At 39.1% G+C, this 72,089-nt stretch overlaps 1 long non-coding RNA gene across 1 annotated transcript; it reads left to right on the top strand.

Moving 5' to 3' along the window:
• The first annotated feature begins 25,154 nt into the window (after positions 1–25,154).
• On the top strand, positions 25,155–68,533 carry LOC140615828 (uncharacterized). The gene is made up of 7 exons (XR_012016319.1): positions 25,155–25,294; positions 43,291–43,333; positions 44,267–44,409; positions 64,804–64,929; positions 65,428–65,647; positions 65,929–66,265; positions 66,958–68,533. It is a non-coding gene; the product is annotated as an uncharacterized lncRNA (long non-coding RNA).
• Positions 68,534–72,089: the final 3,556 nt, after the last annotated feature.

Genomic DNA, 72,089 nt, shown 5'->3' with positions numbered 1-72,089 from the left:
CCTGGTTATAAAAATTCCAATTCAGATTCATTCTAAACTGCAAAACAGACCCAATGATGGATTAACTAAATGCTGATTTTCCCCATGAGCACTAGTTTCTTCCATTTTTTGAAATAGAAAATGTGAAATTCTTTCAGGATCTTTTTCTGTTGTGCTAATATGCTAAGGTTATACCCAGGATCTGAGAGTCAACATACCTAAATGCATTTACTCCCCCAATCCTGTTTCTAAGTGACAGACTCACCTCTTCAGTTCCCCAGTGTTATTTCCACTCATATGTCTCACGAGCATCTCCATCTTGCCAGGTCTGAAACAGGACCCACAATGTTTTCCTCCAAATGTTTTCTTCTTCTGGTGTTTTACACCTCAAATATTCATCCAATTGCTCAGGTCAGAAATCTGGGTGTCATCCTTAACACCTCTCTGTCACCTCTATATCCCAAAACTCCATGATTTTTCTTCCTAGATATCTCTCAGCTTCATCCAGTGTTACTTTCATCCCCTTGTCACTATCCTACTCAAGGCACCATCAGCTCTTGCCTAGGGTAATGCGGGAGCTGTCTTAACTACTCCTCCTGCCTCTACTCTTTTTCATCTTAAACTTCTGTTCTGTAACATGGAGCCTGAGTGATCATTCTAATCAGGTCATGTTCCTCATCCCATTGCTTTGACAGCCTAAATGGTAACCTAAGGCTTAAACTCCTTTATGAGATTTATAAAACTGCTGGCAATCTGGCTGTGCCTTCTGTTCCATCCCATCTCTGGCCACTTCCCATCTACTGCTCTACACCCCTGTGATGGTAAATGTCTATATATGTCCATGAACATGATAATCTGCTACACTTGGGCCTTTGCACACAATGTCTTTGCCTGACCAATTCCTGCTCCAACACCTCTTCTGTTCAGGTCCTTTCCTGAGTGTACCCAAAGACCCCATGTTATACTCACCACCCTGCATGATTTTTTGGTCTGACCCTTCCATAACCTGTGAGCTTCAGGACATCAGGCATTCTGTGGGTCTTGTTGATACAGTTTGCTGGTACCTAGCATAACACCAACCACAGAGCAAATGCTCAGTAAATGCTTGTTGACTGAATGACTCTGTTTTCATTCATTATATTTGAAGGACACTTTTGGGAAAAGGGGCTTGCTTGCAGCTTTGGTTAAGGATTTTAAGTAGATAGGTGTTGCATCTAGGTTCCATGTATGGGGATGTAGGGATAAAGTACAAGTTTGAGACATAAAATATAATAATAGCCATAATTCAGTGATGTGTTCACCGTGGTCAGGTTCTTTATCTATATAGGATCTCATGGTTACCCCCAACATGTAGATGAGAAACCCGAGGTGTCAATAGGGTAAGCAACTTAGCCAAGGTCACTTGGTGTGGAGGGGAGTGCTGAAAGTGATGGCCAAGTGATACTAAGAATGAGCTTTTTATCCCCAGTGTACCCTGGCCTATCTGTGTGGGGCCTAAGAGCATGGAGGGCATCTAACATTACCACAATTGTTTTGTAAAGTTGTCACTGAGCCATGGTCACCTTGCTCTAACATTTCACTCATGTTATGAGTAAGGTGTCTATTGGATGTGTGTGTGTTCAGTATGGGAAAGCACAAGGAAATGTAATGTCAAGAGTCACTAGGTAGATTAATAGACATAGCAGCATTTGCTATTTTGAATCACTTGGCCTATTTTTCCAAATAATTACTTTAAAAAATAATCAACGAATTAGTTCATTCCTTCACCAAATCTTTATTAAGTAGAATGCAAGATGCTCTTTTATACCCTGGGTGAGAAAAGAAGAAAGGTACCAGATGGCCTTCAACTAGCAGGGAGAGAGGAGACCAGCCACCCTTCACTATCACAAAGCAGGGAACGCTGGTGCCATATACATGGGACTCTGAAGTGTGGGCTATTCTGAGACTGAAGGCCATTTTTTCCTGGTGACAGGAGAAAGTGGCATACGGCCAACTGCCAGCAATGTTGCTCAATATTAACATCAATGAGTGTTTCATCTTATATAGGGAATATAAAGCTATAAATACTTAACCAATTAGGATTTCCACGTGCATCTCATGTATAGTATGCAAACATCACAACTAAACAGAGCAATTGTGTTTGTTGCTGAGTCTAGCGGTATATCTGATTAGTACAATTATTAAAAATAATTCAGATGTTTTTTGCATCACTTCTAACATGCTGTATATTTTTATTGTAAGGCCAGGAGTCTTAACCTGGAGGTCCCAGATGTATCTGATCTTTGGACCCAGATATTAAAAGCAAAAATCTGTATATATATATATATATATATGTATATATATATATATATATATGTAAATAACTATTTTTCTGCTTATAATTTTCATGTGATTCTTAAGGGCATATGTAACAATTTTATTGTTGAAAGGTGTATTTCACAAAAAGCGGGTATTATTTATTAATTTCTTACACAAATTCCACACAATTCTTTTCTAAGAATAAACATAAACAACAAAATGATTTACATGCTGTAACTTTTTTAATGTTATGATTTATAATAGATAATAGGTCTAGAATATGCCATAGTGGCTTGGAATATGAGAAAAGTTTAAGTGTTTAAGAAAAAATTGGAAGTAAGCAATGTACTATCTAAATTGGATGATCAGGACACATCCAAATCCTTAGCTCTATCTCTATCCATGCACCAGAAATATAAAACCAACAAAAGACCTACCAGACTCTAATTATTGGATTCTAGTGACTTAAAGATTCTGAACAAGCTTTGAAATGCTGTATTTATGCAGTTGGCTGGGGCACTCATCCTATTTAGGAAACATCACAGCCAATTTGAATGGCAAGTTGTCTAGGGTTGGATGCTGTCTTAGTTTGGTTTCTTCCAGAAGTAGATTCTGAGATGAGGATTCCAGTGCAAGTAGTTTATTTGGGAAGTGAGTCTAGGAGACACAGGAAGAGGAGTCGGATAGGGAAGTAAAGACAGTGGATAAACAACATGTTCTCATGTAAGTATGACCATTGGCATCTGGGTCTTATTCCTGCTGAGAACACTGAGAGCTATATGCCTCATGAGCTTCCAGGAGACTATGCCCCGGTGGAAGGAATGGGGTTTTTCCCCACTGACTGCTCTTGGTCATTGTTGAGAGTTGCCCTTGGGAGAGGCTGCTAATTTTCCAACACTTCTAGACTACTTTGTGGGAGAGTAGCATGGGATCCAGGTAGGATGAAGCCCGCATAGAAGCATTTAAGGGGGCTGGCAGTTGGGAAGTTCATCCAGCCTGTAGGAAAGTAGTAAATGCTGAGAATACAGGGATAGAGGCTCCCACAATTTCTGCTACAGGTAACTTTTCCTGCGCTGGCTAGGCTACTGAACGGTGCTTAGGGTTAGCAAATTCCTGGGTGCTCTCCACAGTCCACCCACTTTGCACACTGAAACCAGTACAGGTTATGGCCCTTGGGTACGGAGCAAGATGCCAGTCCTCATGTTGGAGTAGTCAGTTCCTGAGGATGTAGGAAACACAGCTGTAGGCAAATGCTTCATGTGGGTATGGTAACTGGAGGGACTGTGATATCAATATTGGTTTGATGTTAGAAATGATTGAGGCAAAGGAGTATACTTTTCTCTCAGCTTTGAAGTGCTTTGGACTAAAGTAGTTGGCTTGTCAAAGTGCTTAGGAACTCTGGTCACATATCACATTGACATTTCTGGTCCTCTCCACCTCCCTCCCTTCCTTCCCTCTCCTGCCCTCCTTCTTTTATTCATTTCTTTCTCTTTCTAAAACTTTTACTCAGAAAGCCTTCTCTTCTTTAAATATACTATTTTCCTCATCCTATCCTTTTTGTTCTGAACCTTTGAGGACAGGGACCATATTTTATTGGTCTCTGTATTATTGATGCTTAGCAGAGTTCCTGGCATAGGGTAGGTCTTGAGAAAGAGTTTGTTGAATGAGTGCATCTCTTTGATATACTGGAAGAGAGCAGTGCAGGGGACAGTCTGGGGTGCTTGGTGGCCAAAGCAACTTCCCCTTGTGAAGCAGCCTCTTCTTGTACCTCCTTGCCTCTCGACTCATGCCCCCCACCCCCACTGTGCATGCAACGGGAGACTCAGATTTCCGGAGTCCAAAGGAAGCTGATGTCTTCTTGGGGTTCAGCCAGCTAAAATAATCTTTCAAAATGAAAAGTCTTCTGAGAATTGGCAGAAAACACTGTTATGAAAAACTCATAAGTTATTCTATAGTTGCTGTTGAAAGAAATTTTATGTCTTTGTAATAAACAACTGCGACAGAACAAAACAAAAGTAATCAAGCAAACAAACAAAAAAACCTGAGTTTTAATTAAATGCAGTTGGGAAGTTTTTCCCGATACTATCGTGGACTACCCCAGAAGTGTCTCCTACTGGGCTCCCAACTTCTGCTAAAATGACTGGTGATTTTCTTTTCCCCATGTCTATACACTCATGTTTATTATTATCTTTTGAGTCTCTGACAAAGGCAACGCATGGATATTGTAGAAAATTTGGGAGAAAGAGACATGAGAATAGGAAAATAATTTCATCACTCAGTGATAAAAAAATTATTAACATACTGGTAGAAAATTTCATTATGGATATAATACAGATAATGTTTTACTTTATGGTGTGGGTGGCTGCAGCGAGAGCAGAAGAATAGAAGGGAAAAACAATATTTTACTTTATAACAAGATGAGAGTACTTGTTTTAGTTTTTATTTAAGAGGCAGGGATGTCTGAAAAGGGGTCCTATTGATGGCATTTCCCAGTGAAGCTTCCCTAAATTGCGAGTAGAATTTTAGAAGTCAAAGTGGCATAAACTACAACTTGTTGAGGCAAAATTTTTACAATGCTTAAGGAAATTCACTTGTGTAGAATAAATATTTTCTTTTTTTCCATGCCACCTAGCTGCTGAAATTTGGACTAATCATTCCACTTCAGATCTGAAGCTAGGTTGCAATGGGAATAAACGGCTCCCAGGAGGTTTTGCTTATTTCATTATTTCTCCCCAATTATTTTTACCGAAGTACGCTAGAATAACATGTCACTGAACATTTTGGTTTATGTGATGAGGTTCAGCCAATGAAAGCATGAGTTCGAACGCAGCTGTATTCAAAGGTTGACATAGAAAGGATTGAAAAGAATCTGTGAGTATTTTTGAAAGCATTTTTAGAGGACACGGAACATTTATTCAAACAGCGGACTTAGCTGGTATGCAGAGGACAGTGCTTTGAGCCACCTGAGTCACACAGCTGTCTGGTGGAGTCTGTGATTACGTGAATACTCACTGCGGGATAGGTTACAACTGCCCTTGTTGGATTACAATGTCCTGGCCAAAAAGTAGAAGTACAGAGCCAATTTCGGTTAGTTTACATTTACTGACAAATGGAGAGTCTTAATGAGTGGTCGGAGAAGTGGCCAATTCCAGCTAGATTCAAGGTATTTATGCTACGGACTCCAGACACCACCTGGGGTTACAGAACAACAGCAACCATCACAACCTCAACCACAGCCACCACAAGAACATTCATTTGGAAATAAAAATAGGGACAGTATCAATAACATCTTCCCTGTTCTCATTAAAATATAAATACCATATGACCACTTAGAAACTCCTGCATAACCCACCTTGTCACCTTGCCCCAACACCCCCAAGAAAAAAGACCTCTGGATTGACTTTGGATGACTCCCTGTAAGAAGATGCTAATATTTGAGCACACCATGTGTTTAGATCTTGATTCCTAAATATTATGCACCACTAAAATAAAACAACACTTTTCAAAAAAATGACTGATTTCAGAGCTGAAGAGGAGAAAGTACAAGATGAGTCTGGGGCATCTCTTCATGTCAGAAAGTAAGAAAGTTCTCACAGAAAGATAGGGATCCCTCAAAAGGACACAGGGACAGGCTTAAGAGGCTCTCACTAGTCACATGAGAAACAATCTAAGCATCAAAATGAATGATGATAGTAATGGCTTGTAATTCATGGAATTGTACAAGAATCCCCAAGTCTGTAGTGATAATAAATAAATGGAGAATACAAGGAGAGCTCTTTTAAAGTGGAATGCTATTTGATAAATGGAGAAAGAATAGATTTAGATCACCATTTTATAACCATCAGAGTAAAGATTGATTCAGAATCATCAATGGATGCTGAAACCCTTGGATGACAAGTTAGAGAGGAATGGGATAGTCACATGGTCCCAAAGTCTTTCTTACATCTTAGTAACTACAGAGGTAAAAATGGTGAAGACAGTCGGGGCACCCCATATCAACCAACCCAGCAGTTAAAGTTTACATCACTGATCTAATTCAAATTGAGGGACAACCTGAGATCTTCAAAAGTGCCAATGTCATGGAAGACAGAAAGGTGGAGGAAGTGCTCCAGATTCAAGGAGATTAAAGAGACATGACAACTTAATGCAACACAAGATCCTGGACTAAATTCTGGATGGGGGAAAAACTGATGTGAAGGCATTATAGGGGCAATTGGTGAAATCTGAGTATGGTCTGTATATTAGATAATCCTATTAAGTCAAAGTTAATTTTTCTGAATTTTTGATCATTTATTGTAATGGAAGAGAATGTTCTTATCTTTGGAAGATGCATACTGAGGGATTTTGGGATGAAAAAACAGGAGCTCGTCAGCTAACACTCAAGAGGTTCAGAAAAAAAATCTAATATTTACTATATTGCATATACTCTACATAAAACATACAAAAATGTGTTATAAATAGAAAGGGAATGATAAAGCAAATGTGGCAAAGTGTTAAAACTGTGAATCTGAATAGAAGGTATATGGGAGTTCTTGGTACTGTTTTTGAAACTCTTGTAAAATGATTTCAAATAAAAAGTTAAAAGAAAAGCAGGTTACTAATATTGCCACAATTTTGGGAGGAGGTAAGCAAGAAAGTCGACCCTGCCCTGCTGCTTTTGCAGACCAGCCATGTGCTATCACTTTGTTCTGCCACATTGCGTCTTATTTTTGTTCTTTCTATAGCTGTTGCTTTGGCGGCGCCTTCCTCCCACCTAGCCAGTAACTCCCCCTTCTTCGAATTCCAGGTGAGTGAATGCCTGCCTTCCCTTCCCTCCTCTCTGTTCACTTGCTTTGCACCATATTGTTTCATAACACAGGGCTTGTTACCTTCCTTCATGGTGTGGGCAGATGCAGTTAGGCTGTATGGTGTCACTTAGATGATCCATCTCTTCCTGACCTGCTACTTGGGTGGACAGGCCTTTTGTTTTCCCCCCAGGAAGCATTGTCATTTAGGTGGATCGAGAATAACTTCTTCAGGACTTACCAGACAATCTCACCATGTGCTTTTCTCTTTCTCAAAACTACATTCTCAAAAATCTAAAACTTCAAAGGCCACCAGAGTCTGGCAGAGCATTTGCTTTAGTACTTGTACCTCTTCACTCCTCTCTGCCCATTAAGTAAATATGGCCCAACTGTAGACCTTAACAAAGTTCTGCCTGTCATTGGTTGGGTATGAGATCAACTATTTAAAACAACATTAAAAGATTACCGTGTGATTGGTAATAACTCTTTCACATTGAGGGAATTTGATCATCTTGGCATTAAGATGATTAGTGAAAATGCTGTAACTAAAGCAAGATCTGAAAAATGCCAAGTTTTGGTTTATGCACCTAATGGGCTATAGATTTCATACTAGGGTTTCTATGTCTTTTTTTTTAAACTTGTGTTGGGAAGAAGAATTTGATGGAGCTTGGAGACCCCTTAAGACTTGATTAGGTTATGTAATTATTTTATCAGGAAACAGGGTTGTAGATATTGCTGTAATTGTCCTTTTTTCTATAGCAAAAGTATTCAGGACTTGATGATTGTGCAGTAACCACTACAATATTTTTGTTCATGACATGGGATGTGTAGTAGAATACCAGGGTCCCCTCTTCCAAACATTTTGCTTTCTTATTTCATATCTACATCAGCAAACGGGTAGTTTGACCCCACTTGCTGAAGGCCATTTATCCAGTCTTGCTTAAAATAAACTCTTGTGTTTGCACCAGGTAGTGGGAAAAGTCCATGGAAAGCAGCTAATGGATAAGAGTGCTTGGTGGTTTCCTCAAACCTTCCACAACCTCCCTTTTTATTCTGACACTAATAAATGAGTAGTCATTTTTTCAGAGGATAAAAATGCTATTTCTTTTGTCTTTAACCAAAATAGGGACCAGTCATTAAAGACTTTATCGTTATTTGCAAGTGTTCAGCTTTTGCAAACAATGTTATGGAAAAAAAATTAGACAAACAGCCCTTTAAAACAATCATGACCACTGTAAGCTACTTAGCTTTGATAATTTCTTCTTTCTCTATATAGCCTTGACCTTGGCTGAGAGAATGTGATTTACAACATAAGTGAATGTCAAGAGGACAGAAACTATGTCATACATGTTCTGAGCTTGCCACTTTCTGTTTTAAGATATAAATCATATAACATTTGTATTAAATAAGTTAGAAAGTTTATGTATATGATTAGTTGCTTTATGGAATTATTTTTTAGAACATATTTATAAAATGTCTATTTTCTATACTATGATTTAAAAATATCCTTTAAAAGTTAATTTAAAAATGAAACTAATATATACATACAAGGTTAAAAAAATAAGATAAAACATATTAGGGCCTATAACAAAAAGCAGAGGTCTCTGGGCCACCCTTTCCCATCCCTAGTGCCTCTTCTCAGGAGCAACTACTTTTATCTCTTCTGGTTGTTTCTTATATTAATCATTGCCAGTCCCTAAATATGGTGTTTATACTCTTATTTCTTTATTCTGATGGGATATATGAGGATTTAGTTAATATATACATCCTTCTCACTATTTCTCCCAATACCTCAATATAGTCATAACACATTTTGTGTACTTTCATTATTGGATTATTCTATAACTTTAGTAAGTATAGACAGACCTTTGTTTCTTGTTACACTCAGTATTGGTACTGGTTTTGTAATTCGTAGGGCCCAGTGGAATATAAAAATGCAGGGCCCCTTGTTTAAAAATTACCCTGAATAAAATGATGATGACACAAGATCATTAACCACTGCATGGGGCCCTTCCAGGCACGGGCTGTGTGTGACTGCATAGATTGTGCATCCCCAAGCTATCTCTGTTTGCACCCTGTCTTATTCTTTGGCTCCCTTTCTTCTCTTTCTCTCTACTGTCATTTCTTCTTACTTGTATTTTTAATTTTTAAGAAGATTTATTTATTTATTTTAGAGAGGGGAGAGGGGCAGAAGAGAGAATCTCAAGCAGACTCCCTGCTGAATGAAGAGCCCAAAAAGGGGCTCCATTCCATGGCCCCAAGATCATGACCTAAGCTGAAATCAAGGGTCTGATGCTTAACTGACTGAGCTACCAAGGTTTCCCTATTTCTTCTTACTTTCAAAATATCAAGATTAATAACCATAAATAATAATAATTATATCTAAGTTGAAAATTAACATATGATACATTATTGTGACTATTGCAGAACCAAGTGAAATTTTATATTTTATTTTTTGTATATCCTTTTGTTTTTCCTAGCGTTTCTAATTGAATTTTCTTTTGTCTTATCCTTTTGCCTTTATCACATTCTCAGTTTTAACCAACTTTGCCCAGCCTATCTAATTATCTATTCAGTCTGATTTTTCCCTGAGGCCTCCCCCCATCCCAGATGAAGAGTCCTGACATCCTACCTCCTTCTTTTCCAATCTGGACTTAATTCTCCCCAGGCCTGCTGCCTGACTGTGATCCTGGGACTTTTCTTTATTGCTTCTCGAGTTTGGTTTCATTGCTTCCTAGATCCTGAGATCTGATTCTTCTTCGTTTGTCCTTTGCATGCTCTAGCACCTCCTCAAATAACTTTTAGATGTAGTGAGTGTGGGAAGAAATTGCTGAGTCCTTCCATTTCTGAAGATGTCTACATTTTATTCTTGCTTTTGATTCATAGTTATGAATAGAATTCTAGGCTGAAAATAATTTTCAGAGTTTGAGAGTATAGCTCATCATTGCATTAACTATTATTGGATTAGAAGGCAACTTGATGCCTTTTACTTTATACTGAGTCTGATATTTCTCCCTATAGACAGTTTCCTCTTCATTCTTGGTATTCTGAATTTCACAATGTTGTATGCAGGTGTGGCACAAGTGTGGATCCTTTCTTATTTATAACGCTAGGCACATGGGAGCATTTTAAACATGGAGATTGATATCTTTAAATCTTTAGAAAATTCTTTTGAATACATTTTTTGATAATTTCCTCCTCTCTGTTTTTCCTTCTTTTGAATTGGTGTTAAGTGGATCTTGGGCCTCTCTGACTAATTCTATATACCTATTATCTGTTATCTCACTTTTTTCTCTGTTTTAGTTATTTTTAGGAGGTTTCTCCCAATTTAGGTTCCAATATTTCTGTTAATTTATGTTTTTTAATCTTGAAGTTTCATTTTTCTCTGATTTTTCCATTTATAGCATTCTGTTTTTGTTTTATGAATACAAAATCTCTCTAACGAGTAAACAAATGGGAGTATTCAAATTATTCCTCAATACATCATTGTATTTTTGTTTTTAAATTTATTTACTCAGGGTCGCCCCTGCCCCCATTATGGAGGCTTATACATTGGTGATCCTTGGCTGACCTTTTAATTTTAAGATGAGGCAGTAAAAGCCTCATGCCAAATGCTGTATGTATGAATGGGATTTGTGAATTGGTGGTGTTTGCTCTAAGGGTGGTTGGTGGTCATGGAATATTTTTCCTGGGGAGCTTCTATATTCTAGAAACCATAGTCCTTTCTTCTGCAGTGTGATGAAGTTCTAGATTTTTTTTTTTTTTTTTGCCTGGAGGTATTTTCCTGATTGAAAATTAGAGCATGTGAAATTGATTCCTTCTTATAACTTTCAATTATTTCCTCAGTTGCCTCCCCAGGGCTCTCTCCTCTCCCCCTCTACTTTCCTGGTTTGGTTGTGCTGTCTCTCAGGTGCCATCCTTATTGGTCCTGATATTTCTAGATACTGAGCCTCTGGAGTTCTATCTGGAAGACTGCCCTCCTGAGCTCAATTGCTTCATATGCTTGCGTTGATTTGTCACTCTTTGCATCTTGCTCCATCATCAGTTCCATCTTCTGCACTTCTCACTCCCATGAATTCCATGAACTCTCTTTTTTCTCTTCTTTTCTGCATCATTGTTGGCTTCAGTTTTTTTTTTTGTTGTTGTTGTTGTTGTCATTTAAGTGAGATCTTAGGAGGATGCTACCTACTATATTTTTGAGGAAGTCCTTATTCTTTCATTAAACTGCCCATGGCATCTGAATGTGCTAAAGATGGTCTTATCCAATACTTGCCAACTGCTTTCATGCAAATACTTTCTCATTCTGGTCACACTTCTCACTCTGTACAGTTGGAGAAAAATCAATGTAAATTTATATAGGGAAACCAAAGTTTATACAATATCTATGTTTCTATGTATTTTTTTTGTTTCTATGTATTTATCTATCATTATACATACAGGAAAACAATTTCTGCTAGATATGAGAAGGGAAATGGTTCAAATGGTTAATAGTCTCAGAAAGAAGATAAATATGGCCAGCTTTGGAATGGATAGGAGTTTTTGTTGTTCTTTTTAATCAGCAGAATGTTTTAAAAATGCTTAAATGTTTAAAAGTGGCTTTAGGCTAGTAGGTATTCTCTAAGTCATCAGGCTTCATATCTTTTTATTTTAAAATATATTTGAGATTTATCTTTATTGAAACACATCAACAGATTGTTTAGTAAAGTACATTTTTTTTTCATTCAGGGTTTGGGGCAAACACTGCAAAAATCATGTGTAAAATGAGGGAATTTGTTAAACTACCAGCACATGCTTATAGCAGTTCTTACTTTATTACTGCAGCAGTTACATTGGTGACTTACACCTGCTTAACCATAGCTCCTTCTTCTCATGGGACAGAGTCTTCCTAAGTGTAAGTTTGGACATTAGCCTACGAGGTGGTATCTCTAAGCTTTCAGAGACCTTGTTAACACCTCGCATAAATTTCTGTCTGTAGCATTTTAGGAATTTCTATATACAGATTTTTACTTCCAAGGAAAACAAAGTGCCTAGCAGCTTTTAAAGACCTCTCTCTGCTTCTCTTCTAATTGCCCAGCAGACAGTGGTAATATCTAGCAAATATTACTGAGCATTTAGTGCATAGGCTGGGATATTAGTATGCTAGCCTCACAGTGGGATGATGAGAGAAATGGCTGTGAAATTTGGAAATGTATAAACTGTAATAATATCCATGGGCACTTGATCTGAATATTGTCAATAGGGAATAAATCATTCCAAGGAATACTGAAGAGGAGAGAATGAAATTAAGTTAGAGGAGTTTAATTTAGCTAACATGGTTTAGTTATTTGTTTTTGTTATTTTTTTTAAACAAGAATATAGTATTTACTAGGTGTCAGGCAGCATGCAAACATCTCATGGAATCATTCCGTTTTGACATAGGTATTATCTATAATTTGCAAATGAGGAAACTTAAGCTCTTTTTTTTTTTTAATTCATGAGAGACACACAGAGAGAGAGGCAGAGACATAGACAGAGGGGGAAGCAGGCTCCTCACAGGGACCCTGATGTGGGACTCGATCCCCAGACCTGGGTCACACCCTGAGTCGAAGGCAGATGCTCAACCACTGAGTCACTCGGGGGTCCCATGGAAACTTAATTTCAAAGAGCTACAAGAGGAGCTTTCCATGATTAATATGAGGCCGAGATGCCATTTGAACCTGTTTGGCTTGAGAGCCTAGAATCTTTTCATGGCATCTTGCCTGCCTCACTTTGTTTGCAACCTTTATTTGATGTGTTCTTTTGCTTGGAACACCCTCTTTTACTTTCTGAAATCCAGTTCCTCTTTTAAGTCCTAACATAGATACCAGCCAGCATAATGTCTGCATGGATAGTAGAATCTCAATCCATGTTACTTATCCTTATTTTCCAAGAGAGCTTCCCCAACTGCTAACTTGGTGTTAATCTTTCTCTTTTGAGTTCCGTTCTACTTTGTATATAGTTTCTTGCTGTTGACCACTATTTATGTGCATGTCTGTATCTTCCACTAGAATGCAAGCTGTCTGAGGTCGACAGATGGGTTTGAATTTCTTTCTATGTAATCCTCATGGGCTAACACAGTATCTTCTACATATTTGACCTGAATGGGCTCATGTTATGGCAAGACTGGATCATCCTTAAGTGTAGGGTTGAGCTTTATGATCCTGTAGGATAAGTAGGTGTCTAGTTTTATAGATATAATTTTTGCTTGTTTTTTTAATCACTCAATTTTCTGGGAGAAATGGAAGACTTCATAAAAGCTATAAAACTGCTCAGAAAAAAATGAATATTTACTAGATTCTAAGATATTTGAAGGCAGGGACTATTTTATGTTCATCCTAATGCCCCACTCAGTAGCTACACACTGCCTTGCACACAGATAGTTTGGATCACCAGCAAACCTCATTTTATTTTGCTTCACTTTATTGTGCTTTGCAGATACTGCCTTTTTTTCTTTTTACAAATTGATGGTTTGTGGCAATCCTTTGTTGAGCAAATCTGTTGGCACCATTTTTCCAACAGCATTTGCTGCCTTTGTGCCTCTGTGTCGTATTTTGGTAATTCTCACAAAACTTCAAACTTTTTCATTATTATGACATTTGTTATGGTGATCTGTGACTAGTGATTTCAACTTGCTGAAAGCTCAGATGATGATTAGCATTTTTAAGCAATAAAGTATGTATATTGTTTTTCAGGTATCATGCTATTGCACATTTAATGGACTACACTATAGTATAAATGTAACTTCTATATGCACTGGGAAACCAAAAAATTCATTTGACTCACTTTATTGTGATATTCGCTTTATTGTGTTGGTCTGGAACCCATCCCCGCAGTATCTCCCAGGTGTGCCTATGTTTGAAAGTGTGTTGACTGGTAAGCCAAAGGCAAAAAGATATGCTTCAAAACAAGGTTGGATCGTGCAGGATGAAGCCCACCTTGAAAAAAATTTCATCCTGCTGACACCACCTTATGTTGACCTCTTGAAAGTCTGGGAATTCCTAAGAGATTTTAAGTAAGATTCTTGTTTCTTAAATATTTGTGTGAATTCTCTTCCGTCTTTCATTCTCACTTCCTGCAGCAATTTTCATTCTTATCCTTTGCTGTAATTGCTGGGTATTAAAAGTCTGTGTGAATGTGTTATGAAACAAAATTGTACGAATATTCTTATCTTGGGGTTTTTCTTTTCTGTGATGCTGTGAGAAATCTCTTTTTTACCTCCTGTCAAGTCTCTAAAGGGATTTTCGCAGCTAATTTGGGATGATAAAGGCATTCTTATTGTAATGCAGCTATTCTGGTTAATATATATAGATTTCAATAGCTTGCATTTAAACCTGCCTGAACTCAATGAAGTTTCCCACAGAATGGTTTTTAAAGAATGAATGCATTTCATGCACTACCTAACCATTCTCTAAGTGGCCCTACAATTCAGCCTTGACTTCTTCACACAAAACAGCAGCTCTAGGGCTCTTGGGTTTGTTCACTGAGATAGAAGTTACAGAGACTGAAAAATTAGAGCTCAAATTGTTGTCAAGAAAAACACAAAGCTGTTTGTTTTGAAGGTCAGCTTTCTGATAGAGAGTGAAACAGGCAATGGAAATCAGAAAGTTCATCAATGTTTTATTTGAATAATGCTTTGCTTGGCTATTTGAGATAAATATCCATTAAAGGCATGAAATACACCATGTTGACCTCCTAGACCCTAAGAAATCTATTGCCTGTTGACTTTGTTTCTTGTTTACTTTATGGAGGAAGCACATACACTTACTTAGTGTGAAGTGTCTTCCCTTCCCCTCTTCACCTGCTTCTGCTTCTGTCCCTGTCCCTAGGAACACCACACCCACAGGGATTTCCCTACCTTCTTAGGTCACTTCCCTTTTAAAGAAAATGACTCTTTCCTTATGTAATGATTAATACTATGTCAACTTGGCTGGACTTTGGTGCCCAGGTGGTTGGTCAAAAACTAGTCCATATATTGTTGTGAATGTATTTTGTAGATGTGATTGACATCTACAATCAAGTAGCTTTGAGTAGAGTATCTTTGATAACATGGGTGGGCCTCATCTAATCAGTCGAAGGCCCAAAGAACAAGAACTGGGGTTTCCTGGGGAAGAGCAAATGTTGGCTTATGACTGGAACATGAATGCTTGCTTAGGTTTCTAGCTGCTGGGCTGCCTGCAAATTTCAGACTTGCCCCATAATCACGTAATTAATTGCTAAACCCATCTCCTCCCCTCTCTGAATATCTTTATGCGTATATCTCTATTTCCTATTTGTACTGTTCTCTGGAGTGCCCATATATACCATATTTCAAATGTCTAAACATACCACCACACATGCTGCCACACTAACTTTGATAGTGTAGCGGGAAAATGACCTTCACTAGTTTTGGCTATTTACTTCCTGTTGAAGAATAATTTGTAAAACTCTCGGTTGCCCATGTATTTGCTGACCAGCTGCTCACATAATTTCTCCCATGAGTGCTTTCCTGTATACTTTGGCCATGCCCTGTTCACTTATTCCTCAGTGGTTGTCCTAAGTGCCTGCCATACATATGCTACTCTGTGACTATTTACTGTTCACTTTTGTATGGCCCCGTTTTGAACACTGGAAAATAGGGGCAAGGAAGGGCAATTGTGAGAACCACTGTTATTTTCATATTGCTGCTACTCTTTGCCTGGAGGTTTATTGAACTAAGTGGTTTTCAAGAGTGTAAGTTTGAAAAGCACGAGGGCATATTCTCTAGGTGACCTTCCTTTTAAATGAATATGTTTTGATAAAATATGAACCTTGCAGAATTTATGGGATAGAATATACACTATAGTTTACCACATTGGAAGTGTTGAGTGGAATAGCTCGTGAGGGGTGGCTCTTCCTCCTTATTAAGGCTATACAGTACCTGCCTCAATGAGAGACCTTCCGCACAAGCACACGGAAAGGACCAGAAGGGGCCAGAATGATTGAAACCGGGGGTGTGACATGGTTTTCAGAGGTGATGTAAGTGATGGTCAAGTGGAGACTCCTGGATTAAAAGGGGTTTCCTGGAAGAAGTCCGGCTCTTACCATCTGGCCACTCTCCCTTGAACAAAGGCAGAGCTGGAATGTTTTGAGACTCACCTCTGCTGATGGGAACACTGAGGGTCCTCAATGTTTCCATTGCACATCAAAGGAAATTTGGGGTAAAATAGCTGTACTTTTAAAATGAAGGTAATGAAAAATAGGATTTTATTTCAGGAAACTTTTTCAGCTTCTCTACTATATATCTACTCTATAAAGACAGAGATACTTTAAACCCTGTCCAAGAATTCTAAGCTTGTATTGTTTATACTTTCATGTCACGTTACCTTTTAGTTATCTTCTTGGCCTGTTGTCCATACTTCTGAGCTCTAAACTTTCTTCACCATTTTTTTCCCCTCTAAACTTTCTTTCGTTTGCTTACATTTCCCTAGCAATTGTGTGACTGAGTCTTTTTGAATTCCTATCTGGACAATGGGAGGTGAAATTCATGTCTTACTTGACTTCTTCCTGAAGCTCGACCAATTTTTATGAAGTTGAGTAAGTGTCGACTCAGCTGACACCCTTTAATAAATGGAATATATTCCTAGGCCTAGTAGGAGTTTTAGAGTCAGACAGCCTTTTAGATCCCAGCCCCACCCTTTACCAGCTTTGTGACCTTAAGAAAACCAATTTCTTATCTTCTCAGTTTTCTTACCTGAAGAAACAGGACAAATGTCTATCATGGAGATTGAATAGGAGGAGTGATACAAAAGAGTGGATGTTTAATTATTGGACACTGTTATGATTATTTATCAAAGGCCATTTATTTGTTTGTTTTCCAGGCAAGAAAGACAAGTCCATGTTGTATCTGTTCTAAATAATTTTTACCTATTGCTTTTTTTAAACTTTCTTCTCCTTTTGATTTCATAAGAATAAAAGATGATAGACAACTAAATTTTAGTTTTGTTATATTATTTAGTCTGAGGAGAAAAAATCTTTTGCAACTTTAGAAAAATTAAAGGGTCTTTACCATTTGTGAGTGTCACCATGGAGACAAAAATTGTGTGGTCACCATAGCGACCTTTATCAACTCTCTCCATCTGAAATTATTACCGTATAAAATTAGATATGACTGCTGCTATGAAAAGACACAGTATAAATAAGTTGAACTATCTTGATGACAATGCCTGCTGCATGTGGTATCTTGGTGTAGTTCTAAAAGTGTTACTCAATGGTAAGTTGACACCCGGCTAGATTTTCACGTGGCCAACTTTTGGCTCTGCCCTTTTACTTCTGAACTGATAGAACATCCTTAGATGGGGCTATTCCACGTTTCCTCTTTAGTATCCTGCCTCATTCAAGGCAACTTTACTGAGTCTCTGCTTTTTATGGCTGCTTTTGCCGTTACTTGTTGCTTCTATGATGGATACTCTATGCATACATTCTGATGCTTTTGTAAAAAAAGTACAAGTTTATATTTATTTATAATAGCTCACATATATAGGTAATAGTAGTAATAGTGATAATTTTATATTTTTTAGAAATTTATTTATCTTTTTAGAGAGACAGAGAGAGCAAGCACAAGCAGGAGGAGCAGAAGGAAAGGAAGAGAGAATCTCAAGCATACTCTGTGCTGAGCTCAGAGCCTGACATAGGGCTCAATATCACCATCCTGAGATCATGCTATGAGCCAAAACTGAGAGTTGGATACTTAACTGACTGAGCCACCCAGATGCTCCAGTTACAATTTTAGTTTAGATAACCCTTCTTCTTCTATAACATGCTAAGATGCATCTCATAACTTACCACAAGTTATGAATTTAAAATGCATCTGTGTTTAGAATTAAATGATTCCTAAATATGTGATAGGCCATCAAGTGGTCCAAATGGTGTATACATTATCCACAGTATTTATATTAAAGTGCAAGCACCCAAGTTCATCAACTGTTAGATTCCCTGGATTCTGGATGATCTCCTGAAGATGGTGATGGCTTCCTTTGGACTCAGGGAGTTAGTTGTGTTGGTGGAGGTGGGCCAAGGTGGGAGAGTAAGTAACAGTCAGAGTTAAGGAGACAGGGAAGGTATGAGAAGCAAGGAGCAGGCAGGAAGAGTGAATGTTCTTGGAGAGCTCTGAGGGACATAACTTATTTTCAGATTTTCCCTGGTTTCAGAATAATACCAAATTTGAGTTAGATAGGAGCCTCCAAACACTTTTTTTCCCCAAACACTTAAGTAAAAACATTTTGTAGTCAGGTTTAAAATTTCAAAACAAGATGGGCATTTCTTCAAGTGCATCTTTTCATATATTGTCTAGCAATGCTCAAAAGATGCTGTATTTGAGTAGGAAAATAAACTCTGGATTATTGGTCTTGTGAGCAAAATGACTTCCCAAACCCAGTATTCCTTAAAGGAATGAATGTAAACTCTTTGTGGCATACCCCAAAGGTAATGGCAGACTTCCCCACATGGCGTGCTGATCAGATTTTTGGGATTCTTCTGGTGGACATGACATCTAGTTAGCTGAATTGAATGTCTTCTGAAAATTTAAGGACTTGAGATCTCAAGCCAAACCTGGTCCTTAGGGTCTCGGGATTGTTTTTCCTGGGCAAAATGTTGACCTCTATTTCTAAGAAAAACATCTTTGAAGAATTCTTTGGACATCGAAATAGCTCTACAAAATAACATTTTGGTGCTTTAAAGTATAAACTAACCAGAAACACATGATTTCAGTTTCCCATAAATCACAGAGGGTTTTGCCTAAGAGAAAAATGCATGGTGAAACACATCGTGGGTAAACAGTTTAAGGCGGTAATCTGGTTGCACAAGTAGGTCAAGGATTGGGGAAGGTGACATGCAAATTTGTATTCAGGTGGAGCATGTGGGGGCACATTAGCATCAGCTCACAGCTGGTGAAAGACAGGACAACAGCAATGTTGTGTTAAGGTGAGAGACTGGTCCTTGGTTTCTTTGTCCTTCAACTGACGCCTGAGCTGTCTAATATGATCCTTTATTTGGAATACTGGTAGAGAAAATAAGACCAAGTTATTAGAAATTCCAGTTTTAGCATTCTTCAAATAATCTGGTTTGCTTATTAATCCACTGTTCACTCCTCATCACCTGCATTAAGGGATTGATATGAGAGATTTATAATCAGTATATATGAGCAGAGATTCTGAGCTATTGTAAAGATATTGGAAGACACTGTCAGGATTTAAAAATATCCTGTATTTGATATTCTTGGCATTTTAATTGGTGTAATTTGTAATAATAATTATAAACAAAGTATTTTTGCTTATATTTATACAAAAAATTAATAAAAACATTTTTTCTAAGGGAGATTCTTGATGAAATAACCACAGTATGTGAATTCATAAGGTCTAAATGAATTCGGCTTTATTCTATGTATAAAATAGTCACTTGACTTGCATTCAGGTTGTGAAATTTGTTGAGAATTTCTTGACTCCTAGATAGGTGTACATTTGAGAAGATGGAGGTAAAGGGATGATGGGTCAAGTATTGTGTCTTCTATGTATTATGCATTGTGCTTTTAAATGTGTCCTCTTTTAAAATACTTACAGAAGTCTTTACATAAAGCTTATTATCTTGATTTTATAGGTGAGGAAACTAAGGCTGGAGAGATGAAGGTCATTTAAACAAGATCAACAGTCATTATAACTTCCCTATTCAGAATTGAGCAGTAGTGTCCAATGTTGGAAAAAGCTCTGGCTGGAACAATTTTCACTTTATCAGATTTGCAAGATTCTATTGTTCTCTCCTCTAAGGGATGGAAACTGAAGATGTGTAAATTAAAAGCCCAAAGACCAGTCCCTCTTTATTAATTAAAAAGAAATTCAGAGAAATCCAGAGACTTAAAGAAAAAAATTTTTTTTCATTATGTGAGCCCAGTGTTGGTAAAAAGCAGGAAAAACATCAGGAAGGCTGGCTTCTAATCCAACAGACCATTGTGCAGTAGTGTAGATGCGGTCAGCGTACTTGTTCTTGAAACCAGGAGTTCAAATAAGGTCTTTGCAGATAAGCAACATCAGAACGAATAATAGCAAAATAAATAACAGCAAAATAGGTAAAATAAGGAAAGTAAACAAAAATTAAACAAAGGACAGAACTTTCTGTACATTTGGACACTTAGGGATAAGTAGTTATGAGGATAATGTGTTATCACGTAGCTAATTACTGTAAGTGCACAGATGGTATTCTGAGTTGATGAAACTTCTTATATATCCTAACCCTCAGAGGAAGCTGGTCCAGTGGTCCTTCTGGTGCCCGATGGTGAGACTGGTGAGTGTATTGCTAGAGTCTGGGAAGAAATGACAGTGCAATCTGTGCTCAGTGATGGAAATTTCTCCCAAGTGGTATTCCTAAGAGTCCTGGTGATTTAATCTATTTGGTATGTGGCTGTTGGGCAACAAGAAATGTCTTTCCTTGTATGCTAAAAGGTATAGCGTTTGTTGGTTAATATTAACGAACATTTCTAACCAGAATGAGATTGGATAGGTGGCGTTTAGAAACTTGTGAAAAATTTCTAGTCAAAACCACAGTCTTTATCGAAGTTTGACATCACTGAGAATTGCTCCTCTAAAGATTGTGGCAATGAAAGACAAGATAGGATGGAAATTCTGTGACCCTCCATAGCTGCTTTGATGCTTTATTACAATATGTGCTGCATCATATGCTGAAAATGATACTCCAAGGTGATCATCTTTCTTTTTAAAATTTTTTTAAATTAAAAAAAATTTTAATCTTTTTTTAACCATGACATATTTGAGTTTTAATATGTTTTATATGTAAGTTAGGTCCTTAAAACTGTCACTTTTTTTTTTAATTTTAACTACTCAGATTATTTGTCACAGCCTATATTCGACCTGGGCCTTCTGTCCTGGTTTGAATAAAACAGTAATGATTTCTAAGTAATGGTTTCTGGACAGCGATCGTATTTTTGCATCTTTTGGTACCATTGCTCTCACAGTCCGCTGGACTCTGACCAATTTTTTCGTCTTAATATTGTAGAGTACTTTGGTGCTCCAAAGGGGAGCGAAATTGTGGAGGGGACTTCATCTTACTTTGCCAATCCTGTCATAAGTATCATACCTCTTCTATGCTTAATTTATTCTCCCAGAGATGAAGCTTTTTAATCTGTCCCCTGCCTTCCCTTCCCAAAGCAAGGTGCCTTCAGAGTGGGTTTAACTCTTTCAGATGACAGAGTTCAGTGAGACCTTTCCACTGCTTCCCCACTAAAATGATCTCTTTCCCATTTCTGCCGTCCATTCACACTGCCCATTTGCACCTAAGGCATCCTGCCTTGCAGGATTCAACAAATATTAATTCAATGTGTGCTATGTGCTGGGTACCATAAGACAGCATATTTGGTCCTGGGGTTGGTTGGCTGAACAAAAGCAGAGTTCTCATCAATGGGAAAGGCAGACATGGAACATATAGTTCAAACTGTGGTGACCAGGGGGATGAGGAGGCCAGGGTGCTGGAGGAGAAGGCACGGGTCTTGCTGGAGGAGATTGCCCAGGAGGAGACAATGCACTGAGACCTAAGAAGACATCTGGGTGGGAGCAGGGTGGAGTGAGTGTAGAAGCAGTTTGGAGGCTCTAGGGTGGACAGAGTGGGATGTGACTGTCTAACTGGGAAAAACCAAGGAGAGCTGAAGTGGAGAGATGGGGTGGGAGGGAGCCCCAGATGAGGCTGAAGAGCTGGCAGGCACCAGGTGCAAGCTGGGGATGTGTGCCTACTGATTTTCTCTCCTGCTCGAGGGCTGGCTCCTATGAGCAGCAGTGTCCAGTGCTTGCTTATAAACAAGTGAGCTTTATTCAGGAAGCTTCCCCAATAGTTTATGGAACAGTTAGCTTCCAAAGACATTTCCAGCCCAAGCACCAGAAAATTTGACTGGAATTTTGTGAACAATTCTAATCCCTACAGTAGCAGCTCTTCCAACTAGACAGTTCCTGATGGAACTGGAACTTTGAGTGGAGAGACTGAAAGTTTCAAGATTTGAAAAGAGAACCTCAGAAATTGGCACTCTGTCCACGTGATTGTAGCATGACAATTAGCATTTTGGGAGAAAGCGGCTTTCATAGGAAATCATATGTGAGAGGAAGTTTAGGATAAACTGGTGATCAGATAAATGGTCATGGAAAAGTTCCTGACTCTCTCACCTTTTTCTTTAATCTCTTTCATATGTCATGTCAAGCCCTCCACCAAAGTCCAATATCTTATAAACTATTAGAAGAAAAAGTCACACATCAGAGAGAACCTTATGGAAGAGGTAATTCTATCATCTATCTATCTATCTATCTATCTATCTATCTATCTATCATCTATCTATCTATCATCATCATCTATCATCTATCATCTATCATCTATCTATCATCATCATCTAGATAGCTCGCTATCATTGATCATCTATGAGACAGGGTTAAAAGACCACTATGGGACAGCTAATAAGAGTCTAGGAAGTTTTAGGTACAGCTACTAAGTGTCTAGGAAAATTGTGTTCTGAAAGGAAATTCACTAAGAGGCAAAGTTAATCAAGTTAATCTATAAAGCTGCTTAAAGATTTCTCTTTAAATTTAATCCAAATTTGCTAATCCCAACAGGAAATGGGCAGAGAATTATATAAAGATAAATTTCCCCACAATCATTCACATATTGTTTAGAATCACATTCTGCATGGCGTATTGGGTTTATATATAGTGTACTAGTCAAAACGATGAAAATTACTTTTTTAAATTAAATTTGATTACAAAATATTTAAAGCATACAAAAATATAACATTTTACCATATCTTTTTTAAAGGAAATAAACAGAGAGGTACACCTGAATGCCCACCAGTCCTGCCCCCTCCCTGCCCCAGCAGGATAGTTTTTCACCTTTTCTTACAGAGGTAATCACTATTGGAAGTAGGGATATATTATTGACAGTGCTTTAATGCCTTCACTGAAAAGCAAATATCTCTTTGCATCTCCACAATCTACGTATACATGGTATTATTTTGAGCATTTAAAAATTACCCGAATAATACCCTACTGTACAGTTTGTATGTTTTTGCACTATTTTTTGTGTCTTGTTATGTTTTTGGGACCTAGCCATGTAGATACATGTAGATCTAGTTAATTCATTTTAAGAGTTCTTTGTGTCATTGTAGGAACATACCAGAATGTATTTATCCATTCCCAATTTATTTTCAAATGTATCAAGGTATGTTTAAATTGTTTCCAGTATTTTCTCTAGTAAAATAGTGCAAAGAACATTCTTACCCATGTCTCCTTGTGCACCTGTCTGGAACTTCTTTGGAGTCATACCTGGAAGTGGAATTGTTGGGTCTTAAGTAATGATGCCTTTAGCTTTAGTAGATATTGTCAAATTGCTGACAAATGTGCTTGTACCAATCAGTGCTCCCATCAACCTATGAACAAGATGTAGAGTTCTCACTTCTCATTCTAGCCCTCATTTGGTATTTCCAGACTTTACATATTTGCATAGCTTATGAGTGTGAAATGTGTTTTGCCTTATTTTTCATTTTTCTGAATACTATCGAGGTGGAGCCCCTTCTCATATGTTTTTCCGATAATTTAGATTTCCTCTTCTGTGCTTCACCTGTTGACATCTTTTGCTATTTTCATTTCCTTTTTTGACTTTCTCTTATTTGCTGATGGGGGATAGTTACTAAACAGTTTACTCTGGATACCAAGCTTTTCTTGGCAATTTGTATTCTAAGTGTGATTTTCTAGTAGAGGACAAACAAAGCAGAATAGGTGGAAAGGAGACTTTTTGACTCATCAGGAGACTTGAATGTTTGTTTTAGTTTTACTACTGACTTGCTATTTGACCTTGGATAGGTGGTATAATTTGACCTCAGAATAATAAAGTCTCTTAGATATATGATCCTATCAGAGTCCAACAAAATTAATTGGAGAGGAAGTTCTATTGAAATTAGGGAAAAGTTTAAATGCTAGAAGACCTAAGGGGCCCCTGGGTGGCTCAGTAGGTTAAGTGTCTTCCTTTGGCTCAGGTCATGATCTCAGGGTTCTCTGATCAAGCCCCACGTTGGGCTTCCTGCTCAGCAGGGGAGTCTGCTTTCTCCCTCTGCCTCTCCCCCTGCTGTGCACACTCTCTCTTCTCTCTTTGTCAAATAAATAAGTAAAAATCTTTTAAAAAAGAAAAATAAATGCTAGAATATCTAAAAACAGACTGGATTTTTGCTGCTTTAAGAATATGGATAACTAGGGGTAGCTCTGGTGTCTCAGTGGTTTAGCGCTGCCTTCAGTCCAGGGCCTGATCTGGAGACCCAGGATCCAGCCCCATGTCGGGCTCCCTGCGTGGAGCCTGCTTCTCCCTCTGCCTGTGTCTCTGCCTCTCTCTCTGTGTGTCTCATGAATAGATAAATAAAATCTTAAAAAAAAAAAAGAATATGGATAACTAGGATTATATGAATAAAGTTGGCTAACATTGGAATCACATTTTACAGTTTTCAAAAATACTTCCCTATACACTATTTCATAAATTTGACTTATGGGATCTTGTTTTAGTAGTCCAATATGATTCCTTGATTTCTTGTTTTAGTAACAAGTAAGTTGTTGCATTTCAAGTTTGAAGGGGTCAGAGGCAGGCACTACATCTGTTTGCTCTGCCTTAAACTGTGTCTACTTTTATATTTTCTAGAGGGCATGAAATGATTGTAGTGATTAACAAAACCACTCATTAACTTTTCTTCCCATTGCCCCAAAAAACAACTAAAGACACACACACTCTAACTTTTAAATGGGAATATCCATCTTATCTTGAGACTGTGGCAATCAGCTTCATTTTAGGAAAATGAATTTAATTGTATTTCATCTTGCCTGGGATACTCTGGTTTTTGAATTGGAATGGAAGTTGACTGTCACCTTGATCATCAACTCTTGTTCATGCAGCTGCATTAGCAGGGCTATTTAGCATTCCGCCAGGACTTGGGTTTGTTAAAGGATGGCCAATTTTCCATTTCTCTATGATGGAATCTAGCATCGTCCCTTTGAGGTCCTTCTGCTAATAAGTTCTATTGTTTCTTCATAAGGCATTTAAGTGGAGTGGATGACAGAGCTTCATCTCATTCCTGAATTATGTCTTGTTCATCTAGATGCTTTATGACTACTTTTTTTTTCAGTTCTGCCTTGTTAGTCCAAAGTCCGATCGGGTTGTAAAGCAATAGCCATTCCCAGGTATGTAATACATTTCCCCAGATAGGGTGGTGCTTAATAATCCTTGATATCCTTCTCCACTCTTATGTGAGAGAAGTCACTTTTTTCCCCCAGAAAAGAAGATAAGTTGCTTTTTGTCTTCCCCACTTGTAGATTCTCTTTCCTTTGGACTTTAGCCATGAAACTTGACTCTGCCAGTATAGAGGAAATGTGCTAAAGGTATTAGGAGGGGGTGCCACTGGCTGTTTCTTTGCCAACAGCTCTTACTGGGGTAGTTGGAGACAGGGACGAGCTGTGGTCAGAAATGCCAAAACAAAGTACAAACTGAAGGAACTACTATCAGGATGCTGGATCAAGATACCCCTTAGGAGATAGAGATGGAGATTTTATTCTGAGGTCAAGTCAATATAGCAATTAGAAAACAGAATTGGGATTAGGAGACCAGATATAAGAGACCAGAAGGTGGATGTCAGAGGAAGCCAGACCAGAATAGAGCAAGGCAGGAACCTGGGAATCTGAGTTCCTGGTTACACGTACTGTGACTCACAGAGGACTTTTGTGATGTCAACCTCTTTGATTCTTTAGGGAGTCCTGAGTCATAGTTTCTTAGCAATGGCCAACTCTGCCTACACATGGCTGAGAGCATGTTTTTATAGACAATTCCTTTGCTTTCCTCTTCTTTCCATACCCCATCCCTGGCCATCCAGTCATTGTAAGGAGGGCCAGTAATACTACTACATAATATGTACATTGTTAAAGAAAACATATTGCTTTGCATTTTTAATGCATAGATGCATTAAAAAAATCATACTCAAATATAGCTACTTCATTGTAATTCCCAGCACATTGCAGAAAGCTGTCTCTATCGAAAATATTTTCCCATAAATGTGGTAATTGTTCAAGAGAATATTTGACATTGGTTAGAAATACCAGGAACTCTTGCTTTAAAGGGCAATTTCTAAGGTTTATGAAAAGATAAACTGAGTGGGGGAAATGACTGTGAGGTTTTAGGTCATTGGTTTTCCATAATTTCATGACCTTTCTCTTCTATATTCAAGCTGATCATAGAAATGGGTTGGCAAGGATGAGGGAACTCGGGCAAACTGAGCCTTTTCCTCCTTCACAATCTAAGTAGTTAATCAGCTTCTTTGCTAGAGAGAGGACCAAAGACTAGAGAGAAGCACCTGCAGGTGTCCTTACACACAGCTGGCCAGGGTCCAGAGTGGGAACTTGGACTTGAAGAGGCAATGGTTCACATGAGCTGGTTCCATCCAAGGCTGGGCAGAGCACCAGGCAGGATGAGCTTGGTTCACAGCATTCCATGTGGTTCCCTTCTCCTCTCTGCCCTTGCCTGTCTTCATCATCCATGACTTCGTGTCTACTCTGATGACTCTCCTGATGTGGGGCTCCCCAGTTCACTCCTGCTTCACATCTATTCACCCCCACTACAATGTGCAGCCCAGTGCAGTACCTTTAGAGATTTCAAAGGCAGAGTAGACAAAGCAGAGATCCTGCCCGATTTCCCAGGCAAGGCAGCTCCTTTGCCTTTCATAATCTGTGGCTTTGTAACTCCAGTCTCACCTGTCTCACCTGTCTCCTTCACATCTGATCAGTTACTGACCCCTATGTGTTTCATTGATGATGTCCTTGGAGCTCCCCATCTGTGACCCTCACCTGGAAGGCAGCAGTGCTTTCTTTACCAATCTGTCTGATTCCTGGTCTCATCTCTCCAACCTGTGCACTATTGCCTGCCTAATCGCCCTTCACTTAGCTTTCACCATGGAATTCCTCCTTCAAAAATCTTCACTGGCCCCAAATGCACAGTGAATAAAGTCATTCTTGTTATCATGCACACTCTTAGAGTTTTGTGAAGGGGTCTCAGTTATTCTTCCAGCCTGAATCTCTAGTCACCTGCTCCATTCTAGGCTCTTCAAGTCTTCAGAGCTTTGTCTATGCTTCCCCAGAGAGCTCTTTCTCCTTGACTCAGTTCATCTGTTGAAATACCATTCATCTTCTAGGGCCTAGATAAAGGGGCATTCATTCCTCCATAGAAAGTGGATTTGCCATCCTGAAACTCTGAAAATGACTTTGTCTCTTCTGTTTTCCATAACACTTTATAGCCCTCTGACAAACTTTATGACATATATTTATGTGGTACTGTGTCTTATTTGCCCCAATAAATTATAATTTCCTGGGGGCAACACATAACATTTTAGTCATTGTCATTTCAACCGTACCTAATAACCCTATATAAAGACATTCAATCATGTTTTTATTTAATTCATTAATTTTTCAAGTTTTTATTTAATATCAATCATATTTTCAAAGGACTGAAGGGCTGAGTGAATGAATTAATGAAGTTAGGTTCCAACTTGTAGATTTAAAAGATACTTTTTGTAAACATTACCATATAGATATAGTCTACTTAAATAAAACAAGTGTATTAGTACTACTTAATATTTATGTTCAGCTATTTAAACAATTTCACTTATAAGGAAACAACAAAGAAAAGCTTTTTTTTTTTTTACTTTTTACTAGCTACACTTAGGAGACACTGGGCATTTTGGATCATAAGACTGCTATTATTCCAAACATTTTAATAAATGCCTTCAGAGCCAGGTTATGTATCATGCAAGAGAGTTTAATTGCCTTATAACTAAATCTCATTTTTAACAATAACAAAAAATGGTGTCCTTCATCTTGATTACACATCTTGTTACAGTTGCATAGTTTGAGTGATTTTTGCTGCTGTTGAAGATGCAAAATTATGTGCTGCACATAATTTGTGCAGGTGGATCCGAAGCGGAGTATGGTGCGGGTGGGGGTGACGGCAGCGCGGTTGGAATAACGCCGTGCGGTGTCCTCTGGGAGTGGCTGAGAGGGCTGCTGCTCCTTCAGGCCAGAAGCTCTGGTATGGTTCTGAAGAGAAGTCACCCTGCTTGTGCTCACACTGTGCACTATGGAATGGCCAGTGTGTCCCAAGGTAGTGATGACCCAGAGGGTTTGATTTTCTATTTATCAGCAGGGATCATTCTGAAAGGAAAGAGCCAACGGAAGCATGATTCCTGTGCTGTGTGTTTATGGAACTCTCGCCATAAGGAGAATTAGCATGTCAGGAGAGGCCAGGTTGTACTGCAGGAATAAACAATCCCCAATCTCAGCGGCTTACAACAAAGTTTATTTCTACCTAGTGTTGAGGCCACTCCTGAAAGCAGCTGTCCCCTGCACGGGACGCTGGTGCAGGCTGATCTTGTCATTTCAACAGAAATGTCTGATCACTTCAACGGCAGTCTCCACTGTCCCAGCACCAGGGGAAGAGGAAGCATGAGCCTGGCCCGAAAGTAATGTTGTTTGGCTAGAACTGACCCCATGGCCCTGCCTAACTTTGAAGGGCCGGAAATAGAGTCTTCTGTGTGTCCCAAAGGAGAGCAGAATTGGATGCTGGCAAGCACTGATGATTCCTACCATCCTTGATGAACTGGGTACACGTAATCGCTCTTATTTTTCAGTTCTGTGAATACATACTGAGCCAATACTTTATGTTTAGCACTTTTCAAGGCATTTGGGGAAGAATAAAAACATAGTCTGCATTCTTAAAGGATCTAATGCTTTGTGCAAAAGCAAGCTACTTGAAAGACTTTAGTAGCAATACGAGTCCTTCTATGAGAACTTTTAAGTTGATTTTTTTGCACACTTTTGGACAAATTCTGGGAAAGAGTGGTCAGGAGAAGGAGGAAAGAGATGAATATTCCAGGTGGGAGAAAAGTGTGAGCATAAGTACATGGCAGTGAGCTTGGTGATCATCCCTGGGAGCGGGGGTGAGGAGACGGAGAGACAGAGAAAGCTGGGGAGGCAGGAAGAGATCGAGAGAGAGACAGGAAGACAGACCGAGGTCAGCTCTTCTAGAGAAGCTATGGTCTCAGAAGGAGTGGCTTTGGACTTAGAATGCATGGATTCAAATTCTCTCTCTGGTTCTCCCATTTGCTTGCTCTGTGACGTTGGGCCAATTGATTCACACCTTTTGGCTTGCCTGCCTCTCTGTATAAAGGGTGGTAAGCATGTGCTCACCCCAAAGGTTGTTCTGCAGATTATATGAAGTGATGCATTCAAGCACTCAGAAAGTCCCTGCCGCATAGTGTGCAAAACTCTGTAAATGTGCTCCCTGTCCCTCTGGGAGGGATGGTTAGCACAGGCAATGATGCAACTGATGCATCATTGGATGCAAATGATGCACTGCTGAAGAGTTTGGAGTTCATTCTACGCAGAAGGGGAACCTTGGTCTCAAGAATATTGCTTAGAGTCTGCTGAAAATGTTGCCTTGTAAGGCCGACCTCCACCTTCTCTTCTGTTTGCTAACCCTAAAGGCAGCTCAGTTCTCTCAGTCTCATCCCACATAATGACTGCCAGTTGTACAGACGGGAATCACATGGGATCACGCCCTGTGTGGGGGAGGGTCCCCCCCTGCCACGTCAGCTTTTTGCTCCTTAGCTGACCATTGCCCTGTTCCTCCTTCCTCCACTCAATACTGTTTCCTGACACTATGTTCTGTTCCTGTCACTCTGTGGTAGACACAAAGAAATATAATGCATGGCTCCTGCTCTCAAGGAGCTTACCAAATGGTTGTATCAAAACTTAGCTCTGCCAAGTCCATTTTTAGAACCTTTTGTTTCAATGGAATGAGAAAAAGTAAAAATAGCCCCAGCGGCCCTTTCAAAGGTGTCTTAAATTATTCTTCACTCATTTTTCTTCTTATGTTGTGAATATCTTTAGCTTCTATAGAAGGACAAAGAGAAGAAAAGTAAATTCCTGGCAGCCGTGAATTCTATTTATACTCTGTGGCACATTATATTTCTATAGAAATAGCTCAAGAGGCTGGAAGAGCCTGTTTCATGGAAATCCAACGCTTTTTTGTGGTTATTGACTGTCTTTCTGCACATTCCAACGTCAGCTAGAGAGTGTGTAAGGAGGGACGTGCACACTTGAACTGCATCCTCTAGAAGCAGGTGCTCAGCCCCCACATCAAATACCAGACACAAATCCTGCCAACCTGGCCCCTCTCCCGCTGTCAGTACTCTCAGATAAATGATGGGGCTTAGGCCTTTGACAGAGAACTCACCCGGGAAGCCCAGTGAGCTGGAGATACATGCGAGTCTGTTGATGTGGCTTTGAGAAATGCCATCTGAGTCCGCCTCGACCAACAGGGTGTATGACCACCTCTTATCCCAGTGACTACTTTTGGCCCAGAGAGCTTGATAGGATTTTAAAGATCACTGCTCTGCTCTCTCATGAAAACATTTTCTTCCCCCTGTTTATTCAATGATCCTGCTTTGGGACAACAAAATGTAAAATACCAACTGACCGTACTGAAGAAACACTTTTCTCATGAGAACGGTAGTGAGAGTTTATGTTGGATGGGGGAGGGGAACTGGGGATACAAGACCCATCTGCTGTTGTTTGGACCTCACTTTGAGGGAGTCATAAAATGCAAGCTGTGCAGATAGCAACTCCACGTGGCCACTCCTCCTGTGGGCAATTAGTGTTGTGTCCGCGATCGTTTCCATGGAGCTGTGTAGTCTTTAGGGCTCTCCTAGAGAATGGGGTGGTTGAATGGCAGGGTTTTTTTCTCTACTGTATACTAAACACTCGGGCTCAGTCCCTCTTGGCTCGTGCTTATCATTCTTTGGTAGTTACAGACACTATCCCAGGACTTCCATCCCAAATACTTCCCTTTGTGGACCGGGAGATGGTATCCTCCCAGGGACTGGAGGGCACCTTAGGATCCTTCTTCCATGCCTCTGTGTGTATAACCACCTATTCCTCACAGGAGCTGCTGTTTATTCAATGCTTACCATGTGCCGGTGGCTTGATAATTCTCATTTTATTCCCACTATCGTCCTAAGAGATAGAATAAGACGCAACATTGAGTGAATACCAGGCATGACAAGCGCTTCGGATTATTTCACTTTATGCCTGAAATAACCATAAGAAGCAAGTGTAATACCGTTATTATACCATCTCACAGTTCAAAAAAATGGAGGCTCAGTGAGATTAAGCAAACTGACTAAAGTCACATAGCTAGTAAATTAAAAAATTACTATGGGATTTGAACCTAAGCTTGAGCCCCAAGTCCCAGGCTCCTCCCACCAATCCACATAGGGTGAAAACACGAAGTTCCTCTCGACAAAAATGGTCATTTCCTGGTTCTCTCCTTGAGTGCAGAGATGCTACCTGAAATGTTCTAGAAATAAGTCTCAGTTCAGTGATGGATGCAAGTTTTAGGGATTTTTCTACACCTTCACTTACTTTGCTTGATATATTTTATGCCAATTGACCATTTTCTTCTCATATTTTACAAGAGAATTATTTATTTTCAATGCATATGGTAATTTACTCAAAATATAATTATCCCAATTAAGCCAAGAAATAAATATGCTTCAACGATACAGCATATTATCAAATATTTTGCAATTCTTAACTAAATATTTATTTATTTATTTATTTATTTATTTATTTATTTATAGATTTATTTATTTATTCATGAGAGACAGAGACAGAGACAGAGACAGAGAGGCAGAGACACAGGCGGAGGGAGAAGCAGGCTCCACTCAGGGAGCCCAAGGTGGGACTCGATCCCAGGTCTCCAGGATCAGGCCCCGGGGCTGAAGGTGGCGCTAAACCGCTGAGCCACCCGGGCTGCCCTAAATATTTATTTAGGTGATAGAGATTTCTTATGTTTTTTACTGATGAAAATATTCAGGCAGGGATGCCTGGGTGGCTTAGTGGTAGAGCGTCTACTTTTGGCTCAGGACATGATCCTGGGGTCCTGAGATTGACTCCCACATAGAGCTCCCTGAGGGAAGCCTGCTTCTCCCTCTGCCTATGTCTCTGCCTCTTTCTCCGTGTCTTTCATGAATAAATAAATAAAATATTAAAAAAATATTCAGGCAAAGATTACATTTACTTCCACTTAAAATATTAAAAGCACCTAGAAACTTGAACATATATAGTGAGCATATGTATCACTTCTTTTTTTCTCTTAATGACAATAGGTTTTATCATTGCTAAAATTAATTTGGTAGCTATATACCTGTCTTGAATGCTCCAAACCCCTTATTTCTTGCTTTGTCCAGCAACTATTAGTCCTGGGTGGTAGAGGTGAGGATGGGAGGACTGGGAGATGCTTGCCCTGTCTCTGGGCAGCCTCTTGCTTCTTGAATTGCTCCCTTCCCTAGCCAACCTAAAGGGGGTGTTACCATCTTCTGAGGCTGTGCCTATGATCCCACATTCTCCTGCCCACATTCTCTTTTTGTTTCTCCTTTGTCCCATCCTCTGACCCTTTACCATGGGTACCTGTGTAGGGGTACCTGTCCAGGCACAGAGCCATAGCAAGTGCATGTGCAGGATGTGTCCTTACAGAAGAGCCTGGTGAAGGGTCTGGAGGCCAAACCCCTGTGAAAGTAGACACCCTTCTTTTTTTATATATATTTTTTCTTTATTTATTTATGATAGTCACAGAGAGAGAGAGAGAGAGAGGCAGAGACACAGGCAGAGGGAGAAGCAGGCTCCATGCACCGGGAACCCTACGTGGGATTCGATCCCGGGTCTCCAGGATTGTGCCCTGGGCCAAAGGCAGGCGCCAAACCACTGCGCCACCCAGGGATCCCCAGTAGACACCCTTCTTATTGCCCTAACTCACACCTCAGCTTCATCACAGAGGAGAGCTCAGTAAGAGACCACTGGTTTTCTTACTAGAAGAAAACTAATGGTCCCATTCAGTATCTCAGTTTCAGATTGCTGTGAGTCACCAGGCTCCTTTCAATACCTTGCTTGGTGTAAGGAATATAGTCAGTGGTACTGTAATAGTGTTGTATGGTGATAGATAGATGGGAGCTGTACTTGTGGTGAGCATAGCACAATGTATAAATTCATCAAATCACTATGTCGTGCCCCTAAAGCTAATGTAACATTGTGTGCCAACTATATTTCAACTATAAATAATAAAAAAAAAACCAAAAATAAATAAATAAAAAAAAAACCAAAAACCCTCAAACCTCTCAATTCTATCATTGACACATAATAAGTGTTCAAAACTTTTGAATGACTATTCAATATTTCAAAGAATAGCCTGTATATTTAAAGTGAGTACCCTGTGGCTTCAACAAATTTCCTAAATTTTCAACAAACAAATAAAAATGCCTTGTTTAAAGTGTGCAGTGCCAATCCCTGGATGCTGGCAGTTTCCAGCCCTGGGGATAAGAGCCCATCAGGTGCCACTGGGCTGGCTACTACACGGAGTGCTGATAGCCCAACCCTTGGCTTCTCCCTTGCTAGTGATAAAGTTACACTTCTTCCACCTTTCCCTCCAAGCAAGCCTTAGCTGTTTAGTCCACCTCCTAGATATGCCACTCTTCTTTCTCAGTTTTTAAAAAAAATTTCTATTTTAAAAAACTCTTTTATTTTAGTCAGTTTTCTCTTTTATTCTTGTAGTACTTGGGGTGCACAGGACGCTGTGGCCTTCCCAGATATGGAGCTCTATCTTCTAGCCTCCATTTTCCTTCTTTTGAGGAACATCTCATTCTTCACTTGCTTTACATCCTTCTGCAGCAGGATGTCCCATGATCAATTTTATTTCTGCCTTTGGCCTCTGGATTTTCACAACGACCCTTGCAGATATTGATTTTTCAGTAAAGATTGCTAAAATTAATGGTCTAATGGAAAGAGTCACAGGGACTTGATCTAAATAAGAAAAATATTACATTGGTTTGGAGACTGGAAGATTTTCTAGTCACTTCCTTGAGAGCCCATGAGGTAACTTCTGACATGAGCTAGGAAATAGAAAATAAAAATCTGTCTGAGGTTTCAGCTTATGGAATATCAGGCTGAAAGGACGTAGAAGAGATGATCTAGATCGGGATCAGTAAAAATTTTCTGTTAAAGGCCAGATAGAAAATATTTTAGGCTTTGCAATTATGCAGCTCTGCCACTGAAGTATGAAAACAGACATAAACAACATGTAAATGAGTGGGCATGGATGTTTTCCAATAAGATTTTATTTATAAAAACAGGTGATGGCCTGGATTTTGCCCTGGGTGGTAGTCTTTAGACTCCTGATCTAGATTAAAGTTCTGTTCTTATGCAGAGGAACTGAGGTCCAGAGATGGGAAATGAAAAGCTTAGAGTCAGATAGCTCCTCTTTGGAAGAGATAAAGACACGACTCCCCCTCCTCCCCCCACCTCTGGGGCAGGAGGGGCTGTCGGTACTCATTCCTGGGGGAAGAGGGAATGGATGAACACTGTCAGTCCAATGGTCCTACCAAAGGCTGCAACTTTGCTATATATTGGGGGACTAGTCTAACTTATGGGGTTTGAAAGTGCTTATGAAGAGTTTAACCACTGACTCTTTGGAATCAGAGTCTAGAACCAGTTAAAAAATGGAACAAAGGTGTTTTTGAGCATTGAGTTGCTGTTTTCAATAGAAAACAAAGAGTAGGCTTATAATTATGGTTTTAGTCTCTCAGCTATCTATTAGTGTCATAAAACATGCAACATTTCCAAAAAGGAAAGAAAAGGTAGACAAACTGATTTGTTGAAGGGTTTACGGGTTGGAAAGGAATAGCCAAGTTGGCACAGAGATTCACCCGTTGCACAGAAAGGAACAGAAACAAAATACACCAGTGTCCTTGGAAAGAGAAGACTTATTTCCTGTGCACCTGTCTAATTATTCAACAAAATATTTATGGAGAGACTACTATGTATAGACACTGTTCTAGGTCCTGGACAGAAAGGTAAGACAGAAAGGTCTCTCTGCCCCTACATTCCAGTGGATATAAGCTAGTTCACTGAGAACAGGCAGGAGTGAGGGGCTCTCATTATGTCTTCAGAGTGAGATAGCCTGTGGTTGGATGGATGTATTCTCCTGTGCATTAATCCATTCTCCCTGTACTTGGTCAGAACAGGGCTGGGAAACTTGGACTTCCTGGTAACTGATTCTGTAGGGATTTCCAGGTGAATGAGGGGAGAGTGCAGATGTGTGGCAGTGGGTTAGACTGGTAAGGGAGCAGTTTTCCCCATGGAAGACTAGAAGCATGGGATCAAGAGTAGCAGCTCAATTTGAGTGAAGACTGGGCAGAAAGGGCAGTTGTTTAGAGCTAGAAGATTGTTTAACCCTTGCAGATAAGATGGTGGAGAATTGGGGGAGAATGAGTAAGATAGGCTAGTTGCACTGAGAAAGGGTCTTTTTGATTATTCATTTAGAAAATTTTCCAGGAGGGGAACGATGTGGTGGTAGTGGTGAGCTATAGAGAAAGAGGAGATTTATAGAGGGACTTGAGAACAGCTGGAAAGTAAAGAGAGAGAGAATGATAGTAGAAGGTGTGGTCAGAGCTGTGCGCAGGGGCCAGTAGCTCATGGTGTCCTGGTCTAGATAGCATGAGAGATTTGAAAAACTGGAATATTTATCGGAGATTTTTTTACCTTCAAAGTAGATACCAGTTTATTGAGATATAATTCACATTTTAAAGTGTGTAACTCAATGGTTTTGAATATATTCTCAAGGTTGTGAAACCAGAACACTGTCACCAGCCCAACTGTCTAGACCAGGCAGTTGACCTTCTTTGGTCAGGGGCAGGGGGAAGCCTGAAGAGTCACCACAATTGATTCTAGGGACAGAGAAAGACCTCAAAACTCCAATAGTGTATTCTTAAAGGTTTTTTTTTTTGTTTGTTTTGTTCCATTTTTAGGGGAGAAAAAAGTATTACTTCCTAAAAAGAAGTACAGGTGATATTTGGGACCATTAAAAAAAATTGGAAGGAGCCTCCCACAAAATAAGGAAAAAAAGGAAGGGGAAAACTATTTATTTATTTATTTATTTATTTATTTATTTATTTATTTATTTATTTAAAAGGCGTGTTTATTTATTTTAGAGAGACCCCATGCACATGTGCAGTGGGGCAGAGGCAGAGGAAGAGAGAGAATTTCAAGCAGACTCTGTGCTGAGCAGGTACAGGGAGAATGGATTAATGCTGAGCACAGAGTCTGATACAGGGTTCAATCACATGACCCTGAGATCATGACCTGAGCTGAAATCAAGAGTTGGACGCTTAACCAACTGAGCCTCCCAGGTACCCAGGGGAAGGGAAAAGTATTTAAAATGTGGTTTGTGTCTTCCATTGGATCTGCTTTTTGACACTGATCCACAATGAATTATTACTTTTTCTGTTGTCCTCAAAGGCTTTTGAATATGTTCAGAAACTGATTATGCAAAAGGAGAAAGAACAAAGTTTAGGGAAAAAAATATTGTGGTACTGACATCACCAGACATTAACATCTGTTCTCTTGTTTGTGCCTCTAACCATATTAAAATATTTGATGTCCCATTTAAAAAACAAAAACAAAACAAAACAAAAAAAAAACCACTGCTCTATGGGTTTGCTGAGGACTTTAATGACAAATATGTTTCACCTTTGACCTCGAAGTAAATGGATGTCATGCTGTCTGTTACTTGCAGATGTCAAGTGTTTTCCACAGTGAGTTGAAGAAGCCAGAGAGTTGGCAGGCAAGAGACTGAAATGTCTGCTTATACTTGAAATGGATTTGGAATATACAAGTGCATTTGTGGAGTGGAAAACATTTTCAAAGAGAGACGGTTTGACGCTAAAAGGACCATTTGATGCTCTCTTTACCCTCTTGGTTTTATTCAACTCATTTCATTACTCTCTGTTCCTATCACCTCACCAAGGGAAAAGCATGCCTAGAGCTTGACTGAGATAGAATATTTTATATTTTTAGCTATATTTGCACTTTACAAGTGCATCTGAAAGGTAGTTTGTTCATTTTTTTTCTACTCAAATTATTTGAAAGTATTATTTTGAAAATAAAAAAATATTAATTTTTAGCCTTTTAAATAAATAAAAAAATGACCACTAAAAAAAAAGCTTTTTCATTTCCATGTAAGAGTTTAATGGCAGTATCAACCAAGCTTAGATGATATCTAAAAATTAGCCTGAGAAAATTCCTGTAATTCCAGGCTATGAAGTTGTTTCTAGGGGGAGGCCGTTTCTGCCCTTCCCATGTTTGTTCAATACTGCCCTGCCCCAAGAGTAGAAAGTATCAATTATACCACTATTTGTGGGCAAGGGGGAGAGACCTTGCCTTCAGAATGATCTCAATTCTGGGGAGAATATTTGGGTCTATGAAAAGGAAATTACAGAGTGTTAAAATCGTGCCTACAACAAGCCTCCGTGACATGGTTTTGGTTTAGTTGCCTTCATGACACGTTCTCTAAAACGTGACTTACATTTGGTTTTGTTCCTCATGAGGAGAAGGACAGCAGAACCAAGTGTGCATAGGCCTGTGTTCCAGGATCAGGGGTGAGAGGGCCTTACCCAGTTTAAGCTTTCTTGGGGTGCTTAGCTTTTCCAGCACTCCTGCTGTGAACAGTTACTTGTTTTCGTTTCATTGTTATTTTACTCTTTCTTCCTTTCAGCTCCCTGGATCATTCCTGGGCAGGGGTGGGAAGTCAAACAGAGACCAAAATGGCACTGGGGACCTCATCACCAGCTTCCATATTTTAGAATAAATAGCAGGAGCCATACAGTGCTATTCAGTTTAACTATTTCTTGTGCAGGATGTAATGATAGACTCCTTAAAGCATAAAAAATGAGCAAGGCAATCTATGATTTCAAGTAGGACAAATGCTGCAACAAAGGGAATTTTATGCTTGCTTCTGAAGACAAGTCTAGAAAAGTGTTGGAGAAGTTCAGAAGAAGGAGAGAACAGTTGGGAGTAGGATAGAATCACAACAGGCTTTCCAGAGGAGCCATACTTGAGGTGATCCTTGACTGGTGGTGGAGATAGTGCACAGGGATGCCAGGGAGGAATTATTTCGCCAAAATAGAAGTCAAAGGAGCAAAGGCTGGGAACAGGAAGGATGACTCTGGTTCTGTTGTGAGCGAAGGGAGGAATGTGGGAAAAGTGGAAGGAAAAGTAGGGGCAGAAGGGAGGAGGAACGTTGGACAAGGCCAGTGCTGCTGTGCAGATGCAGAGGGGCAGTGAGTTTGGGGGGGGGGGGGGCGAGAAAACCTTAAAAGGTGAAGGACAGATGGGATCTAGAAGATTCCCTTCCTATCAGATCTGGGTTCATTGAAACCCAAGGAGAGCCGAGAGAGAGAGAGAGAGAGAGAGAGAGAGAGAGAGAGAGAGAGACGGGAGGCCAGTGTTGCCAGACGTAGGAAAAGACAAGCTTTGGAAACCCTGGAGAAGTAACTCATTTTTAAATCCGTCTAGTCCCTCCTTTTCCTTGATGCCGAGCTCAGGGGTGCCTGGGCCCTCCGGCCGTGATGCAGAGCTGTACTGGGATGTGCTTTCCCAGAGTGAGACTGGGCGAGATTTACAAGTAACTGGAACTTGTCCCCCCCAACCCCACGTCCCCCCAAGAGACACAACGGAGAGGTCAATGCTGCCTGCAGGAGGGGGTCAGGTCTTGGAACAATTGTCAAATGCGAGGAAAAAGAGCACCCCCCCTCGGCAAACCCAAAGGCAAACTTTGACTGCTTGACAACATAACCAAACGACTGATAAAAGTGGCCCAGCGTGTTTTCTTTTCTTTTCAGGGCTAAGGCTCGGGAAACCACAGAAGTAAGTCAAAAGGTGAAGGCGACAAAGCCACCTGGCGCGGGCACCGAGCAGGCTCCGTGTGGCCCGGTGCAATTCAAGAGGCGCGGGTTTGGGTTTCCAGGCCTGCTGGCGCTGCGGCGGGTCCGTAACCGGAGCGGGTCCCTCCGGGCAGCGCCAGGGCTCGGCCTACTGGTCCCCAGCTTTGGGTTTCAGGGGGTGGGGACTTGCAGGCGGGGCGGCTTTGGCAGGCGGCCCAGATTTCTGGAATGTGTGTGCTCTGCCTGGTGGGCTAAGCAGTTTGGCATCAGGTTCCTGCCTGCGAAGGCAGGAGAACAATAGACATGTGGCTCCAGGGCTAATTAGCCGTGTGAAAGCCTTGGGGGCCGTGCTATTCTCCCTGCTGTGTGCCTGGCTAGGCCCCCCAATCTCGCGGCCACTGCACTGGGGAGCCCGCTTGAACACTCCGGGCTCTGGGAGACCCGCCGTGCAAAGGATGCATCAGGGGATTGGAGTGCGAGGGTCGGAATCAGACTTGGGGACTTGTGTCCGTGACATTGGATCAGGAAGTGGTCCGGTGCAAAAGCCATTGTGTTTCTTTTGGCACCTTTATATGCTTGCTCACCAGCAGGTGTGGGGTGCAGGGGCGCAGTTCCTGCCCAGCACCTGCCACGTGTGGATGTGACTACCCCCAGCACTGCGGTCATTTCATTTCCTCACAGAGGGGGAAATGCTCTTCTGCTATCATTCACCTTTGGTTTGGGTAATATTTTAGTGGGGCGGAGGCTGAAATGAAGGCCAGGCCATGGAAGGCTCCAGTGTTCAAGGAACACCAGCCAAATTCTTGGAAGAATGTAATGTCTGGATTAGTAGAATCTTAGCTTTGAGAGAGTCAAAAGGTCTTGAGTATTTGATGGGAAAAATAAGAGTGGTTTTTCATTCAAGATCATCCAACTCAGCTTGGGACAATTCAGATTTATATACAGTTAAGTGAAGAATGTTCGTTATTTAATAAAAATATTTATAACACGAATCTTCTTGACGGGAAGACTTTTCCAGGGGCTGTGAAACACAGCAGAGGTTTAACTTCTAGCTTGAAGGTGTTCATCTAGTTTAGGAAATGAGGGCCAGGGCCATCCTTACTCTCACGGTGAGCACCCTCTGTGGTCTAAATGGAGAACACGGGGAGAAGCTTTCGAGGTGTGAATGGAAGGAAAAGTGTTTCTTCCTTAATTTGAGCACAGAACCCAACTTCTTTCTTCCGGTAGCACGCTTGCACCTGTTGCCAAGTCCGTATTCTCGTCTTTCATTAAGTGGCTCCCTTGAGATTTAAGGCCTGCGCCCTACTTTAGATAGCCTCAGTACGGCTGTGGTTGAGGAAACAGAGGTCTAAAATATTTTCCCCAAAGTTCTTCAAAACCAAAAAATAATCAGTTGAAGTTGATTATTACTTTTCTAAAAGGATGAAAGATTCAGTGCTTACTAATGTACCTGGAGAGTTGTGCCCACTGCAGACCCTTGCTGTTCCGAGGGAGGCCCCACTCTTCTGAGCTGCAGCACCGGTACCACGTGGGAGTGTGTTGCAAAGACAGGATCTCAGGTCCCCAGCAGGCTCTGCTCACGTAGACTCTGCCTTTTGTCGAGATCTGCAGGATTTGCGACCAACAGAGCGCGGGAATAAATAGGTGCCACTACGTCATGAATGGAAAATTCTCTCTTCTTTGTTCTCTCATGAACTTTGCTCTCTCTCCTTTCCCTTCTCCCCTCTCTCCCCCTATTTAGACTGTTAATCCACAGAGGTGTACTGGACCACCCTTGGGACACCTAGACTTTTCTCTGTACGAAGCACGTGAGGTGATCTGACAGCTGGAGACCTTCCTGTTACCAGCCATTGTAATAAAACATTCCCCCAAACCAAATTCGACAATTATTAACATGTTTAAACAGAACACGATGTTTACTAAGGCATTCTTCCTGAGGCTTAACATATCCTGTGGGGTTGGGGGTGAGGGGAATAGATGGAAATGTTAGCTCTACCTGTAGTTCAAGGTAATGTCAGAACTAGAGGTTTAAGCCAGAAAAGCAAAACAAAACAAACCAACAACAACAATAAAAACAAAACCCAAGCCTCTTTGTGAGAAGCTGGAAACGGGGATCCTTTTACATGCACAATTGGTCCACGAGAACCTTGTTATTAGAGCGACTCCTCCGTTTGAGTGATTGGAGGATGTGCTCAGTAGCTGAGCTCCCCGCCCCTGGTTCTGTGTGGGCTGTACACACGCAGAACGTGCTTTATAGGCAAGAACGGGAGAGCCCTTGACGGGCAGGGCTGAGCTGCACACCAGCTCCGCGGCAGGTGGGACCCCCAGGGGCTCGTTGCCACCATATCCTCAAGGCCTGGCCCGAAGCACGTGCTCAGTCGGTACCTCCTCGAGGACTGGTAGCTGTAACTCCCACTTGTGTCTGGAACCAAAAATACCTGATTTTTTAAAGATGCAGTGGTGCCTTTTTAACGGGTGGGATGGGCTGCGCTTCAGGCAGAGGGAAGCATGGCCCTTGGAAGTGTGTGCCTTCCTTTCCCGCCCCACTGCAGACACGCACGGGTCAGCTGTAGATGCTGGGTGTGGGTGGAGGAAAGCTCAGGCTCCTGGGCCTTGGGGGCATCTCCTTCAACCCTGTACCCCGCGTGGGAATGCTCTCCACAAGGTGGCCTGCGGGCCAGAGACTTGTGAGGCGTGTGCCTGCCCAGGATGCCACGTGGAACTTAGGGAGGAGACATAATACAGCCCCTCCCAGTTCAATAAGAGAGTCACAGGTTTAAGCAAATAATGACACTATTTGTTTTTTTTATAAATATATTTCCACCTAGGAGTGCAGAGGGAGGAGTGCCCCACTCTTCTTGAGGTGAGACATGGGTGGCTTCACAGGCTTGATCCCATCATAGGCATGGCTTCTGCAGGATCAGAAGACATTCCCAGGGTAGGAAGTGACTTTTTGTTAAGGATTGATGGTGTGCTAGGCACAACTCTCAAGTGCTTTGCATGTGCGAATTCATTTAATCTTTCATAATAGCCCGCTGGTGTATTATGCCCATTCTGCAGACTAGCAAACTGAGGATTGAATGGTAAGGAAACATGCGCAGCCAGTAAGTGGCAGAGGAGGGGGTTGGTGTAGGGAGTGCCATGCCACAGCGTTGTTCTGCAGCGCCATGCTAGACCCTTGCCCAGGAAGAAAAATACACTCCTGGCAGGAAGATAAGGTCTGTGTGCAAACCTCCTATGGAGGAGTGAGTGAGCATGGCATATTCTGGAAACTGCAAATTGTTTCGTATGACTTCTGAACAGAGAGCTTGGAAGAATGGGTAGGGGCTGGGCCGTGCGTTTGCATTTTTAAGGCACTTAGGATTCCTTTCTAGGTGAAAGTTCTAGAAGGAATTTTGTTGTTGTGGTAAAATATACATAACACAAAATTTAACTATTTTTAGCATTTTAAAATATATTTATTTATTTATTTTAGAAAGAAAGAGAGAGAGAGAGAGTGTGTGTGCTGGGGGGTGCAGAGGGTGGGAATCTCAAGCACACTCCCCTCTGAGAGCAGAGCCAATCTGGGGCCGCATCTCAGGGATGCATGAGGTCACGACCTTAGCCAACATCAAGAGTCAGATGCTTAACCAATGCCAGGCGCCCCATCATTTTTAGTATTTTTGTGTATAATTCAGTGGCATGAAGTACATTCACATTGTTTTGCTACCCTCACTACCGTCCATCTCCAGAACCTTTTTGTCTTCCCAAACGGAAACTCTGTTCTCATTAAAAGGTAATTCCCACTCCCCCTCCCCCAGTCCCTGGCACCCAGCACTCTACTCCTGTCTGTAAGTTGATGACTCTAGGAACCTGTAAGTGGGATCATATAGCATTTGTCCTTTTATAACTGGCCTGCCTCTCTCTTTTGGTTGTTGTGAATCGATGGTTTTTAATCTGGGGAAGGATAGAGTCAGATTTACATTTTAGAGATACCGAGTGGAAAAAAATCTCTGGTTGCCAGTGCTAGGCCAACAAAGCTGGAGAGCATATCTATCTCTCTTATATCCCAAGCACAGGGCCTGGCCTGTAGTAATTACTCATCGAATGAATGATCCCTCTATTATGTTTTTCATAGCTGAAATCTCTATCATAGGTGGAAGATCATCTTTACATCTTAAAATCGAAGGAGATTAAAAGAAGACATAATAAAATGATGTACCTGAAAATACTATTTAAGCCATTAAGCACTATATGTGCTGATTACTATCCTCATTATTTTCTCTGTATTTCTGATAATTCAGGCAAATTTTTGCTGGATTCAGAGGCCAGCCTTTACCAATATCTATACAGCTTCATTACAATGTTCTTTTTCTTTCTTCACAGCTCCTGAAACGCACGCATCCTTACAACTATCCTGATTATTCACGTAAGTTTAATGTGAAATATTTGGAAGTTCAATTTGCATAGAGGATGCCTTCTCCAGTTTAAAAAGAGTCTGTGTCTTTCAGGTGGCTTTGTGTCCTGGTTTGCTGTAGTATTTTACTTGAGTGTAGAAAGATTAGAAGCCCATTAGAATATCATATTGTGAAAAATTTCAAATACACTAACGTAGAGGCAATAAAGGGCCTGGTGAACACTTATATCTGCCCCAGTTTGACACTTGCTGCTTAACCTAGAATATCCATTTATAAAATTTTTGTTGAGACCTTTAAAAAAAATCTGTACCATCATTTCACTTTATTCCTATGTAACTCAGAACACATCTCTTAAAAGTATAGACATTTTCCTTTGTAATCACAAAGGCATTTGCACACCTAAAATGAGTAGTATTTGCATAACCGTATTTTCTTGATTGTCTCAAAAATATTTTCTTGCACTTGGTTTGTTCAGTGGAGACTGCGTGTCGTCGTTAGTTAGGGCTGCTGTAACAAAATGCCGTAGACAGGGTGGCTTAAACAAAAGAAAATTATTTCTCATGGTTCTGGAGGCAGAGAAGTCCAAGATCATTGTGCTGACAAATTTGATATCTGGTACCAGAGACCTCTTCCTGGCTTGCAGACAGCAATCTGTCTTCTTGTTGTGTACTTAATGTGGCAGAGAGAGGGCTCTGGTCTCTTCTTCTTCTTTTTTTTTTTCTCCTTATAAGGGCACTAATTCCCTCATGGGGGCCCCACCCTCAAGACTTCATCTACATCTAATTACCTCCCAAAGACTCCACCTTCCCCTACTATCACACTAGGGATTTGGGATTCAACATACAGATTTGGGACAGAGGACACAAGCAGTCAGCCCATAAAACTCCATAAATATATCACAATTGCACTTATTTATAATGTCTCTTGTGTTCCTTTTAATACAGAGCAGACCACTTCCCTTCATGTAATTGTTGCAGAAGCTGAGTCATTTGTTCTATAGAACGTCCACGTTCTGCATTCAACCATTGGTTTCCTTGTTCAGTCATTGGAGTTGGTCTTCTACCTACTGTATTTCCTGTATATGGAGGTTAGTTATAGATAATTAATTAGGTTTAGCCTCATAATTTTTGGCAAGAATATTTTATAAATGGCTCTGTTTGCTTTCTATTGCCTACATTGGAGGGCTCACAACATCTGGTCATCTGACCATTGCTAAGAATCATTATGGATTCAAAGTAATCTTTAAAAATATACAGTAAAAAATGATTTTCCTTCTTATTCCAAAAATAAGACAAATTAATTGTAAAAGATTTACAACATATAGATAAGCAAAAGAAATGAAACTATCTTAAAACCCTAACCCTTGGTAACTGCCATCAAAATTTTGGTGCAGTTCATTCTAATATTTCTTTATAATATATATTTTTTCATATTCCTTTTTCCACTTACTGTGGATATCTTTTAAAGTATTTTACAATGTGATTGGCTATCTAGTTCTTATATGGTGGAGTCAGAATTTATTTAATTAACGTACTACTTTTGTACAGGTTGTGAAAATCATAAATCCACAGTCTAAATACTCATTCAGATTTGGCTCCAAACCAGTCTGAGAGCAAATGACTACTGCATGGCTCTCTGCTTTCTGGGACCACTGCTCCTCACCTCTAGGGGGTGACGTGGAGTTAGGGGAGTTAGGGGCAGAAGTGGAGGTGGCATTGGGGGATTGGGTGCCATTTGAGAGTTTTCCTGAAGTATTGAACTATATCTTCTGTGCCTTACTGGATATTCTAACTTGTTCTGGTGTTTAAGATTCCCTTTTAGAGTCTAATGGGCTGATTTCCTGTGCTTGGCCCATTCTTGCTCCTCAAGTGTAGACACAGGCCAGTAGCTTTAGCATCTCCTAGGAGCTTCTTGGAAATGCAGTCTTGGGACCTGCCCTAGACATGTTGGACCAGAACCTACGTTTTAACCAGTGCTCCAGGAGTAACATGTGAGACTCACCATTAGAAAGCGTTTACATTCAATTAATGGCTGGAAAAGCTGGTCCATCGTATGATTCACGTGCTGAATTCTACTGTGGAAAAAATCTTAATAATGGGCCAACTCAGCTGGCTTTCTTTCTAAGGATGGAGGAAAAAGCCAGTACTGCATTTTGGAGAGGTAAACTTGGCAGTGGCTAGAAGCCTGGGATTTGCTATTCAGACTCAGTCTTAATAACCATGTGATGTTAGTAAGTTATAAATGGTCTGGTCTTTGGTTTCCTCCTCAGTCCAATAGAGACCATATTTCTTATTTCATAGGGATGGTCTGAGGGTTAAAAGATATCATGCGGATGAAGCACTTAGCACAGTGCCTGGCACATCCTAAGTGCAGAGCAGCTATCGTTATTAATGATCAGAAGATGCTGTTTTATGAAGTGGTGTTGAGAGCAAAGGTTAATTGGTAAACATTGCTTTGGGGGAATACCAGGATGTTGAACTTTTTCCTTCTAACTTCAGCTGTAAAAGAAGTCACTGATCAATTTTAGCTGCTGGTTCCATGTACGGAAAGCGATAAACCATTTTGGGTTGAACATCCATGTTATGTTTAGAACAACCACCCACTATATACCATATGCTGTCTTACTCTTTTACCCGATGAGAAAAAAAAGCCCACAAAAAAGCCCAACTTCCCCTCACTCTTTTTGAAAAGATCTTTCTCTTCAATACAGGCTGAGGCTTAAATATGCTTTGATTCCAAAGAGATTGTATTTACAAAGAACCTTCGTCTTAAAAAGATCTGTCTAGTTCAATTCTATAGCGTTCTAAGAGAGCAACTCAACAAAGAAAGTTGCAATGAATCACACAGTTGACTATTCTTTTTGAAGTAAGTGAAATAAAACTACTACCAAATGTGGTGTGGACTTTTTCCAACCTCTAAAATAAATATTTGTAAAGCGAGCCTTGGTGGCATGAAGACCATGGTGATAGAGGATTGATACATGATAACATGTTTCTTAAAGATGGATCTCCTGACAATTAGAGGTCGAATTCTTATCCTGGAATTGAGCCAGAATGAGTAAAATCCTTTTAGTAGTTAAGGACTCCCCTATGTGAAGGAAACACACTCTCTTGGGGGCATTATTTAGTTCCACTAAAAGGAATCAACCCTGTTGCCATCTGTAGAAATAAGTTTACCTTGTATGAATAACCCCTAAATTCTTAGGATTCTTTTAAGTAGGTGAAGTGTCATCCTATATAATTTTAACTTCAGACAGCATGAACTGCTTGCATTATACCTGCAACTGTTCTCCTACTCTTGCTCCAAATTGCTTATGAGAAGCTGGCATTTTCATTGTGAATCTGATCCTGGGTTATTATTGAGCAGATTCTCTAAGTACCATGTGCTGAATACGGTTCAGAGTCCGCTCTGCTTGCCTTTCAATAGGGTCTGGCCCATGGCTTTCCTGTGATCAGTGAGTAGACAAGGACAGGCTATGTCACCATGGAGATGGGATTCACAACCTGTGTTCCAGGTTAGCAAACCTGCTCCTGTGACTCACCTGTTTGGAACATGCGGCAGAATCAATAAATATGTGCATTTATAGAACACATAGGTATGGCTTATTTATATATAATCTGTGGCAGAATTTATATCAGTTGGTCAAAAAACTTATTAGTAAGCTAATTATAATAATATAATTATTTACACTTGTGTCCTAGTTAATTTGTACTTTTATATTTTCAAATATTTTAAAGCCTGCACAAATCCACAAAATAGGCATCTCCCTCCATTCTCAGTTTACCATTATCACTGCTTCCTGATTATTTTGCATCTTTTTAGAGTTTCCTGAGCCTTTGGGCCAATAATTCAAACTAATCTGCTTATAACAACATTCCATTCTTTCACATCCTGTAAATCTCCATGCCACCCCTTCTCCGCACTCCTTCCCCAAAAGTCAGTACATATCCAGTTTGCTCTAAACTCATGGTTTGACTTTGATTAGTAGTATACAAATTTCTCCTAACTTGCAGACCTGTGAGCCAATGTTTATTTTCTAAGGAAGGCTTCTGCTATTCCTTTATTCCTCTTCTTTGAGTGAGTATATATTCCAAAATTAATTTGTGATCTTCATTGTCACAAGCTTAGAAATATTTAGAAATAACTCTCTGAAAACATCTGCCGAAGCCTCAGGAAGGCGAGAGGGGAAAGGCTACCCAGCATGGGCTTTCCTGGGAGCCGAGCCTCATGCATGATGTTGATGCTTTCTGCGTTTCTTTAGGGACAGACCTACAGGACAATCCCGACCGATTGTTGTCTAACTGGCAATGGGGTCTGAGGAACCTGGAGGATGAGTTTTTTGTGACTATCACTTGGCTGAAAAATTTTTTGCTTTGAGTATTTTTCGTGAAAACCATGTGTGGGGAAAGTCACTATTTTATTTTTAGGTCACCTAGTTCCAGAACAGAACAACTTTAGCAGTGCTGGCTGTTCAGTTGCTGTGTTAGTAATAATGCAGCGCAGACATGGTTCACCCCAAGTTCCTCTGGCAGGACAGGCCCCTTTGTCTGTTTGTTTTATTGTGGTAAAATGTACATAATGTGAAACTTAGTATTTTAACCATTTTTAATTGTACAGTTCAGGGGCATGAAGCACATTCACCCTGATGTGAGGCCATCACCTCTCTCCATTTCCAGAACTCTTTCCTCTTCCCAAACTGAAACTCCACCTCCATTGATAATAGTTTCCCATTCACTACCCCTTCCTGCCTCCAGCAACTGGCAACCACCATTCTACCAGAAAGTTTCTATAAATTTGACTATTCTAGGGATCTCATGTAAGTGGAATCAGACAGCATTTGTCCTTTTGTGACTGGCTGGTTTTACTTAGCATAGTGTCCTTAAGGTTAATCTATGTTTAGAATGTGAGAAGATTTCTTTCCTTTTTAAGGCTCAATTCCATTGTATGTAAATTCTGTTTTTATGTATATGCCACATTTTGTTTACTCATTCACCGGTAGATAGGCACTTGGGTTGCTTCCACCAGTTGGCTTTTGTGAGTAGTGCTGCTATGAACATGGGTGTACAAGTATCTGCTCAAATCCCTGCCTTCATTTCATGTAGCTGTAGATGTAGAAGTGAGATTTTTGGGATATGGTAGTTCCATTATTATGCACCCATTACTAAGCTCCACCATTTTACATTCTCTCCAGTAATTCACAAGGATTCCAATTTCTCCATATGTTCACCAATGTTTTGTTTTCTGTGTTTGTTTTTTCTTTAATAAGCCATGTGAGGGTGTGCCGAGGTACTTTCTCATTGTGCTTTTAATTTGCATTTTCCTAATGACTAGTGATGCTGAGTATCTTTTCATATGTGATCATTGGCCATTTGTATGTCCATTTTTGAATCAAGTTGTTCCCTTCCCTTCCCTTCCCTTCCCTTCCCTTCCCTTCCCTTCCCTTCCCTTCCCTTCCCTTCCCTTCCCCCTTCCTTCCTTCCTTCCTTCCTTCCTTCCTTCCTTCCTTCCTTCCTTCCTTCCTTCCTCCTTTCCTTTTTTGTTAGTTATTAGGCTCTTTGTTTTTGCAGACCTGAGAGAGGTCATCATCATCAGTCAACGTGCTCATGTTTATGACGGCAGCATTATGTTGAACTGCTGCTAAATTCTGTTTTTTTTTTTCAAAATTTTTTTTAAAAAAGTATTTCATTTATTTATTTGAGAGAGAGAGAGGGTGTGAGAGAGAAAGAATGGGCAGACGGAGAGGGAGACAGGAGCCTGATTCAGGACTGGATCCCAGGACCCCTGGGATCATGAACTGAGCTGAAGGCAGATGCTTAACCAACTGAGCCACCCAGGCATCCCTACAGTCTATTTAGATGCCAGCCTCCAGGTGACTGGACTTGACTTTGTCTTATAGACCTGTTACCTGGGATTTACCCAGGAACTTTACAGGGGCTGCAGACCAGGTTGTGGGAAGCCAGGGAGCAAAAGGGTCCCCACATAAATCAGCCAGGAAAGCTCAGTGATCAGAAAATCCCCTCTTCCCCTGGTATAATAGCCCTCTGGGTCCTAACTTCAGTCTTCAGATATGATCTAACCACTGGGAGGAAAGAAAGTAGCGTCCCTGGAACAAAACACATTTTGGCACTTATGGCTTTTCCAGATAAAAGCTTACATTTTTTTTTTAACATTTCTTTGAAACTGGGGACTTAACATGATTTAGGCTCGTGAAAAGCCATCGTTAACAGGCACTCTTCTTCAACTACGACATGGACCTTTACTCCACATGCTCTCTAAACACAGATAATTACCATGGTAACCACAGTGTTTCACGATCTCATACATACACTTGCACCTTTCTTAAAGAAACACAGAACACAACAATGTAGAATTAAAACAGTAAATCATTGGAATGTTTTTTATTTGTTGTTACATAGTTGTCAGAATTTAGGGAAGAGCTGGACATTGTCATCCACTATCAATTGTACTTGGAGAAAGTAGATGTTTGGCCAGGCCCTTTGACATCTTGCCAGAAAATAAGGTCTTGTTTGTAACATCGTGTAAGGAATGACCGATGGGTTTCTAGATTGTTACGGTCAGAAGACTTTCAAAGCAGAAAATGTCATTAAGAACACAAAGTACTGAAGAGTATAGATTTTTCATGACACATGCACTGGGCCAACTCTATCTTCAGTTAAATTACAGTTATGATTACCCTAAAGTTGGTAAAAGTTTGCACACACATGCTTTTTTGGGTAGCATCTAATTTTATCTTTGGTTGTATTTGGAAACAGGCACAACAATTTTGTTGTGCCTTCAAAAGTCTTTCTTTTTTTGGCTATGTAAACAAGTCTTTTATTGCCCTATGAATACTTGATGAGTGGTCAGCAAAATGAAACCCATATGAAGCTTTCATCAAGAGGCATCTCCAAGCAGCTTCTGACTAACCATAGTGGCCGGGGCTGGGGATGGAGCAGACTCAAAGACCTACAAGCTGAAGATAAGTAATTACAAACGCTTTTAGAAAGACACCTGCCCTCAGCTTTGAATGTTTCAAAATGTTATGTCCACATATGAAGAGAAATATCTCCCCATAATTCCTCACGTGATGAGGACTAGCTTGCCTTCCAGCTAATGGAATGTAGCTCTGATTTCTCTATCGTTAACCACTCTGTCTCTGGAATACCAATGTTTTGATGAGGGAGAAGAAAGGACCCTCTTCTGTTTGATTGTTTTCTTTTAAATTAAAAGTAGTAATAAATCTAGCTCAACCAAAATAACTGCTGAACATTTCATATTAACACGGCAGTGAAGATGAACTTGGGCAGTGCATGATAAATGTTTCTCTGTGCTTAGATTGGAATGCCTCCAAACCCTGAAACTCCCACACCAATTTGGAAGGCCTACCTGAGGTTTTTATATCCTTAGCCTGAAGATTCATTTTTCATTTACAAGATCGAGCTCCCAAGTTTCAAGGACAACCATGCTACACTTCTGTAGAACATACACAGAGATAATGTTGGAATGAGAAACTTTAAAAAAAGGAAAAAATCTGGTAAATATATTATTTGCCTTCCAAATCTAACATGTGTGCACTTTTCTATGTTGTCTATAGTTTAATTATAAATTGATAAGCCTAAATTTTATGAGGTAAAAAATAAAGCAGTTGGTTGGTGGCCAAAGAACAAATGTGACATAATTCTGACCATTGCTGTCTTGTCAAAGAAGACGGTGTATGAATGTTGTTATCAGACAGCCCATATCCGAGACTGATCAGCCAGCTGAGTGCTCTCTGCTTCCTCATGCACAGGCTAGAGTAGTCAGGAATGCTTCACAGAGGAGGTGACACCCCAACAGGTACAAGAAAAATGGACAGAATTTGGAGGAAGACCAAGAGATGATGGGAGAGTGCAGTTGTTTGATGCACCTGTTTGAAGTAGCCATTGCTTGTTTCCTTTCCTGGTTCCAAGGAGCCCCAGATGCTAGATGGTATAAAGATCTTGTCCTCAAGAGTTTTGTTTACTGTAGTTGGGATAAAAGGGAGGGGTGGCCGACTCAGACCTGGGAGATCAGCTCTTCCTCACCTCTCACACATGCTATGAACTTGCTCATGCTTCACCCTTGTTCAGCATGTCCGTTTACTAGACAATCCTCCTTACCCTCCATCTCACTTCAATGTTGCATCTTTGGGAATACATTTCCTGATGTTTCTGGAAAGGTAAAAATCAACCCCCTTCTTACAAACTTCATAATCCCTAGTACTTTCCTTTGTAGCTGTGGTCACAGTCTACTCATCCACTCATTCATTCATTCATTCAAATTGAGGTACAACTGACATATAACATTATTTTGGTTGTAGGTGCACAACATCATGATTCAACATTGTATGTATTGTGAAATGGTCACCATGATAAGTCTACTTACTATTGTCCCCACACAGTTACAGCTTTTTTTTTCTTGTGATAAGACCTTTTAAGATACATTTAGCCACTTTCAAATATGCAACGCAGTATTGTGAACTATAGTCCCAGTGCTATACATGACATCCTCATGATTTATTTTATTACTGGAAGTTTGTACCTTTTGATCCCCTTCACCCATTTTTGCCCACCCTGCTCACAACTTTATTTTTGTTTGTGTGATTATCTAATTATCTATGTAACCCCTATTTGGCCTGAACTCCACTAGGGCAGAGACTGCTGTCTGGTGTTCTGAGTTTTGTATCTTGAGTACTAGCAGCTAGTACCTAGCACCTGACATATTGGAGGAACTCAGCAAATATTTGATGAATAGATGCTGTTGGAGCAATTGGGTGGATTCCTAGTGGAGGCTATTCATATATGGGTCTACCTCTATATAATTCTCATACCTGCTACCTACCCAAACTCCTTGGGGGCCATCTTTATTCATCTTCATCATGTTGTTGTAGATAGACACTTCCTATAGACTCCTAAATGGTTTTGCTGTTTGCAGTTTTGCCCTTTTTCAAGTAGATAGTTGCTCTTACCACTGGAGTAAGTCTCAAAAATACGAATCTGATCATGCTACCCTCCACTGAAGGTTGAAGTATCTTCCTTGTGTGTGGGGATCTGCTTCCACCTCCCCCACCCTCAAGCATCTGACCCTGTCCCATTCCACCCTCTCCAGAGCCTCCTTCAGCCTCCTGAACTCTGTGAGGTGGCTCACCCTCTTCTACTTTGCACATACAGTTTTTCAAGGCAGGAATATCTGTGCCTCCTATCTTCCAACTGGAAAAATCATACATGTTCTCAAGACCCAAGCAAATAGCTCCCTCCATGAAGACTTCTCTAATCAACTCAGTGATTCCTTCAACTGTACCTAGTAGTTCTGTTTTTCATTCTGACTGCATTGAACTGTGATCATTACCCTATGTGTCCATCTCACTTGCTAGGTTGAGTTTCTGGAGGGCACAGAGCATGCTACTCATGTAATTATTTCCATTTTGTCCCTACCACTGAATATAGTTTCACTTAGTAAATATTTTGAATGAATGAATGAATGAATGAATAAAAGAAAATCTCTCTTATGGTCTTATCCATGTCTTTGAAATTGACTAATCTTTCTTTTTAGGAGTGTAAGCTTCTCTCTTAAGTTGGATCTCAAGCTTTTGGAGACAGTTTCTTACATTCTCCTTATGTATTGCTTCTTGCTAACTGCACATAAAAAGAATGCACCATTTGCTGATTGATTGAACCCTAGAAAGCCAGCCCTTTCAACATATATTTTGTTGTTGTTGTATACAAAAATAATTCTGGCTTATGATAATGTTGTTAGAAAAATATCAAGAATTATAATTTCTCACATAGGCTTATAGAAAATGTCCTTTTAAATGATACATCCAGGGATCCCTGGGTGGCGCAGCGGTTTGGCACCTGCCTTTGGCCCAGGGCGCGATCCTGGAGATCCGGGATCGAATCCCACGTCAGGCTCCCGGTGCATGGAGCCTGCTTCTCCCTCTGCCTGTGTCTCTGCCTCTCTCTCTCTCACTGTGTGCCTATCATGAATAAATAAAAATTAAAAAAAAATGATACATCCAATTCTTCTTTTCACATTAACACACATAATTACAATTGAGGTTTTTGAAAGTTTTATTTAAAAAATATTTTATTCCAATTAATAAAATTTCCTATGCAAGTTCATAATTTTTTCCCTAAAATATGAATTAGAGATTCAGTAACAGATCATTGTAATGAACATTTAAATCTCATGTTTTGTAATTGTGAATGGTTAAATATATTTGATAAAGGTGCCTATCTCTTTATTGAGAATCAAAAAAAAAAAAAAAAAAAAAAGCACAAGAATCCTTAGCATTGGAACTGAGTTGTGTGGGGGTTGTGGAAAACTGGTTAGGCCAGTGGTTCTGAGTGTGATACCAAACCAGCAGTATCAGTATTGCCTGGACTCTGATTAGAAATGTAAATTCTCAGGCCTGACCTTAGACCTGATGAATTAAAAATTCTGGGTTTTATAAACACTTCAGGGGATTACAATGCACCATAAAGTTTGAAAACCACTGCTTCTGGGTGCCTGGGCAGCTCAGTCGGTTGGGTATCTGACTCATGATTTTGGCGCAGGTCATGATCTCAGGGTCCTGGAACTGAGTCCCTCATTGGGCTCCACGCTCAGCTCATCGGGTGTTTAGTTCATCTCTCCTTTCCCCTCTGCCTCTCCCCCTGCTCTCTCTCTCTCTCTCTTTTTCTCAAATAAACAAATCTTGAAAACCACTACTTCGGTTGAAACTTTTTCCCAATTCAGTGACTCTCCTTTCTTAACAGAGGGCTGCTCAACCCCTGCTTGGCTTCTTCTATGAGATGGAGGCTTTATCTCCAAAGGAGGAAGCCCACTATACTTTGGAATAGCTTTGATTTGTAAAATATTCTGCTTACCTCCTTGTAACTTCCATTCTCTGAGCTATGTTGTACCTTCTGGAGCTCTATGAACTAAATAAAATTGTTTCCCGGGGCACTGCTGGGAGCTTCCATGCCCCTCCTAGGATCCTCTCCCAGGGGCAACACTCCTCAGTCTACCCACTGATCTACAAAGGACGTTTGCTCCAGTTTATTCATTGTGTCCTTGGATGTAGTTCTGCTTGTCTGGATTCTCTCTGGTGTCCCAGATTTGGGCTGAACAGACTGAATGCAATACATCTACCCACATGGCTGAAAAATGTGTTCACTTTTTTGTTCACCGTGTTATAATTTTGATTTACATTGCTCTTTAAGAAAAACAAAAATGTAAGGAAGGAAAACCATTCTACGTTACTTTGACATGAACTGCAGTGACTGGTACGTGGGCTTTTGCCTTCTGGTACAGTTTATTTTGTTTTTCAAGTTAGTTTTGCTTTTATTAAAATATCTCTCTCAGAGTGGGTTTATTTGTGTCTAAATCTTTAATGGGAAGATGAAAGAAAATCACCACGTGGACAAATTTAGAAAGCAAAGTTATTACCATGGGAATTTCCTTCCCGTTTTCAAATTAGTGGTGCTTGCTTTTAAGCTTATTGGAATATACAATTAAGTTTATTGACCTTAATAAATTCCACGGTAGGTATACATTAAGAGATGGGGAGAAATATTCAAATAGAATGACCTGAAAGATATCTTACTTCTCCAACTTTGTTTGAACTTTTTCCCACTACTCTGCTTATGCTTTAATGGGCTCCTTTTTGTATTTCTAGTTCCATATATGCATATGAATATGTTCCTTTTTTCAGTTTTATTGAAGTATAATTGACAAAGTTGTAATATATTTAAAGTGTAAAATATAATTATTTGATATAGGTACACATTATGAAAGAATTCTCACCATAGAGTTAATTAGCGCACCCATCATCTCACATATTTATTTATTTTCATTTTTTGGTGAGGAAACTTAAGTTTTACTCTCTTAGATCATTTTAGTTATACAATACAGTGTTATCAACTGTAGTCACTATGTTACACATTAGATCCTCAAATCTTATCATCTTATAACTGAAAGTTTGAACACTATACCTGCCTCTCCCTATTTTTCCCACTCCTTCAACCCTGGCAATCACCATTCTACTCTGTTTTAATGAGCTGGAATTTTTCTTTTTTTCTTTTCTCTCTCTTTCTCCTTAAAGATTCCACATATAAATGATACTGTCTTCCTTTGTCTGGCTTATTTCACTTAGCATAATGCCTTCTAGGTTCATCAATGTTTTTATGAATGGTAAGATTTTCATCTTTCTCTTGGCTGAATAATATTTCATTGTATGTACATGCCACATCAGTTTTATCCATTTATCTTTTGATGGACACTTGAGTTGTTTTCCTATCTTGGCTAATACAAACACTACTACAGTGAACATGGGAGTGCAGGTATCTTTCGATATCCTCTTTCATTCCTTTGCATATATTTCAAGAAATAGGATTGCTGGATCATAGAGTAGTTCTATTTTTAATTTTTTTAAGGAAACTCCATATTGTTTTCCAGAGTGGCTGCACCAATTTATGCTCCTGTCAACAGTCCACAAGGGTTCTTTTTTCTCAGCACCCTCACCAGCATTTGTTTTCTCTTGTCTTTTTCATAATAGACATCCTAACAGGTGTCAGATGACATCTTGTTGTGGTCTAAACAGATGTGAGATGATATCCCATTTTGGTTTTGATTTTATTTCTCTTATGATTAGTGATGTTGACCACCTTTTCAAGTAACTGTGGCCATTTGTATGCTTTCTTTAGGGACATGTCTATTCATTTTATTTTATTTTTAAAGATTTATTTATTTTTTTTTAGAGAGAGAAAGAGAGAGAGGGAGATGGAAGGGAGGGCAGAGAGGGAGAGGGAGAGAAAGTCTTAAGTAGACTCTGTGCTTATTGAGTGCAGAGCCTATCCAGGGGCTTGATCCCACAACCCTGAGATCATGACCTGACCCCAAACCAACAATCTGTTGTTTAACCAACTGCACCACCCAGGTGCCCCTGTCCATTTTTAAATTGAGTATATTTTTACTCTGAGTTATGTGAGTTCCTTGTATATTTTAGATAACAACCCCTTACCAGATATGTGGTTTGCAAATATGTTCTTCCAGTTGGTAGGCTGCTTTTGTTACACAGAAGCTTCTTACTTTGATGTAGTCTCACTTGTTTACTCTTGCTTTTGTTATCTTTACTTTTGGCGTCAAATCCAAAAACTCATTGTTAAAACCAATGTTAAGGAGATTATATCCTATGTATTTTTTTAGGAGTTTTATGGTGGCAGGTCTTAAGTTCAAGTCTTTAGTCTGTTTGGAGTTAGTTTTTGTATGGAATAAGATAGGAGTAAAGTTTTATTCTTTTGCATAGGGATATCCGGTGTTCCCAGCAATCTTTTCATTAAAGAGATTGTCATTTCCCTCTCTGTGTATTCTTGGATTCTTTGTCATGAATTAATTGGACAGATATGTGTGAGTTTATTTCTGGGCTCTCTATTCTGTTTCATTGATCTATGTGTCTATAATATAGTTTGAAATCAGTAAGTATGATGCATCAAGCTTTGTTCTTTCTCAAGGTTGCTTTGATTATTTGGGTTTTTTTCGTTGTTCCATACAAATTTTAGGATTGGTTGTTTTATTTCTGTGAAAGATACCATTGCAATTTTCATAGGGAATGCACTGAATCTGTAGATTGCTTTGAATAGTATGGATATTTTAACAATATACTTTCTTCCAAGCCATGAGCATGGAATGTCTTTCCATTTATTTTTGTCCTCTTCAATTTCTTTCATGAGTATCTTATAGTTTTCAGTGTATAGGTCTTTTACTTTATTGGTTAAACTTTTTCTTAGGTATTTTATTCTTTTTGGTGCAATTGTAAATTGGATTTTTTAATTTCCCTTTCTGACAGCTCATCAGTAGTGTATAAAAAAACAACTGATTTTTGCATATTGATTTTGTGTCCTGCAACTGTACTGAATTTGCTTATTTGTTCTAACAAGGTTTTTTTGGTGAACTCTTTGGAGTTTTTCTAAAGACTTTAGAGTTTTCACTTGCAACCAGAGACAATTTTACTTCTCCTTTCCCTCTTTGGATGTCCTTCTTTTCCTTTTTCTTGCCTAATTCTTCTGGCTAGGACTTCCAGAACTATGTGGAATAAAAGTGGCAAATGTCTTATTCCTGATTGTAGAGGAAAGTTTTCAGCTTTCCATTGTTGAGTGTAGTGTTAGCTTTGGCTTGGGATTCGTGGCCTTTATTACGTTAAAGTACATTCCTTCTATACCTACTTTGTTGAAAGTTTTGTTTTTTGTTTTTTTTTTAACATGAAAGGGTGTTGAAATTTGTCAAATGTTTCTTATTCATCTATTAAAATGATCATCCATTTGTTAACATGGTATATCACATTGAGTGATTCAGGTAATGTCAATCCATCCTTGCATGCCAGGAACAAACACCACTTGATTGTGGCATATGATCCTTTTAATACATTGTTGAAATTGGTTTGCTAATATTTTGTTAAGATTATTTGGATTTATGTTCATCAGGGAGATTAGCTCTTAATTTTCTTTTCTTGTAGTGTCCTTGACTGGCTTTGATATCAGGGTGATGCTGGCCTCATACAAAGAGTTTAGAAATGTTCCCTCCTCTTCTATTTTTTGGATGAGTTTAAGAAGGATTAGTATTAATTCTAAATGAGATATTTGGTGGAATTCACTAATGAAGCCATCTGGTCCAGACTTTTCTTCATTGGGAGATTTTTGATTATTGATTCAACCGCCTTATTAGTAATTGGTCTGTTCAGAATTTTCTATCTATTCATGATTCAGTCTTGGTTGTATATTCCTAGGAATGTATCCATTTCTTCTAGGTTGTCCAATTATTAACCTATAGTAGTCAATTATGATCATTTATATTTCTGTGGTATCAATTGTAATGTATCCTCTTATATTTCTGATTTTTTTTTTTTTGGTCTTCTCTCTTTTTCCATAGTGAGTCTAGCTAAAGGTTTGTCAATTATATTGATCTTTTCAAAAAAAATCTCTTAGTTTCACTGACCTTTTAAATATTTTTTTTCATCTCTATTTCATTTATATGGTCTAATCTTTGTTATCTCCTTTCTACTAAATTTAAGTTAGTTTGTTCTTTTTCTATTTTCTTGCTGTAAAAAAATTAGGTGGTTTATTCAAGATCTTTTTTGTTTCTTAATGTAGACATTTATCATTGTGAACTCCTTGGAACTGCTTTTGCTGCATTCCATAAACTTTGGTATGTTTCATTTCCATTTTTATGTGTTTCAAGATTTTTAAAATTTCTCTTTTGATTTTCTCTTTGACCCTTTGGTTATTCAGTAACATGCTAATTACTCTCCATGTATCTGTGAATTTTCTGATGTTTTTCTTGTAATTGATTTCAAGTTTTATACTATCATGGTAAAAAAAGATGCATGATATAATTCCAATCTTCTTACATTTATTGAGGTGTGTGTGTGTGTGTGTGTGTGTGTGTCCTAACACATGATATATCCTGGAGGATGTTTCATGTATACTTGAGAAGAATGTGTTTTCTGGCACTCCTGAATGGGATCTTCTGTAAATGGCTGGTAAGTTCATCTGGTCTAATGTGTAGTTTAAGTCCAAAGTTTCCCTATTGATTTTCTGTCTGAATGATCTACCCATTGTTTAAAGTGAAGTATTGAAGTGCCCTACTGTTACTGTATTGCTGTCTATTTCTCCTTTCAATTCTGTTAGTATTTGCTTTATATATTTAGGTGCTGTAATGTTGAATGTGAAATGTTTATAAATGTTTCCTTTCTCTTTTTCTTTGTGTATGTTTTGCTTTGTTGTTACTGTGAGGCTTACATAAAACATTTTATAATAGTCTATTTTAAGCTAAGAACAACTTAACCTCAAATGCATACAAAAGCTCTGTATTTTCACATTGCTCCCTCTCTATGTTTTTGATGTCACAATTTACACTTTTTATATATCCATTAACAAATTATTTTATAGATTTTTTAATATATTTGTCATTAACCTTTATATAAGAGGTCTAAGTGACTTACTACTATTACAATATTAGAGTTCTTTGAATTTAACTACATATTTACCTATACCAGTGAATTTTACACTTTCATATGTTCTTATAATACTAATTAGTATACTTTTGTTTCAGTCTGAATAAGTCCTTTTAACATTTCTTGTTAGGCTAGTCTAGTAGTGATGAAGTTCATTTTTTGTTTATCTCTCCTTTGATGTGTATGCATCTCTCATACCTTTGCTGGATAGTGGATTCTTGAATGGCAGTTTTTATCTTTCAGCACTTTGAATACATCATGGCACTCCCTTCTGGCTTGGAAAGTTTTTGTTTGTTTGTTTGAAAAGTTTTTGCCTAGATATCTGCTAATAGTGTTACGAGGGTTCCCTTGTACACTTTTCTCTTTCTGCTTTTAAGGTTCTCTTTGTCTTTAACTTTTGGCAATTTAATTGTAATCTGTCTTGTGGATCTCTTTAGATTTATTTTATTTGGAACTTTCTGGGCTTTCTGGATCTGGATGTCTATTTAGGTTAGGGAATTTTCAGCCATTATTTCTTTGAATAAATTTTTATGTGTTACTTATAGATATCTTTAATATCTTCATTGAAATTCTCACTTTATTCATGCACTGCTCTCCTGATATGGGCAAACATCTTTATGACCATTATTGGAACTCTTTACCAGATAATGCACTTATCTCCATTTCATTAGGGTTGGTTTCTGGAAATTGATCTTGTTCTTTTGTTTGGAACATATTCCCCTATTTCTTCATTTTCCTTGACACTCCATGATTGTTTTTCTGCATTAGATGAAACAGTTACCTCTCCCAGTCTTGACAGACTGGTCTCAAGCAGGAGATGAACATCATCAGCCTGGTATAAGCTCCTTGTTGTGTCTCATACCTTTGTGATTGTCCACACTGTTGTCTTTGTTCCCAGTAACTCCCAGTAGTTGAGAATGTGCCAAGACCCAACAGTGTCCCAGAGGGAAGTGTCACAGCACCTCGACATAGGCTGATTTTGGAGCATGACCCTCTGGCTGTAGCTGGGAATTATGGATTAAAACTTCTTTCAGGGAGAAACTGAGAGATGGGCACTTTTGTTTACTCCTTTTGCATTGAGCCTGGATATACAGTCACTGGCAAGGGTGGGGTAGTTATGCGTCCATTTAAAAACTGCTTTTTTGTTTGCTATAATCTTGTGGAACTTGTGAATGCAACCTCATTGGCTGCATCAGAGCTGGTTGTTTCAGAGGCTTTTCCTGCCTGTGGCAGGTTTTTTTTTTTTTTTTTGGCAGTTGTAATAGACATGTGTGTGACCTCTTTCCAGAGAGGTGCTGGTGCTGGTTTGATCGTTGGAGTGAGCTGGAGAAAGAAGGTGGGGAACATGCCCATTGGCTTCCCTGGGTTCTAGGAAGGATCACAGCTATCCCCTAGATGTGTGCTAATTAGAAGCCAGGCTCTAAGATAGTAGCTTGTAAAGATGCAGTCAAGCTCCTTCTAGGGAAAGACTGTGACATGGGTCTGCTTCCTTGGTCTGCTTCTTTTGCCTGCTTCCTTTGCACTGAGAACTGGGGGGATAGCCATGGGTTTTTGTATGCCTGTTAAGTACTGCTTCTTTGTTCGCTACAGTCCAGTGGGACTCATGGATGTAAACCCTATTGGCTTTTAGAGCCTGATGTTTTGGCAGCCCATTCCTTGGGTGAGAGCCTTAAAAGTTGGGATACTAGATATATGGCCCAAACCCTTTGCTCTCCAGGAAGATGCTGGGAACTGGAGATTCTCTCTTGATTTTGTGGCATTCTGCCAGGAATGGAGTTAATAGAATGTGTCTTGGTCTTTCTTATGCATTTTGATGTAGGCATTTTCTCATTTACCCAACATGTAGGAGTTACTGTGGATTTCTTTCAGAGGAAATTACTCCACGTGTAGCTGTATATTTGGTGCATCTGTAGGAGTTGGCGAGTTTATGTTTTGAACCTTAAACGAAGCTCTATATGATTAATCCTTAGTGTATTTGATATTGTTGTTTTGGACTCATTTGTTCTGGTCTATTGAGATCTTCTACATCTAGATCCTGTTATACAACATACTGTATAGGGTCACTCACTGGTCTGAGAGTTTTGTTTTCTTTTCTTTCCTTTTTTTTCCTTAAAAGATTTTATTTATTCATGAGGGACACAGAGGCAGAGACATAGGCAGAGGGAGAAGCAGGCTTCTCACAGGGATCCCGATGTGGGACTCGATCCCTAAACTGAGATCACACCCTGAGCCAAAGGCAGATGCTCAACCACTGAGCCACCCAGGTGCCCCCCTTTCTTTTCTTTTTTTAAATAGAAATGTCCACCAAGTCAGGCCCATGAACTAAAACTTTAGCATATCATTGGGAACTCAAATTGACCTTACTTTGCTAATTCATTGTTTGGCAATTCAATCAGTTAGAAATCTACAAGCTGTATTTTTAGTTTTCTAATTTTTCTTCTTACCCACATACAAAAAAAATATCACAAGAGACTTTGCTAAATACCTTATTGAAATTAAGAAACCAAGTGTCTATAGCATTCTTCACCACCTACTGCTCTAATACTCTTAGTCAATAAATTGTAGTGGGCTTCATTTGTCAAGATGTGTTCTTAGTGAATCAGTGCTGGTTCTCAGTGATTTCTGCCTCCCGTTGAAAGAGTTTACAGGCCTATATTTAGTAATTTATTCAAGAATTTTTCTGGAGATTGATATAAGCTCTTAAATCATAATTTTAACCTATTTTCTTTTAGCCTTTTCCTTTTTTTAAAAAAATTTTTTATTTATTTATGATAGTCACACACACAGAGAGAGAGAGGCAGAGGCACAGGCAGAGGGAGAAGGAGGCTCTATGCACCGGGAGCCCGATGTGGGATTCGATCCCGGGTCTCCAGGATCGCGCCCTTGGCCAAAGGCAGGTGCCAAACCGCTGCTCCACCCAGGGATCCCTCTTTTAGCCTTTTCCATAGTGTTTGGAACTCAGGAAATATCTTGTTTCTAATCTTTTCACATTCTCTCTGAAGTTGAAATGCAATGATTCTGTATTTGCACATTCTTTTAGTATTCTGAATGTAATCCATTTGGACCTAGAGACTTGAATTCATTTAAATGAACAGGTTATTTCTTACTATTATTACATACTTTGGCTTTTAGTTCCTCAAAGCATTTTTATTTTGCCTTTTCAAATTTATTTTATTTTTATTTTTCCCTCCTTTGTGAGGGCTCAGGAACTTATCTGTTTCGCTCCTTATTATTTCCATGGTGCCCATAACAGGCTCTTGACAGACACTTGTTGAATGAATGAAAATTGAATTATACACAGATTCTTGTCACTAAACTTGTAACCTAATGAAGACTGGTGTAGATATGGATCATTTGTAATTTTCATCTCAAACATGTATTATTTAATTTTTTTCATTTTTTTGTTTTTACTTACTTTAAAATAAATCAATTCACATAAAAATCCCGTTAATGCTTTGAAATGCAAACATTACTTCTAAACCAAGTTTATTTTTATTAGCAATAATGTTAAATGTATATTTCCAGTAATAATATCCTCATTACATACATCCTTAAGGTTTAAATAATTTTTTCCCTTATAAAATCTGGATCCATGACAAAAAAATCCACTAAAATGATTATAATATGCTTCTAATCATGTGCCTCTTAGTCACTAGCAGTCAACAACAACAAATGATTCATATCATCATGGAATCAGATGCTCTGTTCCATCAAGTAAATCCTAATTTTTGTTTATATGAATGGCAGTAACTTTTATTTTTTATAGATCAAGACTGTTACTTTGATTCAAAGTGATTTATAATCATACCTTTCTTATTAACACCTTTATCATTAAACTGGTGGCAGAAAGGAAAACAGATATTTATAGGTTGAAATTCAGGAGAATTTATGCTTAGAAGACTTAAATATTTGCACCTAAAAAAACTATGGAATAGTCAGATAAAATAAGAGAGAATTACAAATGTTAAGTGTGATATTGATGCTTCATCTGTTGAGGATGCCTGCAGGTAGTGTGGGGTGGAGACTCAGCCATGATGAGTTCTACAAAATACTGATGGAGGAATACATTTCAGAATTCCTTTTACCTTATTTCTTTAAAAATAAATCCCTTTTTGGTGCCTGGTGGCTCAGGTCATGATCCCAGGGTCCTGGGATTGAGAGCCCCAAGTCTGGCTCCCTGCTCAGCTGGGGTGGGGGGTGTTTGCTTCTTCCTTTCCCCCTGCCCCTCCCCCTGCTCAGGCTCTCTCTCTCTCTCAAATAAATAAACAAAATCTTTTTTAAAAAAGCCTACCAGATCCCTTTTCTCTCAAAGTATTGATTCTACAGCCTAGGCCAATCTGTGTAGAACTGTGTATAAGGCAAGGTGAGTGACAACACAATTACATCTGGAAATGGGAACCAAGAGAATAAGGCAAGAATAGGATCAAGCCAAGGAGATGAAAAAATAAAATAAATGAGAATAAATCAAGTGCATAAATTTCACATCAGAATAGAGGATGAGAGAGAAGAGAAGTCAGAAGGAAGGAAGAGAGCAAATGAGATGGAGTGGCCTGTGTTCAACAGAGGCAGGTCTAGCTCTGGTGCTTGGAAAAGATGATTGAGACTGTGGCACACAGGCATGTCAAGTTCTCTTTTAGCCACTCCTAAGAGTCAACCTCCATTCAAGATACATCAGACATGGGGAGGCAGGTAGTGACTGAACTGAACTTAGGGAAAGTAGGTCAGTGTTCTCATCACTTGACTGTCACTTTTCTTTGTTGAGATGGAGTTGAGAGGATATTGCAGAGAATGATTTCCTTTAGCACAAACTGGATAGGACCTGTTGACAAATTGACTTCTAAATGGCACAAGTAAAACATTTGGTTGAGACTTGCACTTTATAAAGCTTCGGCAAATTCTCCACTCCCAGGCACATGGTTTCCAAAGTTTTGCTTTTCCAGGTCTGGTGGGGTATTGGCGGGGTACATATCCTTTCTACTGCAGAACCCCGTCCTTCTATAATGGCAAAGGCAAGGAAATGGCTCCCACTCAGCTGGAGGAAGTCCTGGGGTGGAGTCAGGTATTTAAGATTGTCCCAGGCACGACACCTCTGTTTCCAGTTCATTCATTCTATGTTGAAATCAATTTCTTAACTTTGGAGAGTTGGCTCTTCTGGAAGTATTTCTCAGACATGTGTTTTTCTTCCTTAACACATTAATTCAATTAAAAAGGTATTCATCTATTACTTTTTTTCCTTTCTCATGCTATAGTATTAATTTAATTTTTATTTATTATTTATTTTTCTTATGTTTATGGGGTTGGGTTCTTGTCCAGTGTTCATTTCCTCTCTACTTTGGTGGAAGTCAAACTACCATTGGCCTAGGGGCTGAAAAGGCCCTCTTGGGTGCTCCCAAGCCTTCAGTTCCAGCCAGTGAGAGAGGGCATTTCTGCTTCTGGCTGCATTTTCCAAAACCTGATCTTTGTTTTTCCCAGCCTCCCACAAGGCAGAGTTTCCAGGAGTAGCACAAGACCTCTGAGAAGGAGCAGTTGAATTGGGACAAGTAAAATGCAAGTGGAAGAAACTGGGGCAGCTGTGAAATCAGGAGAGTACAAAATGAGGTAAAAACTTTTAAAAATTCTAGTGTTTTATGGAAATACCAGAATTTGACAACTCCAGGAAAAGTTACACCTTAAAAAATACTATATTATTACAATATGGCAGAATAGAGTTTTTTTTGCATGCAATTTCATATAATTTTCCTGATGGCATTTAGGATAGGAAAACATTTCACAGTAAAAGAAACTCTTGGATAATTTTCTGTCCTGCATATGTATTCACTTTTAAAAATAATCATTTCTTCTTTTTCTACTTAGTTCAAATGAGTTGTTTCATTTGAAATATACGTCATTCAAAGGAAATCTCTTTGCTATCATTCATACTATGTGGTGAACCCAATTAACTTAGATGAGTCAAAATAGCACCTTTGGTGTATGAAGCACAATTGGAGAAATCATTAGGTAACCATATACAAAGCTATATTTAAGATATTGGACAATAGTATTGGCACACCAGATCTCTATTGAAATAAACAAATTTTATGTTGTCACACTTCATAGAGCACAGAGATTTATACTGGGATCAAAACCAGAGCAAATGGATTCTTGGAACAGCAGCAGATAAAACCTCTGAAGATTCAGACTCAATTCCCAGGATCCCACTTGCACTTCCTTAAACTCCCGTCCAGGAACATGGAGAACCGTACTCTTTGATCTTGACAGTTGGAAATGTGCTCAGAGATACTTAAGCCTTACTAGTCTACTGACATGCATGTCAAAGGTAATTGATAAAGTCTTTATTGGTTGGGTAATAGTAAGATATTGACACTCAATGCTCTGTAGTGTGAAGAAAGCTCAGTGGCATGATGGGAAGACCATTGGACAGTAGTCAGGTGTGGATTTAAGACATTGACCTAAATTTCTTAATCTTTTTGAGGCTCCTTTTCCACATCTGGACAAAGTCCTTAAGGTAACCCACAGCTCTGAATGTCATGATTCTATGAATTCTTGGCTCACTCAAAGCTTATGAATGATGTTGCCCATGGACTCATTCTCTTCCAGATTAGTGGACCTGTTACAAGGAAGAGTGTCTGCTTGTCTTCCACCTCTACTAAACTGTAAGCTACTTGAGGACAGGGGCTGTGCTTGCCCATCATCATATCTCTGGCATCCAATAGACAGGGCCTCAAACAACAACTGTTGAATGAATGAGTGGACGGCTCATAGCTGAAGACTGGAGGACCAGAAGCGACATTGTTCGGAAAAGCCTCATGTGACAATGAGAGTGAAATGCTTTCTCTGGCTAGAAAACATTCTTGCTTATTTTTCTTTTAAAGATGGACTTTTGCTGGCTGAAGACTTAGATCCAAAGAGAATATTAATCTGAAAGTAACAAAGTGTGAGTTTTATAGGCTCTGGACCACTCCTGGCCCAGCTGTTTCTTTTTAATGAGGATAGCTTTTTTCTCACTCCCCCATTCTCTGGCAGAGGGGTTGCTGCATTCTGATATTCTCTTGCAAAATGAAGGCCTTTCTTTGTTATTCTTTCCTCACTTTAGAAGACATTGAGTTTTATTTAAAGAACTACGTCTCCCATAAGATTTTAACAGCAGCCTGAACAGAGTCCTTATCATTCTTCATTGAAATCTTTAAAAGTCCAGTTAAAATGTTTCTGTGTTCATTGGCTTCTCTGATTCTCTCAGTTCATAATGCCTTCCTCTTCTGAATTTCTGTCATACTTGTGGGGATAGTACCTCTCCTCAATGGCTCATCACAGACAAATCTGAGATGGATCCTGCCCATCCTTTTTGCAAGGCCCAATCAGCTCCAGTGTAGACACTAGCTTTTTCACATACCTTCTAGCACCACGCACTGCCCCTTTCACACTGGTCCTAATGGATGTTTGCTGAACTTGTGAAATGACATGTGTGAGTGAACGATGTCTAGAAATATTAGAAACAGAGCTAGTCATATTCTATTATTCCAGGTAAGTCATAGACTTTTAGCAGAGGCAGGGGTCTGAGCAATGGTATAATCCAAGTTAGTCATTTGACATTCTAGCTTTACATCTTAGAATGTCCTTTCTGTGCAGCAAATTCTACGATTTCAACATGACTTCAAAAATGTGAGAGATTTTCAACAGCATCAAGAGTTGAAGTTGTAAATGTCTTGTTCAGAAAGCAGAATTGGAGCCTGTTTCCATGGGATGGAAAGCAGCAGCCAAAGGCTTACTCAGTGTGGATCATTTTAAATATAGAGCGATCTGTACATCAATTGTGTAGTGATGTAGTCTTTTTCCTCCTCTCCCTCAACTCTTCCACTTAACATTTTGCTTTACTATTGTTTGGCCTCCTGTGTCAAATAAAGCACCTTTTATATTTAGTACAATAGGCCCAGTGTCAAGTTTGTCTAGTCCAAAGTGCTGAACAAACATTAACCCATCCGACTCCCCTTGACCCCATATTGCACACCCTTGTTTAAACACTACAGTTGTCCTAGATAACCGCTCTAGGCAGTAGCTAGGAAAATTATAGAAAGCACATGAGAGTTTAAATATCTGTTAGGGTGTGTTGCATACTGATGTTTCCCCTGATGTTAAAGGTCTTAAATCCTGATTGTTTACAGTTCAAAAGTCTTCCGGAGGGATGATTAAGGGCAAAACATAAGAAGTAGGAAATGGCTGAATGCCTTTTAGGAGGTGAGGGCTTTTGATGATGGACTATGTAAAATATTTCAAAATAGTGATATCCAAAGATTTTATTACTAAAGTAGAATTAAGCAACAAATTCTTGAGACTCTCCATAAATCAGAAATTACCACCCCCCCCCAACAAAATAAAAATATCTGACTGAGTTTTGGGGAGTGAAGATATTAATTTATCTAAATGGCATGTTGACTGTAGCTTGTTTTTGGGAGACTGTTTTTTTTTCCTTTTCCTTCTGAGATGTCTTAGCTCTTCCCTTGTTTCTGCCTCTGGAATTTGTAATACACTGTAAAAGGTCCATTCCAATTCTATCACGAGGAATGGAATTTGAGGAGTTCCCAGTTATTTCAGCTCTCTAAACTTTAAAAAAATTTTTTCATGAAAGGAATACGTATTCTATGATTAGGAGAATTTTTTGAAGATTCAAAAATTGTAATTACAATGAAACTTTAACAGTCCTCCACAATTCTTGTCTGTAATTTAAGTGCCACTTTTAGCAAGCCACTTCAGTTCTGTGGCTGTTTCCTTGTCTGTAAAATGGAATGTATTTGATGAGCTTCAGTGCTATGCTTCTTTATGTTGACAATTTATTCAGTATGTCAGTTACTTTAATACTGGCTTTAGAAAAATTATACCTGAAGGAAATTGAAGTAGTTGTAGAGATCCAAAGACCTTTAATTTTTGTGTATTATCACTACTGTAATTTATAATGTGTTAGCAAAGATTATGGCAATACATCAGACTATTTTTGCTGTTTCTTTGCTGTGTATATGTGTGAGTGTTTCTATGTATCTTCTATCCAGTGGGAAGCAGACGTTTTCAATATACCTAACGGCTTCAAATGTATCCTAAGAGTATTTGCTGCTTAAATAACAGTTTAATGGGAAATACTTTTCAAAAATTGACTCAGAGTTGTGATATTTTAAAAATAAATCAATATTATAATTTTAGTTCTCTTTCCACCCAGTAGGTAGAATGTAAAGGTGTGATTGTCATCTAAGGTATATGGAATTTGCCACTCATATCTGATGAATGATCTCTGGTGCATTTAATAAATATTGCTGCTCCTTGTGGGAAGTGATGGAATCCTGGTGTTGAGGGTCAAGGCTAACAATGCATCACGAGCTTTTCCTGTTCCAGTGAGAAATTAGTGAGAGGCCTGAAGTAGTGAGGAGATTATGGTTGATGTCCAGTCTTTTACACATTCCCTTTTGGCAGGAATGTGTAAATCAAAATAAAAACATTTCTAAATTCTAAAGTGCCAAAGTTCTGATTTCCTTCTATCATTTTTTTCTATGCTTCAAAAAATATTCAAGTATCAAGTTCTTTCAAAAATTATTATTTTGATGTTTTGGTAACACTGCCTTGCCTTGATAGGTGTTCAGAGTGCTATTTGATCTGTACTCGTGTCCATGGGCTCTGGTGGGAGCAACATAAGATCAAACCATGGCAAGGACAGACATTCTTATAGACTGGATTTACTGAATCGGAGACTACCCATTAGACATTTGTGCACTTAAGCAGATATTGTAAACCACGAAGCAGATATAAAGCCTAGCTGAGTTCTCGGCGTATACTTAGTTTCACATCCACATTGCATTTTTCTACTTAGGAATGTTGATAAGTCAAGGAATATTGCCAATATTTACAAAGTGCATATGTGATCATATCTATATACAGAAATGTCTCTGAATGTTACAAATCTTCAAATGATGATTACATATATTTGGAAGAGCAGGTCTTTTGCCTGAGTATCTCTTTTCACTGTGTAGTAGAGATGGTTTGTTCAGCTTTTCCTTTTGTGTTACAGATTTTTTAAAACTTTTGTTAAAATTTTCATGCCCTTTCACTCCGTCAGAAAGGGTTTTCTTTTCTTTTCTTTTTTTGCATAAAATTATAATGTCAGAAAATCTTAACTGTGAAAATAAAATCATTGCTTGAAAGAAGTAGAAATTTTTCACTATAAATGACTAAGCTGGTAAAGAATCTGGAAGAACATTGTGTTCAGTTTCTAGTTTTAAAAATCATTCTTTAACATTATGTAGTACAGTTAAGCCACACAAATAGGAATCTACTATGGACCAAATAATGTTTTCTGAGATTAGCTACAGTAAAGACCTTTTATAAAATTATTGTGAAGACCGACCTTAAGTGAATACCTTGTTTGTTAAGTGGGCAACAACCCTATTTTAGAACATGAAAGTGAGTAAGAATTCCACCTTATATGGGAAGGTCATTGTTTCCAAATCTCTAAATTTATTTATTTTTTTTTTTTTTTTTTTTTTTTTCCAAATCTCTAAATTTAATATAATTTGGGGCTGATGGGAATGCAGCCTCTAAAATAATATGTGACATATTAGAATGCAGTTAAGTGCATTGAATCAGAATAGAGTATTTTAGCATATATATGGAATTACTTGCCACCTAGTAAAGTCAGTATCTCAGAGATTTGCCTTGAATTTGAATTTTTCTTGAATTTTATTTTTTATTTTCACATGTTATTAGGTAGCTTAGTAAGATTTGAGAAGAAAAAGTTAATTTAGTTATAAAGTTACGCCAAGATGGAAAACATACTTTGATTCAATATGAAAAATAGCCAAAATCCTTTTTAGTGTGTTTGCATAGCAAAAATAGCTGGTGCTATGAATTTCATTTTTGCCAAAATTGTGACATTCATCCAGGAAGAAAATGGGGCATATGAACTATTTATGTGTATGACTTTTTGCTCCAAATTGTGAGGTAGTTTGGTGAAGGATTTTCTTTCACTGGCTGAGATTTTGAATTCTCTGTGATGCTGTGTTTACAAAAAGTGACTCTGTAACATGACTGCCTTGAATTTGGAGAAGTTGAGATCTTTCTGTTTGGGTTGCTAATTATTTTTTTCCTCTTTTTATCTGTATTGGATTTATTTAGACACTGTATTTATCATGTTGATTTTAGACTTTTTTTTTCTGTGCCTTTTATGGGAAAGGCAATCTCTACAGTTATGTCAACAAACCACATGGTTTATGGAGTAAAGATATTTTCCTGTTCTTATTTGCTAGTTGATTTCTCATCATTTCTGAAGAGCAGTGAAATGATTATTAGTGCAACCTGTAATATGCTAAATTAGGATAATAAGCCTTTTCAAGGAGCCATGTCTTAAGGAGTATTTTGACTTTTCTGGCTCTCTTTGAACTCTTGGATTTTGCCAGCAATTTTCAACTGTGTCCTCTTTGTTCAGGAATCTATCTTAATAATGCCTAAACACATTCTTTAACTCAGGATTTTATAATGATGACAAAACCACACTATGACCGAGAACCATATACTGTTTATAAACATTTATTTCCAGTGTATAGACAACCATAAAAACAACATCTGCAAATAGTGGGCACAGAGGTTAACATTCAGACTATGCTTTTTAAGGGATTTGTGAACCCTTAGTCAAGAAACTGTTCCTGCCATAGGTTTTCTCAGAAACCCTCGTCCTTTGACATTTGTCAAAGTCTTCTCTGTTCCCTATTATTTCCATTCCAACTTGTCTGTGTTGGGGTGATCAGCCCCTTGTGTCAGGGCAGTTCTTCAACATTTATGAAATGCCTGGTGGGTGTCAGGTGCTGCGTGAAGCTTGAAGCAGCAAAGGGAACAGGGCCCCCATCCTCCAGGAGCCCCAGCTGGTGAGAGCAGATACCCGGGATCCTCTAATAAGTGTGGTGGTGCCATATTGCTACAATAGGGCTGGATGCAGGAACTCAGAACAGGGACAACGGAGAAAGCTGGGGTGTTGGGAGACCTATTACAGCAAACCAATCATATCCCACCTGCAAGAGGGAGATTATAATGGTAGTAGCTTTCAGTTTGGCATTGTATTGGAAGAAGTACATGCTTTTGAGTTGTAAATTGCTACATAAATGATAGCTTTGTTAAACAATTAATAAAAAGAACTTAAGGTTAAAAATATAAAGTAATATACTAGTGAAATGCATGATAGGAAAATAATTATTACCAGTTTATAGCATTTAGTCTTTGAGACCGTATAACTACTTTGCAAAAATATTGCTCCTGTGTTATCTTGAGAAGGCTATTTCATGACTGCTTGTCTCTAAATGAAAGTTTTTATCGAAGTATTTACTTTAAATACTTTAAATTTAGAGTATTTATGAAAGTATTTAAACCTCAAGGATTAAATTAAAATAGGGAAGTTGCTTCCTCTTCACATCATTGGGCAATATCTCAAAGAAAACCTGTAAGGCCAAACTATTTATAAGCAGATTTTTTTTTAAAAGGTGTATATGAGTATTTTGAGTGTATGTGAGTAGATAGAAGATATGGCTACATGCAATAGAGATAAGCTTGATACAATTACTGCTTTAGCCTAAGACTGAATAGCAGGTAATAACTTCACTATCTTAAAGCTCCTCTTTTGGCTTTTGAACCGATTAGGAAATTATACCAGTTATTTACTTCTTTATTTTTCAGATATAAAACAAAATAAAACACAACACAATATAATCTCCAATGTCCCCAAATCCAGCCCT

This window comes from Canis lupus, chromosome 24, assembly GCF_048164855.1.
Source record: "Canis lupus baileyi chromosome 24, mCanLup2.hap1, whole genome shotgun sequence".
Classification (NCBI taxonomy): domain Eukaryota; kingdom Metazoa; phylum Chordata; class Mammalia; order Carnivora; family Canidae; genus Canis; species Canis lupus.
The sequence above is the reverse complement of the archived record's forward strand: the minus strand, read 5'-3'. Positions and strand labels throughout refer to the sequence as shown.